The sequence below is a fragment of the Hyperoodon ampullatus genome (genome assembly GCF_949752795.1).
Source record: "Hyperoodon ampullatus genome assembly, chromosome: 13".
Lineage (NCBI taxonomy): Eukaryota > Metazoa > Chordata > Mammalia > Artiodactyla > Ziphiidae > Hyperoodon > Hyperoodon ampullatus.
Window position 1 is genome coordinate 60,868,986 of NC_136926.1, and position 72,089 is coordinate 60,941,074.

A 72,089-nucleotide genomic window follows, 5' to 3' on the forward strand; every position below is an offset into this window, starting at 1 on the left:
TATAGGAAATTCCATCCAAAAACAGCAGGATACACTTTCTTCTCAACATCCTCCAGGATAGATCATATCTTGGGTTATAAATCAAGCCTTGGTAAATTTAAGAAAATTGAAATTGTATCAAGTATCTTTTCCAAGCACAACAATAGGAGACTAGATATCAATCACAGGAAAAAAAAATCTGTAAAAAATACAAACACATGGAGGCTAAACAATATATTACTGAACAACCAAGAGATCACTGAAGAAATCAAAGAAGAAATCAAAAAATACCTAGGAACAAATGACAATGAAAACACAATGAACCAAAACCTATGGGAAGCAGCAAAAGCAGTTCTAAGATAGAAGTTTATAACAATACAATCCTCCCTCAAGAAACAAGAAAAATCTCAAATAAACAACCTAACCTTACACCTAAAGCAGTTAGAGAAAGAAGAACAACAAAAAAACCCAAACTTATTAGAAGGAAAGAAATCATAAAGACTAGATCAGAAAAAAATGAGAAAGAAATGAAGGAAACAATAGCAAAGATCAATAAAACTAAAAGCTGTTTCCTTGAGAATGTAAACAAAATTGATAAACCACTAGGCCGACCCATCAAGGACAAAAGGGAGAAGACTCAAATCAATAGAATTAGAAGTGAAAAAGGAGAAGTAACAACTGATATTGCAGAAATACAAAGAATCATGTGAGATTGCTATGAGCAAGTATATGCCAATAAAATGGACAACCTGGAAATAATGGACAAATTCTTAGAAAAGCACAACCTTCTGAGACTGAACCAGGAAGAAATAGAAAATATAAAGAGACCAATCACAAGCACTGAAATTGAAACTGTGATTAAAAATCTTCCAACAACAATAACCCAGGACCAGATGGCTTCAGAGGCGAATTCTATCAAAAATTTAGAGAAGAGCTAACAACTATCCTTCTCAAACTCTTCTAAAATATATCAGAGGGAGGAACACTCCCAAACTCATTCTACGAGGCCACCATCACCCTGATACCAAAACCAGGGAAAGATGTCACAAAAAAATAAACCTATAGACCAACATCACTGATGAACATAGATGCAAAATTGCCCAACAATAATACTAGCAAACAGAATCCAACAGCACATTAAAAGGATCATACCCCATGATCCAGTGTGGTTTCTCCCAGGAATGCAAGGATCCATCAATATACACAAATCAATCAATGTGATACACCATATTAACAAACTGAAGGATAAAAACCATATGATAATCTCATTATAAGCAGACAAGTTTTTGACAAAATTCAACACCCATTTATGATATAAAACTCTCCAGAAAGTAGGCATAGAGGGAACCTACTTCAACATAATAAAGGCCATATACAACAAACCCACACCCAACATCATTCTCAATGGCGAAAAACTGAAGCAATTTCCTCTAAGATCCAGAACAAGACAAGGATGCACACTCTCACCACTTTCACTCAACATAGATTTTGAAGTTTTAGCCACATCAATCAGAGAAGGAAAAGAAATAAAAGGAATCCAAATTGGAAAAGAAGAAGTAAAACTGTCACTGTTTGCAGATGTCATGATACTACACATAGAGATTCCTAAAGATGTTATCAGAAAACTACTAGAGCTAATCAATGAATTTGGTAAAGTAGTAGGATACAAAATTAATGCACAGAAATCTCTTGCATTCCTATATACTAATGATGAAAAATCTGAAAGAGAAATTAAGGAAACAGTCCCATTTACCATTGCAACAGAATGAATAAAATAGCTAGGAATAGGGCTTCCCTGGTGGCGTAGTTGTTGGGAGTCCACCTGCCGATGCAGGGGCCACGGGTTCATGTCCCGGTCTGGGAAGATCCCACATGCCACGGAGCAGCTAGGCCCGTGAGCCATGGCCGCTGAGCCTGCTCATCTGGAGCCTGTGCTCTGCAACAGGAGACACTACAACAGTGAGAGGCCCACATACCACAAAAGAAAAAAAAAAAAAGCTAGGAATAAAGCGACCTAAAGAGACAAAAACCTATAAGCAGAAAACTATAAGACACTGATGAAAGAAATTAAAATGATACTAAGAGTTGGAGAGATATACCATGTACTTGGATTGGAACAATCAACATTATGAAAATGACTATACTACCCAATGTAATCTACAGTTTTAATGCAATCCCCATCAAACTACCAATGACATTTTTCACAGAACTAGAACAAAAAATTGCACAATTTTTATGGAAACACAAAAGACCCCAAATAGTCAAAGCAATCTTCAGAAACAAAACTGGAGCTGGAGGAATCAGGCTTCCTGACTTCAGACTATACTACAAAACTACAGTAATCAAGACAGTATGGCACAGGCACAAAAACAGAAATAGAGATCAATGGAACAGGAGAGAAAGCCCAGAGATAAATCCACACACATTTGGTCACCTTATCTTTGGTAAAGGAAGCAAGAATATACAATGGAGAAAAGACAGCCTCTTCAATAAGTGGTGCTGGGCAACTGGACAGCTACATGTAAAAGAATGAAATTAGAACACTTCCTAACACCATACACAAACATAAACACAAAATGGATTAAAGACCTACATGTAAGGCCACACACTATAAAACTCTTATACGAAAACATAAGTGGGACATCCTTTGACAAAAATAACAGCAATATCTTTTTGGATCCACCTCTTAGAGTAATAAAAATAAACACAAAAATAAACAAATTGGACCTAATTAAACTTAAAAGCTTTTGCAGAGCAAAGGAAACCAGAAACAAAATGAAAAGAAAAACCACAGAATGGGAGAAAATATTTGCTAACAAAGTAACTAAGAAGTGATTTATCTCCAAAATATGAAAAAGCTCATGCAGCTCAATATCAAAAAAAAAAAAACAACCCAATCAAAAAAATGGACAGGATTATGGAGAAGATGGTGGAAGAGTAAGACACAGATATCACCTTCCTCCCTACAGATACATCAGAAATACATCTACACGTGGAACTGCTCCTATACAACACCCACTGATTGCTGGCAGAAGACCTCAGACTTCCCAAAAGGCAAGAAACTCCCCACATACCTGGGTAGGGCAAAAGAAAAAAGAAAAAACAGAGACAAAAGAATAGGGATGGGACCTGCACCAGTGGGAGGGAGCCGTGAAGGAGGAAAGGTTTCCACACACTAGAAGCCCTTTCACGTGCAGAGACTGAGGGTGGCAGTGGGGGAAGCTTCAGAGACATGAAGGAGAGTGCAGCCTCAGGGGTGCGGAGGGCAAAGAGGAGAGACATCCACACAGAGGATCAGTGCTGACCAGTACTCACCAGCCCTAGAGGCTTGTCTGCTCACCTGCTGGGGCAGGCGGGGGCTGGGAGCTGAGGTTCTGGCTTCGGAGGTCGGATCCTAGGGAGAGGACTGGGGTTGGTGGCGTGAACACAGCCTGAAGGGGTTAGTGCACAACGGCTAGCTGGGAGGGAGTTTGGGAGAAGTCTGGAGCTGCCGAAGAGACAAGAGACTTTTTCTTGCCTCTTTGTTTCCCGGTGCGTGAGGAGAGGGGATTAAGAGCACTGATTAAAGGAACTCCAGAGAAAGGGGCAAGCTGTGGCTATCAGTGTGGACCCCAGAGACGGGCATGAGACCCTAAGTCTGCTACTACAGCCACCAAGAAGCCTGTGTGCAAGCACAGGTCAATATCCACACCTCCCCTCCTGGGAACCTATGCAGCCCGCCACTGCCAGGGTCCTGTGATCCAGGGACAACTTCTCCAGGAGAACGCAAGGTGTGCCTCAGGCTGGTACAACGTCACGCTGGCCTCTGCCGCCACAGGCTCACTGCATTGAGTACTGCTCCCTCCCCTGGCCTGAGAGAGCCAGAGCCCCCGAATCAGCTGCTCCTTGAATCCCGTCCTGTCTGAGTGAAGAACAGATGCCCTCAGACAACCTACACTAGGAGGTGGGTCCAAATCCAAAGGTGAACACCGGGAACTGTGCAAACAAAAAGAGAAAGGGAATTTCTGCTAGCAGCCTCAGAAGCAGTGGATTAAAGCTCCACAATCAACTTGATGTACCCTGCATCTGTGGAATATATGAATAGACAACGAACCATCCCAAATTGAGGAGGTGGACATTGGGAGCAAGATATATTATTTTTCCCCTTTTCCTCTTTTTGTGAGAGTGTATGTGTAGGCTTCTGTGTGATATTTTGTCTGTATAGCTTTGTTTTCACCATTTGCCCTAGGGTTCTGAACATCCGGGGTTTTTTGTTTTGTTTTGTTTTGTTTTTTTAACTTAAAAACTTTTTTTTCTTAACAATTATTTTTTATTTTAATAAATTTACTTTATTTAATCCTACTATATTTTATCCTCTTTCTTTCTTTCTTTCTTTCTTTCTTTCTTTCTTTCCTTCTTCCTTTCTTTCTTTCTATTTTTTCTCCCTTTTATTCTGAGGCATGTGGTTGAAAGGCTCCTGGTGCTCCAGCCAGGAGTCAGTGCTGTGCCTCTGAGGTGGGAGAGCCAACTTCAGGACACTGGTCCACAAGAGATCTCCCAGCGCAACATAATATCAAATGGCGAAAATCTCCCAGAGATCTCCACCTCAACACCAAGACCCAGCTTCACTCAACAACCAGCATGCTACAGTGCTGGACACCCTATGCCAAACAACTAGCAAGACAGGAACACAGCCCCATCCATTAGCAGAGTGGCTGCCTAAAATGATAATAAGTCCACAGACACCCCAAAACACACCACGAGACATGGACCTGCGTACCAGAAAGACAAGATCCAGCCTCATCCACCAGAACACAGGCACTAGTCCCTTCCACCAGGAAACCTACACAATCCACTGAACCAACCTTAGCCACTGGGTACAGACACCAAAATCAACAGGAACTATGAACATACAGCCTGCGAAAAGGAGACCTCAAACACAGTAAGATAAGCAAAATGAAAAGACAGAAAAACACAGCAGATGAAGGAGCAAGATAAAAACACACCAGACCTAACAAATGAAGAGGAAATAGGCAGTCTACCTGAAAAAGAATTCAGAATAATGATAGTAAAGATGATCCAAAACCTTGGAAATAGAATGAAGAAAATGCAAGAAACATTTAACAAGGACCTAGAAAAACTAAAGAGGAAACAAGCAATGATGAACAACACAATAAATAAAATTAGATATACTCTAGAAGGGATCAATAGCAGAATAACTGAGGCAGAAGAACGGATAAGTGACCTGGAAGATAAAATAGTGGAAATAACTACTGCAGAGCAGAATAAAGAAAAAAGAATGAAAAGAACTGAGGACAGTCTCAGAGACTTCTGGGACAACATTAAATGCACCAACATTCGAATTATAGGGATCCCAGAAGAAGAAGAGAAAAAGAAAGGGACTGACGAAAGATTTCAAGAGATTATACTTGAAAACTTCCCTAATATGGGAAATGAAATAGTGAATCAAGTCCAGGAAGCACAGAGAGTGCCATACAGGATAAATCCAAGGAGAAGTAAGCCAAGACACATATTAATCAAACTATCAAAAATTAACTAAAAGAAAACATATTAAAAGCAGCAAAGGAAAAACAAAAAATAACACACAAGGGAATCCCCATAAGGTTAACAGCTGATCTCTCAGCAGAAACTCTGCAAGGCAGAAGGGACTGGCAGGACATATTTAAAGTGATGAAGGAGAAAAACCTACAACCAAGATTACTCTACCCAGCAAGGATCTCATTCAGATTTGATGGAGAAATTAAAACCTTTACAGACAAGCAAAAGATGAGGGAGTTCAGCACCACCAAACCAGCTTTACAACAAATGCTAAAGGAACTTCTCTAGGCAAGGAACACAAGAGAAGGAAAAGACCTACACAAACAAACCAAAAACAATTAAGAAAATGGGAATAGGAACATACATATTGATAATTACCTTAAATGTAAATGGACTAAATGCTCCCACCAAAAGACACAGACTGGCTGAATGGATACAAAAACAAGACCTGTATATATGCTGTATACAAGAGACCCACTTCAGACCTAGGGACACATACAGACTGAAAGTGAGGGGATGGAAAAAGATATTCTGTGTAAATGGAAATCAGAAGAAACCTGGAGTAGCAATTCTCATATCAGACAAAATTGACTTTAAAATAAAGACTATTACAAGACACAAAGAAGGACACTACATAATGATCAAGGGATCGACCCAAGAAGAAGATAAAACAATTGTAAATATTTATGCACCCAACATAGGAGCACCTCAATACATAAGGCAAATACTAACAGCTATAAAAGGGGAAATTAACAGTAACACAATCATAATAGGGATCTTCCACACTCCACTTTCACCAATGGACAGATCATCCAAAATGAAAATAAATAAGGAAACACAAGCTTTAAATGACACATTAAATAAGATGGACTTAATTGATATTAATAGGACATTCCATCCCAAAATAACAGAACACACATTTTTCTCAAGTGCTCAAGGAACATCCCCCAGGATAGATCATATCTTGGGCCACAAATTAGCCTTGGTAAATTTATGAAAATTGAAATCTTATCACGTATCTTTTCCGAACACAACACTATGAGACTACATATCAATTTCAGGAAAAGATCTGTAAAAAATACAAACACATGGATGCTAAACAATACACTACTTAATAACAAAGTGATCACTGAAGAAATTAAAGAGGAAATCAAAAAAATACCTAGAAACAAATGACAGTGGAGATATGATGACCCAAAATCTATGGGATCCAGCAAAAGCAGTTCTAAGGGGGAAGTTTACAGCAATACAATCCTACCTTAAGAAATAGGAAACATTTCAAATAAACAACCTAACCTTGCACCTAAAACAATTAGAGACAAGAACAACAACAACAAAAAAAAAAAACAAATTTAGCAAAAGGAATGCAATCATAAAGATCAGATCAGAAATAAATGAGAAAGAAATGGAGGAAACTATAGCAAAGATCAATAAAACTAAAAGCTGGTTCTTTGAGAAGATAAACAAAATTGATAAACCATTAGCCAGTCTCATCATGAAAACAAGGTAGAAGACTCAAACCAATAGAATTACAAATGAAAAAGAAGTAACAACTGATAATTAAGAAATACAAAAGATCATGAGAGATTATCACAAGCAACTCTATGCCAATAAAACAGACAACCGGGAAGAAATGAGCAAATTCTTAGAAATGCACAACCTGCTGAGACTGAACCAGGAAGAAATAGAAAATATGAACAGACCAATCACAAACACTGAAATTGAAACTGATTAAAATCTTCCAACAAACAAAAGCCCAGGACCAGATGGCTTCATAGGCGAATTCTATCAAACATATAGAGAAGAGCTAACACCTATCCTTTTCAAATTCTTCCAAAATATAGCAGAGGAAGGAACACTCCCAAACTTATTCGATGAGGCCACCATCACCCTGATACCAAAACCAGACAAAGATGTCACAAAGAAAGAAAACTACAGGCCAATATCACTGATGAACATAGATGCAAAAATCCTCAACAAAATGCTAGCAAACAGAATCCAACAGCACATTAAAAGGATCATACACCATGATCAAGTGGGGTTTACTCCAGGAATGCAAGGATTCTTCAATACCTGCAAATCAATCAACATGATACATCATATTAACAAATTGAAGGAGAAAAAACATATGATCATCTCAATAGATTCAGACAAAGCTTTCGACAAAATTCAACACCTATTTATGATAAAAACCCTGCAGAAAATAGGCATACAGAGAACTTTCCTCAACATAATAAAGGCCATATATTACAAACCCACAGCCAATATTGTCCTCAATGGTGAAAAACTGAAATCATTTCCACTAAGATCAGGGACAAGACAAGGCTGCCCACTCTCACCATTCTTATTCAACATAGATTTGGAAGTTCTAGCCACAGCATTCAGAGAAGAAAAATAAATAAAAGGAATCCAAATCGGAAAAGAAGCAGTAAAGCTGTCACTGTTTGCAGATGAAATGTTACTATACATAAGGAATCCTAAAGATGCTACCAGACAACTACTAGAGTTAATCAATGAATTTGGTAAAGTAGCATGATACAAAATTAATGCAGAGAAATCTCTTGCATTCTTACACACTAATGATGAGAAAATCTGAAAGTGAAATCAAGAAAACACTCCCATTTACCATTGCAACAAAAAGAATAAAATATCTAGGAATAAACCTACCTAAGGAGACAAAAGACCTGTATGCAGAAAATTTTAAGACACTGATGAAAGAAATTAAAGATGATACGCATAGATGGAGAGATATACCATGTTCTTGGATTGGAAGAATCAACATTGTGAAAATGACTCTACTACCCAAAGCAATCTAGACATTCAATGCAATCCCTACCAAACTACCACTGGAATTTTTTACTGAACTAAAACAAAAAATTTCACAATTTGTATGGAAACACAAAAGACCCAGAATATGCAAAGAAATCTTGAGAACGAAAAATGGAACAGGAGGAATCATTCTCCCTGACTTCATACTATCCTACAAAGCTACAGTAATCAAGACAGTATAGTACTGGCACAAAAACAGAAATATAGAGCAATGGAACAGGAGGGAAAGCCCAGAGGTAAACCCATGTACATATGGTCACCTTATCTTTGATAAAGGAGGCAAGAATATACAGTGGAGAAAAGACAGCCTCTTCAATAAGTGGTGCTGGGAAAACTGGAAAGGTACATGTAAAAGTATGAAATTAGAACACGCCCTAACACCGTACACAAAAATAAACTCAAAATGGATTAAAACCTAAATGTAATTCCAGACACTATCAAACTCTTAGAGGAAAACATAGGCAGAACACTCTATGACATAAATCACAACAAGATCCTTTTTGACCCACCTCCTAGAGAAATGGAAATAAAAACAAAAATAAACAAATGGGTACTAATGAAATTTAAAAGCTTTTGTACTGCAAAGGAAACCATAAACAAGATCAAAAGACAACACTCAGAATGGGAGAAAATATTTGAAAATGAAGCAACTGACAAAGGCTTAATCTCCAAAATTTACAAGGAGCTCATTCAGCTCAATAACAGAAAAACAAACAACCCAATCCAAAAATGGGCAGAAGACCTAAATAGACATTTCTCCCAGGAAGATATACAGATTGCCAACAAACACATGAAAGAATGCTCAACATCATTAATCATTAGAGAAATGCAAATCAAAACTACAATGAGATATCATCTCACACTGGTCAGAATGGCCATCATCAAAAAATCTACAAACAATAAATGCTGGAGAGTGTGTGGAGAAAAGAGAACACTCTTGCACTATTAGTGGGAATGTAAATTGATACAGCCACTATGTAGCACAGTATGGAGGTTCCTTAAAAATCTACAAATAGAACTACCATATGACCCAGCAATCCCACTACTGGGCATATATCCTGAGAAAACCATAATTCAAAAAGAGTCATGTACCAAAATGTTCATTGCAGCTCTATTTACAATAGACAGGACATGGAAGCAACCTAAGTGTCCATCAATAAATGAATGGATAAAGAAGATGTGGGACATATATACAATGGATAATTACTCAGCCATAAAAAGAGATGAAATTAAGTTATTTGTAGTGAGGTGGATGGACCTAGAGTCTGTCATACAGAGTGAAGTAAGTCAGAAGAAGAAAAACAAATACTGTATGCTAACACATATATATGGAATCTAAGGGGAAAAAATGTCATGAAGAGCCTACTGGTAGGATGGGAATAAAGACACAGACCTACTAGAGTGTGTACTTGAGGATACGGGGAGGGGGAAGGGTAAGCTGTGACGAAGTGAGAGAGTGGCATGGACATATATACACTACCAAACGTAGGGTTTATAGCTAGTGGGAAGCAGCCGCATGGCACAGGGAGATCAGCTAGGTGGTTTGTGACCACCTAGAGGGGTGGGATAGGGAGTGTGTGAGGGAGGGAGATGCAAGAGGGAAGAGATATGGGAACATATGTATATGTATAACTGATTCACTTTGTTGTAAAGCAGAAACTGACACACCATTGTAAAGCTCCAATAAAGATGTTAAAAATAAAAAATGGACAGAAGATCTAAATAGACATTTCTCCAAAGAAGACATACAGATAGCCAAGAAGCACATGAAAAGATGCTCAATATCGCTAATTATTAGAAAGATGTAAATCAAAACTACAATGAGGTGTCACTTCACACCTGTCAGAATGGCCATCATCAACAAGTCTACAAACAATAAATGCTGGAGGGCATGTGGAGAAAAGAGAATCTTCCAACACTGTTGGTAGAATTGTAAACCATTTTGAAGGACTGTATGGAGTTTCCTTAAAAAACTAAAAATAGTTAGTTAGGCATATATATGGAGAAAACCATAATTTGAAAAGACACATGCACCCAATGTTCATTGCAGCACTATTTACAATAGCCAAGACATGGAAGCAACCTAAATGTCCATCAACAGATGAATGGATAAAGAAGATATGGTAATATATACAGTGGAATATTACCCAGCCATTAAAAAAATGAAATAATGCCATTTGCAGCAACATGGATGGACCTAGAGATTATCATACTAAGTGAAGTAAGACAGAGAAAGACAAATATGTGATATCATTTATATGTGAAATCTAAAAAAATGATACAAGTGAACTTATTTACAAAACAGAAACAGACTCACTGACTTCAAAACCCAAATTATGGTTACCAAAGGGGAAAGTTTGCAAGGGGATAAATTAGAACTTTGGGATTAACATACACACACTACTATATATAAAACAGATAATCAACAAGGACCTACTGTATAGCACAGGGAACTACTCAATATTCTCTAAAAACTTGTATGGGAAAAGAATCTGAAAAAGAATGGATATATGTATATGTGTAACTGAATTGTTTTTCTTTACATGTGAAATTACAACAACATTGTAAATCAACTCTACTTCAATATAAAATAAAAATTAAGTTTAAAAATTTTTAATAAATATAATCAAGGATTAAGTAAAAAAAATTATTTTCACAAACTTATGTTAACCATATTCTTTTTAGATTGATATTTATTAAACTAAATTTACAATTCTTCCAAAAGCAGAAGTCTGTTATGATCTGTGACCAGATGGTGTATAGAGGCCATAATCTGCTCTGCGGTGTAAAGTGATGAGACCTCAGGTCCTCCTGTAGAAATTATTTCTACTAATTCCTTGTTCAAAGTAAGGGCATAGGCTCTGGAGGCAGAGTACATGGGTTCAACTTCTAGCTTTACTCTTTACTACACAGGGACCTAGATCAACTTAGTTCACTTCCTTAAATTTCAGATTCCTCAGCTATAAGACCCAAAGGGTATGGTATGAGGATTAAATACGAGATCACATAACAAGTTTGTGAGAGTATGGATAGAAAGATAACAAATACAGTTATGAAAACTTCTGAGACCAAAATTCCAACAGCTGTCAACTGCCTACAGGATTACAGCCAACCACCTTAGATTTGTATAGAATACTGTTCACAATATGATTCTTACATACATCTCAACATACATTCTTACATATATCTTACTTCCATCACTTCTCTTGAATTGAATTGTTAAAGTGATTGAAGCATTATCACAGGACTATACTTTAAAACTCTCCTCTCTGATATGTTCCTCTTCTACGTAGAATGCCCTCTGATTTTTGTCTCTGCTGATTTAAATTCTACTCATCTCAATTTCACCACAATGACCTGTCTCTAACTAAATGACTATATCCCATGGTCTGGCATAAAACAGAGACAAAATAGATATACATGAACTTAATGAACTGGATGATGAGTATCTCCTTAAGCATTGCACTGTTGGACGACCTCAGCTGAGCCACTGGAGGATCAAGAGCAAGCCATCCTTTCCACCAACATTCACTGATCTCCTATAACATACTAAGTACTGAGTAAGGCTTTGAGAAAACAGCAAGGAGCAAAGCAGACTTACTCTCTGACATTGTAGCAATTATAATAGACTACTGGGGGAGAAAATCAATGGTTGAAGTAAAACAAGTCTAAGTTTACTATTGTGATAAATGCAAGAGAGGAGAAAACATAGTGTTGGTAACATCAGAAAACAGTGGGGGTTGGGGTACATCTGACTTATTCAGGGAGATCAGTGGGTATGAGATCTGAAACATAACTGCAAGTTTACCAGATGTGTGTGTTGGAAGGGATTAGAAAGGAAGTACAGATTAGATGGAAGGACAGCATATTTAAAAGACCCTATGAGTAGAGAGATCCTGTTCTAGGGAGCAGTTAAAGGAAATCCAGTGAGACTCAGGGAGACCAGTGCACAGAAAGCAAAGGAACATATGACATGCTTGATAAGTCTTTGAAATGTTTTGAATAGCAATTCTAAGAATATATTTTCAATACAACATATCCTTCAGTTTCACTATTACATGCAAGACATTAATATTTTATTTCAATGCACTATGATCATTCAAGGAGAGGTCATGAATATTCAATTGGCATCAGTTGTGTGGAACACCTCCCCAAGAGCTGATAATCATAATAGGTGTAGTTTTAAAGTATTTGATACTTCCTTTTTATTAGAACTTCTTAAGTTTATAAATCCTTAAGTTTCTAGTTTCTACCTCAAGCATGAATATATTACACATATATATTCTATATATCTATCTGTATCTAGAATATAGATATCTATATTTATATCTGGAATATGTAGATCTATATATCTAGAATATATAGATGCATCTATATATACAATATATAGATATATTCTCTCACTAAGATTTGAACAGCATTTTTAAAAATCAATTTCTTATTTAAGAACTTATTTAATAAAAATTTAACAGAAATTTGGCATCTCGATTATAATTAAGAAAATCAAGACTTGCAGATGGGTACACAGCTAGTAAATACCAAACGTACAGTGAAAATATAGATCTCATGACTCCTCAATCATTGTTTATTCCACTGCCAGAGAAAGCTGTGGAAGCTTGCATCTCTGACAGTCTAAATGACAGTCAAAACATACTGCAGTTACTCTACTGGAACCACAGGAGTGAGGAACCCAAGCAAAGCTTTGAGCATCTAACTTCTTCTTTATAAGTCTCCCAAGGCAACAAATTCTCATCTACACACACACACACACACACGCACGCACGCACGCACGCACACTGGAATAAGATATCTGTCCCTAACATCTCAAGGGCTACAGCCTAGATAAAGAGACAAAGTTTTATGAAAATCCTTCTACTAACGTGATCAAAACTTTTCTCCTCTCCTAAGAAAGCATAACAGAATCCATGTGAGTGAATGATGTTATAGTAGGAATAATCCTGAATCCACTCTATTTTAAGAGTAAATTACAAAATATGTACCCTATTAGTAGTAGCAAATTACCTGTGACACGCCTCTCAACATATAAGAGCACAGCACATCAGTGTGTCCTGAGAGCTCAGTTGGGAAATTCTACATTAAAAACGGCTTCTCACTTTTCCTCCACACCTCCCCTTTACAATTTCCTTTTCTTCCCTCTCATGTGCTGCCTCTGAAGATGATTCTATCCTTTAGGTTATATGTGCTGATTATCATGGGCAAAAGAAGGAAGATCCAGGTGTTCACAAAAATTATTTCCTCTCTTTGAGATCGGCACACAGGTACCAGCCAGCCAGACTGAGAGGAACAAGCCACCTGAAGCATTGGAAAAATGTGAATCTTTGCTGGCTCAAAAGTGCACACACAGGGGCTTCCCTGGTGGCGCAGTGGTTGGGAGTCCGCCTGCTGATGCAGGGGACACGGGTTCGTGCCCCGGTCCGGGAAGATCCCACATGCCGCAGAGCGGCTGGGCCTGTGAGCCGTGGCCGCTGGGCCTGCGCGTCCAGAGCCTGTGCTCCGCAACCGGAGAGGCCACAACAGTGAGAGCTCTGCGTACCGCAAAAAAAAAAAAAAGTACACACACACATAACAGAAATTGACACCAGCTAAATGAGCTCCCCCTCCTGCCCACATTTCTGGTGAGGGAGTCCCCCTTTAAGCACAGGAAAGGTGAGGCAGAGGGCAGGCAGGCAAGGGAAGATTATTTTGAGGGTTAGTTAAATTTATGAGGTTTATTTGTATTCTCTGTCATTCAACAGGAAACCTTGTAAATGATGTTTGTATGCACTAAACTGTGATAACTGAACTGATGAGTTAAAGACTTGACTGAACATTTAATGCTGCTTATTAAATAATTATGATGAGGTTTGATGAATGGCTCTGATTCCCTGAACTTCCAACTGAGATTTTCATCATGAGTTTCATTAGACAGATGTGGATGGAGCTTGCTGCAACCCAGCTGCAAATGAGCTTGCAAAACATTTCAACTGGAAACCTTCAAAAGTGAAAAATTCAACTCTCTTGGTCTATTTTTCTTGGTCCCCAAACTAGCAGTTCATTTTCATTTGATGATAGAGTAGAGGCAAGTTATCCTATGTCTCTTGGGCCTTTTAAAGTATCATTGCAAGATTTCTCCATACGTACTTAATGAAACATTAATCTGTATTCTGTGTGAAAGGAAAAGTAACTACTCAACTTAAAAATAATTCTTATTTTTCGATGCCAATCACATTTCTTCCATAAATACTGGTGTAATGTGTGTCCAGTGCAGGTAAGAGTTGAGAAATGTTACAATTTATTGAAGCCAGTGAATTTGTTCAGCATCCGAGCCAGTCATTTGTTGTAATGACATGTGCAATGCACTTTTGAAACTCCTTCGTGCACTGGTATAACGGCTCATTAGACCATCCAACAATTTAATTTCAAATCTTATTTGAATTGCCTTGCAAATATGGGATTTTTGTTCCATATCTTGAACCTTTTAAGTAGCTGTGTCTATTTGGGATGGCAGATTCAGTTTATTGGCAGTTTGCATTTGTGTTTTATTTGTTGATGTTTTTCTACAGACAAGCTGAAAGTCTACTATACTACACAATTGAAAGGAAAGTAGTCTATAGTGAAATGAAAGAAGCACTGAGATTGGAGTGAGCCAGGCTGGATTCAAAGCAGCAGTAGAAGGTGGAGTTTCAAGGCATGGGATCTGGAACCTCACTGCCTGTGTCTAAATCCACCAGTAGTTGTAGAACAAAGTACAGGATTGGAAGCCAAGACTCCCTGAGTTCTAGTTCTGCTTTTCTAGTGGCCAAAATCACACCTGGGAAATCATTTAAATTCTTTGTCCTCAGTGGCCTCATCTGAAAAATAAAGATATTAGACCTTATACATGTTCATATTTTAAATTATTTGACAAGTTAGCAAGTAGTTCTCTAGAATTAATGTCACTTGTAATCACTTAAGAATATTTAATTGGCCCATAAAGTGTAATATTTTGAAAAAACAATTTAAAATATTTTAATGCAGTTTTGCTTATAATTTGCTGTACTTCTAGTGGCTTAGAAAAGTTAATCTCCCTTACCCTGAATTCCTGACTCTGAAATAAAAAATGAACAGGGTATCTAAATTCAATTTATTTTTATGTTAATCCAAAAATAGTTTGAAAGCCTTTAATAAATGACAGAGAAGCACTGGAGGCCATTAATCACAACTGACAATGTCTCTAGATATGGCCATGGCTTTATTCTGATGTTCAACCATTTTCCTCAGCCATATCCCCAATGTGCAGATTTTTCTCCTGCATTAATTGCCACTGATCACAGAGGAGAAAGAAGATATAGAGGCAAGGCTGATATAAAGGGTTCAGACAGTGGATAAGGATGCACCATACCTTTGTTCTGGTATTTGATTTACAGAACGTGAAGTCATGAACACCAGATGTAAGTGATATCTTCAAATTGTGTCCTCTCAATTATTATTGAGTCTACTGAAGTAGTCTCAGCTTTATTTGATTTTTTTGTACATTCTTATTGACTACACAAGTCTACCTGGATAATGGACTTTTATAGATGGAGGGATAGATGATAGATAAATAGATAATAGATAGATAGATAGATAGAGTCCATGAATAAGATAATACATTTAAAACTTGAGGCACATAGGAGTTCCTTACCAGAGAGTAGTAGAACCTGTCTTCTAGCCCACATCGATGGAGGGCTCTTGACCACCCCCACTCCACTGCACAGTGAGCCAGTAATTCAGCCTTATTTATTGGCCTATCACCTGGTCTCCTCTAACATCCATTCCTACATTTTTTCCACTCCCTTTTAGTTCTTAAGAGAGCAAATCCAGGAGCCCTACCCTAGGGATTTAATTTTAACTGCTGCCACTATCCCATGATCAAAGCTGTATCATAACAGGTCTTCCAAATCTACTTTTGCATTTTGTCTCAGCTGAAAAATTATTCTCTCTGACATTCTGCCCCTAACATTTTATTTTTCCGAACTTTTTGGTTATCTGGAATTCAACTTAAGATTAACTAATAGTTTCCTCTAGAATAACCTCTAGCCTTTTTTACATTTCTGTTTCCCAGAAGCTGTCTCCCTGTTCCAAATATATGGCCATCATGACCTGTTTTGGGTTCTGAAATTGCCCCAACAACCTCACCTTATTGGAAATAATTGATAAATAGCTTAAGCATGTATCGATAGATCCCTAAAAAGGGGGAGGGAGGATTGTGCAATAACGAATTAAAGAATATCCAAAACAAAGTTAGTGAATTTTACAAACCACCTGAAAACTAGCTCCTTGTGCTATTCAGAAACAATCAACATCTGTTATTAGAGTAATTTGAGGATAAAGGGAACAATGTTAAGGTTCAGGATAGGAGAGTCTCAGCACAGTGGGAATAGGCACCAGGTGAACTCCTATAAATTACTGGTAGTCTCCACATTCACTGGGAAGAAAGACTTTTCTGCAGCTATTTCAGCTCAGGTGTTCCTTGGTAATAAATATTCCCTGAGAAGTCAAGCAGAAACTTCCAAAGTTGAGGGGAAAGGAGGAAAACTATGTGAAAGTAAAGTTGGAAGTTGGCCAACACAGCAAACTTCTGGGCCACAGTTGACTGGAGTGTGGTCAGATCTAACTTCAAGCAACAGTTCCTTTACAGTACCTTCCTTTACAGCCCTTTACGGTACCTTCCCTCTCACATTCCAATCCCTGGAAATTCATTTTCTACCTGGCAGCCCAGGTTCCTCCTTTCCAAAATATATCCATCCATTCCTAAACTGTTCCCTGAATGTTGCAGATTTTTTTTTCCCAAACATCGCTCTTTAATTTACAAATTTTGTTTTACTTTCATAAGAGAAAAAAAGCATTTGTGAAAAATAGGGTTTAAAGCTGAGATTAGATTTATATTTGGACAAAGACTATAAACAATTAGTGAATTACACAAATGATTTTCTATAACAGGTAAATTAAGGTCCATGGGCTAAATCTGGCTTGCTGCCTATTTTTGTAAGGACTGCCAGTGAAGAATGTTTTTTACAGATGAGCATTTGTGAGTGATTTGATGATAGGAAATGCTAACTTTGAGCCCCAATTCTGTTAAATGTTATCCTACCCTAAATAATTAATTCTGTGCAGTTTCCTGAGGCTGCCATAAAAAGGTATTACAAACTGGGTGACTTAAAATAACAGAAATGTATGCTCTTTTATGTAGGCCAGAAGTCCAAAATCAAGGTGCATGCAGGGGCACATTCTCTCCAAACTTTCCAGGAGAGAATCTTTCCTTGCTTCTTTCAGCTTCTGGTGGCTCCTACCATTCCTTGGCCTGTGGCAGCATAGCTCCAATCTCTACCTCTGTCTTCCCTAGGTCTGAATATCAACATCCCTTCTCTGATAAGGAAACAAGCTATTGGATCTAAGGCCCACACTAAATCCAGATGATGTCATCTTGAGATCCTTAATTGTATCTGTAAAGACCATATTTCCAAACATAGGTTCCTGAGGTTAGGACTTGAGCTTATATTTTTTGGTGGACACAATCCAACCCACTACAGTATATTTATTTTGCAGAAAAAAATGTACTCAATTATTATAATCATTTTAAAATTTTATCATAAAAGTGTTTGAAAAGTTGTTTTCTCTTTTATTATATATAAATACTATATAATAGCCTCGATTTTACCTCTTGACCCACAATGGCTAAAGAAAAAGTTTACTTGACCTCTGTTCTATATTGTAGCCATTATCTATGCCTACATATTAGACCCAGATCTTCTTTTCTATTTTGTACTTATTATCCAGTTCTTTTGTGTCACAAGTGAATAGTTCTTAGATTTTTTGAAGAATGGTTTTTACAAGAACTTATTCATCATACTCCCTTGGTTGTAGTTTTTTTCATAAAAAGACACACAATGGAAACACCACACAAAAAATAGCACTGTCAACACATGCAAATTAGTTTGGAAATTGGTTGACTGTAAACAAATTACTCAGTTGAATGCTATAATAAATACCATAATTAGTTGTCTTCAAGCCCATGATACTTTAAATTTAACAGGTTCCTCTCATCCCCAGCCACCCAACTTCCAAAAAATCCAAACAAAAATACATAAAGCAAGGATATGATTTAGTACCAAATATAAAATGTATGTTTTCTGCTTCAGAAGTTGACTTTGAAAAGTGTTTAAAATTTTTACCTAATACCAAATCAAAATGAAGATGGAGAATGAAAATATCCAAAGTGGAGAGATGTTGCATCACTAGGGAATAAATTATGGAGTTAACATAGGTTAAACTTATAACACCAGTAATAAAATTCTTGTCCTATGTTAGTGTGTGTTACATCAACATAACAGCAAAAGAATCAAGAAGGAAGTAGAATGAGTCATGAAGTCACTGAGATTTCTTTAAGTCTGGAGTCAGACTTAACTGCCTTTGTGAAAGGAGGCCAGCAATGCCTTTGAAGAAAGCAAGCCAGTAATATTACAAAATGCCAAGGCAATGATTAGTGAAAATAAGCCAAACTTCCATCCTCTTCTACATTCCACTACCTCTAAATAAACTGAATATATCATATAAGAAAAAGTTCCATAAACCAAATAATTTCCCACAAAGTTCTTATCTGCTAGATAAGAAATATTGTCAGAAGTAGTTGAATACAAAATAAGAAATGAAAATCATCAGTTAAAATAAAGAAACCAAACGATGCCAGAAGAATTTTGTTCCAAGAAAAATGGTGACATTTTAGCCACTACATAAATTCTGACACACAATAGATAACAACAAGGAAGTTCCAAGTTTCTTTTCTATCAAAGATTCTGGGGCTAATACTTAAGTCTTTTAGGCAATCAAAAAACAGACAGTTTCACTAGCATTAAAAGTCCATCTTTTTTTCTCCATTTGCTCTAAAACAGGGCAATCAGACTAAGGGAATAGTCATTACAGTTTCACATGGTTGTTGTATGCATGATAATCTGACGTATATTTTTCTTGAAGATATGGGGGGAAATGAGGGAAGGCGTGGCAGGTTTCTTATTCCAAACAAAAGCATCACATTTATAATTGTATTGGCCAAATGCCACACAAAATTCTTGCTATAAGCAGTTAGAGACCCCAGACCCTGGGTGAGCAAAGTGAACTAAAGGCTGAAATACTTTGACCACCACCATGGAAAAATGACTGTAGGACAGGCCAAAAGGCCTAACTCTAAGTCATGCTCTCATAGTTCAGTGTGATGGGCAGACAACATAAAGTTTTCAGTAATGGTTAAGAAAGGGAAAATATAATTTCTTTCCTCTTCGGTGGCAGTGATTTATTACATTTTGACTTTGGATGTTCTCAGGTTCAGACATTTTCTTTATTGACTCCAGTCTGTGACCAAGATCCAGACTGGCAAGAGCTACAGAGCCTGGAGATGATGGAAAGCAGCCCAAAGATCAGAGATCAAGAACAAGAAAAAAGACTGAGGTCCAAACCAGAAGAGAAATAAAGTTTTGTATTCCACTCTAGTTCAACTCTTTCATTTGGGGTAATCCAGCTTTCAGAGTTCCTGGGAACTTGTCAAACCTCAAGTTCCTTCCCTTGCCACAAGCTATCTAAAGCTAAACAGCCCTGCTAGTTTGAGCCAAAAATTAGGGTTGTTTGGGCTTTGGTTTTTTTTCTTTTTGGTTAGCATTTTACCTTTGAAATCAACTATGTGCTAATCAGTGTACCCCAAATCATCTGTCCACAAAATCATCACATCGAAGTCACTCTCAGGCAATAAGAAGTTTTCCCTTCCAGTTATTCTGAAATGTTGTCCTCACAATCAAAGTGACTTGAAAGATCTGTATGATTATGTATATAAATGCAGGTGGATGCATACTGTATGTGTATATTGCATATGTATTTTACTTCAGAGTAATTTAACCTGTCAATTTGATACAATAGTCACATAGAGAATGTGCCAATAAATAGATTTTTCCTTATATATACTCTCCTTTCTCTCACTTCGTCTATATCCACACAGTGATAAAATCAATTTCATTTAATAACCATTAAGTTATTAGAGGATCATCACAGTTTCTTGACAGAGCACAAAAGACTATACTTTTAAGGATCATTTATATAGTTTGTTACTGATGGAGCACATATTTTTAAATGGTAAGATGGGTTAAAATAACTGTTAAAAGAGTTATTTTTAGTTGAGATAATATGTATATCATGTTATAATTTTAAGGATAAAGTAACTTACCAATTTCCCCAACTGTTGTAGTTGCACTACTGCCTGACTATAAGACGCTGTAAGTGATTTCTTAAGATTCCTTTACCTCCTTGTAGTTAATTCTATGGTGAGACCATAACTTCAATTCAATTCAATGGACTCTTAGAAGCCCTTCCATGTGTGTAAATTTAGTAGGTGCTGTGGTAAGTGCCTTCCAGGGAAAAAAAACAAAACAAGATATTTGCCACTGGCAAATGTGCAATTCTTATAAGAGAAGCAATATTTATTATCTTGCACACAAAATTTAGAGACACAGTGCAAAGAGAAGCACAGGGAAAGTATGGTAATTAATGAGGTGCCAAAATGAGAATAAAGACAATAAACAGAACAATAAAAAGGTCCAAACTGAGTGACATGTGTGGGCTGGAAATATCACAGATCTTAGAGATCAGGGACCACAAAGGAGAAGCAGAGTAACTAATTTCCTTATCTTCCACCTTCTCCCCAATCCAAGGGGGCCATTATGAATCCTGATCTCTCAAAATATTATTACAGCACACTACCTTTTCAGAGTTAGCTAGAGAAGTGTAGGAGGGATACCAATGGAAACAAAAGTGTTAAAGAGACTTTGAACTGAATTTAAATGCTGAGATAGAATTGATGCATCTCCTTTGATTGTTCAAAAGCCAATAGAATCCCCTGATCCATTCCATTCCATTTATTTCTATCATGTTGTGATAAAGGATAGAGAAGACTTTTCTTACTCTAATAAGTGAATAGCCCTGCCTCTCTCATTGCTTCTGCATCTTTGCTGATCTATATTTCTCCAGTATGGATGGATCACCACTAACAGGTTCGACAGACGTTATAATATCATTATGCAAATGCAGGTTCACTGCCACTAAGGAATCCTACAGACTGATCGCTTCATTATCAGCCTTATCAGAAAATACAAGAGAATTGTGTCCCATACTCAGTGAAGTGAGAACATAATTTAAATTAACTGCTTTACTGTCTGACTATTCTATAGTCTAGGGGGGGAGATGAGGAGAGCTGATTTTGAAAACTGGGATATCATCAGGCATTGCTCCACTGAGGTGCAGCCTGAGCTGGCTTCCTGTGCACCTCCTTCTCCCCTGAGCTCTGCCTTCTTCTTTGCTCCAAATCAGGGCCTATGCTAAGGCATTTTGTAGCATTTAATTTGTTCACCTGCTGTCACATGTCCTTGAAGAATGTCTTCCTTAGAATAGAAGCAGTTTAGTCCTGTGCCTAGAGAGGCAGATTGTTTAGTGGAAATCTCTCAGACCTTAGAATCACATGACCTGGATCCTACACACTAGGCTAACAGTGTGACCTTCACATTTTACATGATTCCTGTTTCTTAAAAGTAATTTGGCTTATGTAGGGCTCTTACCTATAAAATCAAGGAGTTAGTGAAGACAATCTTCAAAGCCCCTTTTAGCAGTAACATTTTATTAGTGAAGACAATCTTCAAAGCCCCTTTTAGCAGTAACATTTTATTTCCTGGAATTTGAATCTGAAATATTTTTCCAAGTCTTATTTTATAAAAATAAAATATGGCTATTGTTACCTATCCCAACTAGCAATTACCTCTGGATCCTATTAAAGTGGTTCATGTAAAATTACAGCAAATTCATTAGGAAAATTAATGTGGTATGATTATTAACAGTCAGATTAATTGCCTGGGTACTGTAGACCTGGGTTCAGGTCCTAGCATTGATCATCCTGTGCTGGGGTCACCGGGCCCAGGTGCTCAGCTCCCACCCTTACACCTAATTCAGAATGTGCCTTCAATGTCTTCTTCCTGGAAAGCTCCTGCTTATACAAAACCTAGCACTTAGTTGTCACCTTTTCAGTCAAGCCTGCCTTCTGCATTATAACCCTCTGATCAGACTTCTACTACATCCTTTATTCTATTACAATATAGTTGTTTGTTTACATTTTTCTCTATTTCTGGCTGTGGGCTTCTAAAAGAAGTAAATTATACCTTTTTAAATGTTTACTTCTACCATTGTCACTATAGTATGTCATACCTTGTACATACTAAGGCTCAATAAACACTTGATCAAGGCAGGTCACAATGGACCCGACTCAGAAAGAGCTGATAACAAAAGTCCTGTGAAAAAGGTGGTATGAAGGACAGTGTCTCCAGTGCCTTGGAGAGGTGGACATCCTATCCCATGACCCCAAAGGAGAAGTCCCAGAAGATAGCTCCACAGACCCCCAGTGATTGTTGGAGGAGAAATTGACTCATTAATCTAGGGGACCTTTATCAAGAAGGCCTGGAGCTAATGTCTATGTTGCTGAGAGCCCCTCTCTAAATTACCAACTATGTTATTTCTGGAATGACACCAAGCACAAGGGTCTGCCAGCAGAAAGTTGAGCAATTTTGATTGAATTGTGGCACAGAATCTAGAGTCTATACCTAGTCTTTCATTTTAGGAAAGCTCTGCTTCTGAAACAATCCCAATTGTCTCTACGTCCCTGAAACAAGTGAGGAGTTGAACACAATGCCTTTGTCAGAAATCCCGGTTTGAAACACCAGGACAAAGGTAGCCCCCACCCAAGTGGTAGATTAATGCCATACTTTTAATTACAGCTCTTTTTTTCTTAATTTTTATTGGAGTACAGTTGATTTACAATATTGTTAACTACAGTCCTTAAAACTCACCACACAGATTTTTCCCCCTTTGGTCAGGGTTCATAAGCAGAAGTTCTACTAGGCACACAAAATATTGTTGCTGAATAAATGAATGGAAGAATGAATATGTAAACACATGCTTCAGCTCCTTCATTATTTAGTTGAGTACCTGAGATTTTGAGTCATTAGTAACTCAGAAGGCAAAGAAGTAGTAAACAGGGAGCTGTATACTCATAAATTAAAGTTGAAAGGACACTTAGAATTATCCTATGTCACCATTCATTTGACAAAAGAAATTGAGAACAAAAAACGTTGGAAATCTTTTTCCTAGATTCCCTAATTAATCAGTGGCCACAGTACTTCTGGCTTCTAATCTGGCATTATTGTTCCAAAACCACCAACAGTGGGATCTGTTCTTTTGCATGAACCTCTGGCTTCAATCACTGATGGCAAAGTTCCTAACGCTGAGTGAGATCCTCTTAAAGTCTGGACATATTCTCTTAGGAAATCACTTATAAAGGTTCAGGACATTCCTTTATTCCACAAATAATTATTGTATTCCAAATGTTTGACAGGCATTCTCATCAAACTAGAGAGATATTCAAAGACAAATATGCTGTTTCCAGTCTTATAGACACTTAGAAATTCACACAACAATATAAAATATTAATATTAATCAGTACCCCTTTTCCTTATTCTCCAGCTCCCTGTTGGCCACACCCAAGGACTAAGCAGAAGATACATGGATCATTCTAATGGGACATGATAGCTGAAAAAAAAAACTCAAATTCAAGCGGCCAAATCTCAAGGGAATTTTTTAAGGGAAGAATGGTGCCAAACCATATCTACTTCAAAATTCCAAGGACATCTACATTGGTTTAGTAGTTTCTGCAGCCATGATGATAAGTTTTGGAAAATACGAGGGAACCATTTCTTTAACCCCGTGGGGGTGGAAGCATGCTGGACATATTCCTTGAAGTCAGAAGATGTTGGTAAACACAAGAACCAGCATTTTCCCTCCTCTGGAGGTTTCTGAAAGTGTGAAGTTCATGGAGGAAACTTGTGTCAGTGGAGCATAAAGAAAATGTGGTACAGTTGCTAAGATTGATTTTGGGTGGCTTCAACCTGCAGTGGCTTGAAACAGGATCTCGGTTCCCTGGTCAGAGATTGAAGTCAGGCTGCGGCAGTGAGAGCCCTGAATCCTAGCCACTAGACCACAAGGACCAGTGGCCAGTGACAAAGCGCTGGCCCATCGGCTTTGTAGAAATGAATTTCCACAAAGAGATGGAAAGTAGTGAAAGAAGTAAAGTGGAGGACAAAGAGTACATATGAATAGACACACATGGGTGGGCTCAGAGAAAGAGTAGTGCCTTTGTGGTAATTTGAATCACTTATATGGGACATTCCTTCAGGGTTTCCTCTGGCCAATTAACTTGTTTGCCTGGCTCTGAGTTCATATTTGGTTTAACCCTGGGTCCTCTTCTGTGTGCATGCACATCTCTTAGCCTAGACAAATTCTAGTGAAGAGGCCTATGGGTGGGTTGACATCACCTACTATGGGTGAGGCCCCTTCCTTTTTTGACCTCTGAGGAGCTTTTCTGAGCATGTATAGTCAGAAAGGTCTCCTTGACTTCAAGAATGAGGAATATGTGGTCTCTTTATCTCTTATCTAGGCAGGGCCCAGCTCCTCCTTGTTACTGCTATTATCTGTATCTTGGAGTATCTGTCTACAGAGAACAGACTCCAGCTGCTCAGCCTGGGGCCCATCTATCTCCTGCCTCCAGATGGATGGCGATGGAGTGGACAGAGAGGGTGGTATATCCCAACACCAATTCCCCACTGATCTCAGGGACTTTTGAAGAATACCAGTCTGGTTCTTATACCAAGGGAAGGGGCACAGAGGCTAGCCAAAGCAGAGAAGGTAAAGGAATCATTGAGCTGGTGTGGACAAAGGTAGATCCAGCCACTACTTCTGTGTCCTCCTTGCTGGGGAGCTAGAATAAAGTTGAATATTGCCTGAATAAACCACAACCACCATAATTCATTTTTCTCTCTCCACTGTCAAGAGCGACATCTGACAGAAAAAAAAAAATCCCTGCGATGATATAAGTGGGAATGAGAGGGGAGAGACAGAGACAGAGAAAGGAAGGATAGATAAAGGCAGAAGTGAATTTGAAACTATAAATTAGACAATTACTAAGATATTAGTAACCAACTTAGACTGCAAAATCACTGAATTAAATTGACTTCATAAGAAGAAACATGGTAAGTTTAAGTAAACTGAGGTTTCAGAGCTGAAGGAAGAACTATCATAATAACAAAACAAGTGTAAATGAGGAATCAGCCTGAAAAGTAAACAAACATAACAATTTGGAGGGCCTTATGATAACAGAGTAAAGGAAATGTCTTGGGAAGGGTGATTAAGAAGTATCCCTAAGAAGAGTGGAGGGAAATTTAGGAAAAGCTCATTAAAGAAGTCATTTTTGAGCAAACCCTTGAAGATGGAATAAAAGTTCAACTGCCACAATAGATAAGGTTTATTTTTCCAGATATGGATGGCATATTTTAGGACACATAATTGCTCTGTTTAGCTAATGTAGATGAAGCCAGAAAGGCACTGTCACTAGATTCTGAAGGGTGGTATAGTTGGCTGAGGAGATGGGATGCTTACCCTAAGCAATAGGGAGGCACTGAATGTCTGCTCAGATCCCATGCCTGGAGGTGATGCTGACTCACCATATGCATCCCCAATCCAAATCTCATCACACAAAATAGTGAACGAATGCTTCAGGCATAATAGCAGCAACACTACCTGAGTGTTTTCCCTGTGCCTAGCAATTCTGTAAACATGTAATATATACAGTGTACAATTTCACTTAATCTCACAGCCCCACAAGGAAGGTACTATTACAATCTCTATTTGCATTTCTTTGCAAGTAAAGAAAGGTTAAATACCATAACAACAACAACAAAATGGTAATTATGTGAGGTGATAGAAGTGTTAACTAACCTAATTGTGGTAATCATTTCATACTATATACACGTAACAAATCATTGCATCATACACCTTAAACTTATACAATTGTTATATGTCAATTATATCTCAATAAATCTAGGAAAAATAAAAATAGATGCAATGTGGCATCTTGCATAGGATCCTGGAAAAGAAAACGAACGTTGGTGGAAAAATTAGGGAGATCCAGAGAAAGTCTGAAGTTTCACTTAAAAAACATAAAAATAAAGTAGGATAAGTGCTAATAAAAATTTCCAAAATACAGTGAGAGGACACACCAAGATCACCTAATCAGGACACAAAGATTTCAAAGCAGAATAAAAATCTGGATGTAATTTTTTCAGTGAAAAACCCATGGTACCTTCCTCTGGAAACAGGCAGTTATTCTAAAGGTTAACTGACTTGTTTTATTGTTGCTGTTTTGTTATTATTATTATCATTTACCATTTTGCCTCTCCCTTGCTACACATACACACACACTAGAAAGTAAGCTTCATGATAAAAGGGTCAAATCTGTATTACTCACTTCCTTACCCCCAGTATCTAGAACAATGTCAAGCATACAGTAAAACAATGCCTGCCTCAAAAAATATATATGTTGAGTGAATGAATGAGCCATAGAATTGGAAATACCATAATGTAGTCAATGATTTCCCTGTTAACAGACGTTCAGATTGTCTCCAATTCAGATTGGTTTTGTTGTGATTGCCTTCTAGTGCTGTTATATACAACATATCTTTAGCTAGTGAAGCATATCCTTAGCTACTAATCCCTTTGTTCCTGTGGTATGGATTCCTCAAGGTGAAACTTCTATCACAGCTTTATGCCCCCTTTTACGGTACGCGGGCCTCTCACTGTTGTGGCCTCTCCCGTTGCGGAGCACAGGCTTCGGACGCGCAGGCTCAGCGGCCATGGCTCACGGGCCTAGCTGCTCTGCGGTATGTGGGATCTTCCCGGACCAGGGCACGAACCCGTGTCTCCTGCATCGGCAGGCAGACTGTCAACCACTGCATCACCAGGGAAGCCCCAATGCCCTCTTTTAAAGAAAAATTTTAACAGGAAATGCCTTTCCTAAAATGTTGTGATGCTTTATTGTCACATCAGCAGTATATAAAACTTTCTTATTTCTTTCCCCACTCTAGATAATGTCAATTGTTTTAATATTTTCCAATTTGTTGAATGAATAATTGTATTTCATTTCAAATTAAAATTAAAAATCTTAAAACACTGACAAAGTTAAAAAAAAAAAAGGTTAAATAATTTAAATCCACAGAGTTTGTAAGGAACAGAATCTGGATTGGAACCCAGCCTGGATTAGTCCAGAGTCCATATTCCTAACTATTAATAACATTCAAATTGATAAATGAATAAATGGATTTATGATGGGTGGAATATGAGGATGGATGCATAAAGAAATGATTTCTTCAGAAAGCAGGGGTTTTCCTCTCCATTCTTTTATTTTTCCCTTCTCACTTAATTCCTGTATTTATTTAGCTCCTGAACTCTTGTCTTTGTCCAGACCTTACACTAGACTTTGGGCCTCTTGTCTGCAACTTTGATCCTTTACTCTAATGGTCTGAAGTGTGACCCAGCAGATTGGGCCAATAATATGTCATGTAGAGAGAAGTATTTTTGGTTAGGAGAGCATATTCTGGTAGCCCTCAAATTGTCCCTCATCATGCCTTTGAAAAATCTTTTGCCACAAACATGTCTGTGAGAGTATTTAGTGAAATATAATGTGTTAGAAGTTAACAAGCAAATTCCTTAAAGTAAATTCTAGATGGGCATATTTCTAGTTATTTCTACTCTGTGAGTCTGTGTCACAGTGAATCCTCAAGCAGATTCCTCCCTCCAAGTATGGCACAGGTTCAGCACTTCTCAACATGTGGCTTCTAGGCTTCTAAGGGGCTTATTAAAGATGCAAATTCCAGGGCTTCCCTGGTGGTGCAGTGGTTGAGAGTCCACCTGCCGATGCAGGGGACACGGGTTCATGCCCCGGTCTGGGAAGATCCCACATGCCGTGGAGCGGCTGGGCCCATGAGCCATGGCCGCTGAGACTGCATGTCCGGAGCCTGTTGCTCTGCAACAGGAGAGGCCACAACAGTGAGAGGCCCGCATATCACAAAAAAAAAAAAAAAAAAGCAAATTCCTAGAACTCATTCCACAACTCCTAAGTCAGCAAAAATGGGGCTCAGCAAAGAAGTTTTAATGAGCTCCCCCCCAAAATTTAATACACCCTAAAATCTGACCATAAAATGAGTCCAACATCATGATCCAGTATACATGTTCACATAATTATTCTTAACTGAAACCGAAGTTTCATATAATGATACTTATCCTTACTATGTACAATTTACTGTTTTATATTATTTTGTAATGTTTCTTTTTGCATATTTTAAGTTACAACTCACAACTTGAAAAAAAACTGATCTAGAAGACATTAGGTAAACAAATCCCCTTTGCAGTGGTCCCCTTCCCAGTCCTGCCCCATCTCCATAGGGTCTCTCTGGGCTTGTCTTCAGCAACACTCCCTGCTCCAGACCATTCCATATCCCCTCCTTTATCAAAATTTACTCTTCCTTCTATTCCCCAGCTCTAGTATCACAAAGTTTTATATACTAAAGTGAGCTAGTCCGACCAAATAGTCTGAAGTAAAGTGTTGTCCCTACATATTGATGGTTACATTTAAATCCGGAGAGCCATTTACATATTAGTCTAGAAATCAAATAAGTGTAGCTTTTTAGGAAGGATTTTTGTGCTCCAGTTTTTTTGTTTGTTTGTTTTTGTTTTTTAATATTCCTTATAGCACACCCTGCAAAAAGGACCTCTGGTGCCTGGTATGGAAGTGGCTCTCTTTGACCTTTCACCCTGCCCTACTTATCCCAGTCCACAATTTAGGCAAGTCTCTAATCTTCCATCAGTCTAGGTTCCTCATCTAGTAGTAGGAAGATAATGAAGTCCTGACAGTACTGTTGTAAAAACTAAATGAAATAAAATTCACATGAGAATGGATACGTAGAAAGGACTCTCCACATAGTAATTGACTTTCCTTTCTGGTTTTCCCATTCTTTCTCTTCCATGTGCCTTCTCACATTCCCTTGTCCTTCCTTCACTTTATTTTCTCCCCCTTACCTCTCCAGCATGCATATTTGGTTTGTCAAGACATAACTGGTTTGCCTCTTTCCTTTTGTGTTACTGCATCCCTCCCCCACTCTTTTTCTGTGTCCCCAGATACCATGCAGCACTCCATTTATTCTTGCCCTGACTGGGAAAGGCGTGGCTCCATACTTTCATTCTCCAGGATTACCTCTGCACTGTCCAGTTGTCATCTTGAAAAAATATGACAATATAATCCAGAGTGAAACGTGAATGACAATAGGTCACTACCTTCCCAAGAGTGGTTGCTTTTTCTTAAGGAACTACTTATCTAGGAACATAAAGATAAGGCTGATCCCTCAATGGCAGAATCTTAGGCAGTAGCAGGCCACTGAGGGAACTTTGAGAGAAAGAGGACCAGAGGGTTTTTTATTAGTGCCCTTTGACCACCTGGCCCAGTCCAGTCAGGGACCTAGGTTCTGGCTCCTTTGTGGGGTTATTTTTTATGTTAATGAGCCAACTTCATGAGAGTCAGCTTAGAGGAAAGTTGACAAATTGCTGTCTTCTTCTGATTTTATTTGTTGTCAAGAGCCTTTTGACCCATGACTGCTTAGCAGAGATTGCATTGCATAAAACACAATTAGAGCAGGATAGTTAGGACAGACTCATTGAGAAGCACATCAGCCCAGGCATTCACCTGCCTTTGGAGGTACTGGTGATGACTTCTCCTTCCCTAGAAATATCTCTACCATCTTCAAGGCCCAGTGCTTCACATTCTAAATTTTGTGGGTACTTCTGGGAATCAATAAGAGGAGAGAGGGGATCACACAATAAATTTAGCTTTTGTGATGCATATGTTCCATCCATCTTCAAATATTTACTGATCATATTGCTAGTAGGAAGAAAGAGAAAAAGACAAAACATGAGATGAAAGGAGGAGTAGGAACTGCAATTCTAGAATATAAGGGGGAAAACTAAATTCATTCCTGTAGACCAGCCCTGAAACCCTAGAAGAAGATGATTTATTGCAGATGTGATTTTGCCAGCTTTACTACAAACATCTTGACTACGTATATATTCTTGGAATGAGAAGTAAAAACTTGAGCTAATAATAAATCAGTTTTATCCACATTTTTAGTACAAGCTGACTTCTTTCCAAATAGGCAGTAAGTTTTCTATGGCTTGAGATTTGAGATCACTCACTGGTCTGTAGTAGGCAATTCTGAAACTTTCTATCAATCAGTGTGATGGGATCCCCACTGGTGTGGCTCTGCTCCAGGGTGATTTAGGCTACTTGATTACCCAGAGACTACTAGATAGATCTATCCCAATAGATGAGAACATATTCTGCTTCCCTCTAAATGAGGGAGAAGAGGAGAAGTCTAAATAAAGACAGAGACAGAGATTGGAGTGATACAGCTACAAGCCAAAGAATGCCTAGAGCTACCAGAAGCTAAATACTGTAAGAAAGGATTCCCTACTCTACGGCCTTTGGAAGGAGGCCAACCCTGCTAACACCTTGATTTTGGGCTTCTGTTCTCTAGAACTATGTAAGGAAAGGTGTATGAATGAGAAGTGGCTAGCATATCCCTCTGGAACATCTTCTAGAAATTAGTTTTTAATATAGTTTGGCAGGGTTCTTTTACTGATCCCTCCACCAAACCCTGGGAGTAATAAATGTTTTTTTCCATATGAAATGTCCAACAAAAGGTTTGAAAACTAGATTTCTGCCACTGTGGCACCCTCTATAAAGACAGAAACAAAAATAGCAGCATTGGTAAAAATCAAGCTTCCTGAAAAGCTATCCCTGCAAAAGAGCATCTTCTTTTAGAGGCTAAAGCAGACACTCAATAGAAACTGAAGCTATCCCCTTCTTTTGTTTAAACCCAAGCCACTGAGATACCATAAACTTCAGATCCAAATGACCAAGAGACAGAAGACACCACTCTCCTATTTGAAAAAACAAATATATTTTTAACGAAAAATATTGGGGATAGGGAAAACAGAGAAAATACTATGTACATGAAGGAGGATCTTTTGGCTTAGTAGAGGAGGCACACCCCATGATACAGAGAGGAAGACAATGTCAATGATGACCTGTGGAACATAGAACCCTTGCACCGGTTGGTAGGGCCTGATGGAAGACACAAGCTTGCTGGGAGGCAAGGAAGGAGGATGCCTCAGACACAGTTGCTAGGAGACCGATACTGATCCAGTTTGTTTCAGGGAAACTTTCTGACTTTTCCATTTTCTTCTGAGACAAATCCATTGTAACAAACAGCTTATCCTTTGTCTGAGTTTCCTTTTTTTGAGAATATTGTCCCTTCTGGGGCAGAAACAGGAATGTCTTAGTCAGTAATGTCTGTCTTAACCCCCCCTCCTGGGAAGGGTGACTTATCACCTCTCTGGTGAGAGAGGACTCTAACCTTGCATCCCCTTCTGGATTAGAGCTTCTCAGGGTCATTTTATTCTACATTTGGGTGTACCTTTTTGTCCTGGCCCCTCAGTGGGACCTGAACCTTAGGTGTCTAGTACTCCTGCCACCCCAGGTTGCTCCCTATGTCCTCCAAATAGATGTAGAGCCCCCAGAAAGCCATCATAAGTTCTCTGCACATGCTCTGAGCCTGGGGTTCTGAGTCCTCAGAAGACAAACTCCCTGAGTCAGGAGACTTTCAGCAGCACAACCATGAGCCCACCCCTGTGGTTCTCCCTCCAACTGGAGCTTTGACTCTCTTCCAAAATGGTCTTTCAGATGTGGTTCCCCTAGATCTTTCCCTTCCAATATTCTTGGTGTTACAGAGCATTCCTCAGTGTCTGGACACCTTAGACTACTCAATTCTGCATTTTAAGTTTGGTGACTTCCAAGATCACTAGCTCTCAGGGTGTCTCTCAATTTGTGTTTGTGAGTAGTGGAAACCTTGATAGTTTCCTTGTACAACTGCTCTGGCTTCTTCCCAGTGCTCCAGAATTTATGGAGGGCTGGAGTGTTCTTCTCACCAGCAAGTAATTCTAGGCCTGTTCCAGAATTCAGTTCATAGCTCTGTCTCCGTTTTTTCAGACATGATCCCTCTTCCTTTTGTTTCTCCAGCTACATCTGGATGTCCATTTTCTTTATGACTCATATCTTCAGGTGCTCCTTATACTTGAGGTAAGTTAAAGCATAAAGAAACTATTAGCCTTCACATGCCTGGTTATACCGTATCCACAGAGGAAGGACTGTGAACAGTGAAAAAAAAAATAACACTCTTTATGGAGAACATAATGTGAGAAGGTGAAAGAAAAATCTCTTTCCAGATACCTGCCTCCCTAGAAAGCTGAATTGGGGGCAGCGGGGTGGAGGGCATGATTTTCCCAAGGCTCAGAATGTTGGAAGAGAAGAGGCCAACCCACAGGGAAACTCTGGAGACAAGCTCTCTGGGACAGTGTTCAGTAGAAAGGGAAGTAACTTGGATTGAATCAGTATTAAGGTGGTATATGTCATGGTTAAGTAGAGAGGTAGGCAGTGGAGGATGGCAGGTAGATGATTCAGTGGGATTCGTGAATGGGCCTATTTTGGTGAAAGAATGATTTCTTAAGAAGCTGTGGGATCAGGTGAGGATATACTTCCCAAGAGTGAGATTCTAGGACCTAGTTCTCACTCTTCTCTCTCTAGGCAAACTGCAGGCCATCATTAATCATGAACCATGTGACTTTCTACCTTGAATTCATGGGACACTATGTTCCTTACCTGTTATTCTTTTAAAGAGGTTAAGTGATTTTTCTATTGTTTCTTTTTTGAAAAACTCAAAATGAAGGGCTTCCTGTTTGTGATCTTACAAAGATTTTCCAGTCAGTAGTACTCTACTGAGGACAGGTGTTGAATCTAACCTTAGATGAGCATATGTTCTATCATATGGGATTCTGCTCCCAGAGACCAGAGCTCAGTTTTAGGCATCTGATCAGAGGCTTTTGGAGGCTTGGATCTGCTCTATGAATCATTCCTATGACTCACAATTGGCCCTGAGACATCAGTCATATAAATAGGAATGATGAACTAGTATTGTATGACTCTGTTTCTGGACATATCCTACACTCTCTTAATAATCCATTCCAGGAACAGAGAATCACAGTGTTTGGGACTTTATCTTGAAGTCCTCTACCACCCTCAGATAGATTAATCTGTGAACTTTGGATAGAACTATCTGCCCTGCTCACCCTATTCCCCTGGAAGGAAAATGTCCTCATCTTTCCTGAGAAGGCCCATTTCTAATATGTGCTTGTGTAAACATAATTGATTTAGTAAAGTGGGAAGAGGAATACGGAAATCACAAGTCTGTCTCCTTGGGAGTTGGTTCTAGGGTTCCCTTTACTTTATGTCTGCCTCCTTTTTTCTGCAAATAAATTCATCTAGAGGGAGTACAGAAAAAGAAGGAATTGCTCCCTAACACTCAAGAAAAGTATAATAGGTAAAATGACCCAAAAACTTGAGCTTGAGCTCATCCTGGGGGCACTGTGGCTAGTTCAGAAAATAAAAATCTGTCTTCATCCTCCACAGAGCCTTGCTACCTCAAGCAGCAAGGAGCAATAAGCTCCTGTGTGCTCCTGGCTCTATCCAGGCTGGTGTCACAGAGCCAAAGGACAATCACAAAAGACTTTCAAGAGTGAAGTAGGGGACAGAAAGTGGAAGGTGAACCCCTAGTCCCTCCAGTCCCCACTCAAACCCTGCAGCACATCCTAGACTACTAAATCCCTTTACACTTCTCTGGGCCGTGCTATTTTCCAACTCCAAATTTACAACATTATATATATATTTCTATATATCTATATCTACATCTATATCTATCTATCTAACTACTTTAGTACAGCTTTCTATTTATTCCCATATTCAGGTATCAGATATGAATCATGTCCAGCTTTACCTCTTGGCATTCTTAGCTTTGACACCATTAATTTTACAGCCTTGAAAGTTTGAAATGTTCCCAGGAATTTTTGCTAATTCACAGGGCATTATACTTTTAGTATTTCCTCTGTCCTGAAACTGGTGAGTGTTTCCAGACAAGGCTTGTTTGAAATGAAATAACTACACTGAGAACACCTGGAAATGAGATGAGTAGTAGTGTCCATTTTAATTTACCTACACAGAAGATTTTCTGCTTCTAGAAACACCCTCATTTTGTATTTTGGGATATTACCTCAATCAAGACACACTTCAGTCCACATGAATCAGAATAGGCATATGCCTAAATTAGGTATTGAAAAAATCAACTAGAGCAAGATTCAGCAAAAATTTCAGTAAAGGGCAAGGTATTAAACATTTTCAGCTTTATAAACCAAGAGGAAAAATGAGGACATTATATAAGCACTATACAGCAAGAGAAAACACATTCCACAATTTTGGACAGAATTCAAAATCTAATAATAATTTAGTATTTTTTGTAATGCAGGTCTGCTTACAAGACTATAATTCTTTTTTGAGAGAGACAACATTGCACTTAAAAGAGGTTCAAAGTTAGTATTCCCTATAATCAAAATCAGTAACAAATGTTCATCTGTTAATCTGCTCTGTAATGAGATTTTACATGTTTCAACTTTGGAAATGTCTTTTCACACAGAGAGGTACTGCCAAATACTGATATCAATTCATAAACATGTGACTTTAATAGAGGATATTCATCATTTAGAAGGAAGTTATAGAATTCTATTATTATTCTCTTGATGTTTGCCTTTTAACATAGCATTACATTGTAAACTAATCACTTCAATTGATGGTTATGAAGAAGCTCCTCAATTGTGGCATTAAATGGAGTTTGAAATATGGAAATTTTATTGCACTTGGGTTGAGGTCCAAAAAAATCAGCTAGAAATGTAGTTTGAGTTTGAAAAAATATATCTAATGCAAATTTAGGTGAGATTAGATATATCATTTATTGCTTTAACTTTTAACATTGTAAGAAATATATAAAGCAGCTTAGCATTACTTGTGATTTAAGCAACAGTAGTTGTTGAAATGACTTTACCACAGTATACATTTCACATGAGTGCTGTTTTGCCTTGTAATTTCAGGATTAATTTTTTAACACATTATGAAGTTCTCAGCAAAAACTAATTTCAAAGCCATGCAGTGTTTGATAATAATGGTTGAAGATGGTTCTCATTCAGAAAAATTTCAATCTCAGTTATGAATTCAAATAATTGCAATAAAACCACTGTTAAACCATGGAACTGCTATATGATAAGGCAAGTCAGGATATTCAGCTTCTATTTCTAACAAAAATTCACAGACTAATGATGGTTAAATTCCCACAAAGTTAATGACATTCATCACTGACACTATTAGTTCAATAACACATGATAGATATAAATAGTTCCTGCAAAATATCTGTGGATGAATAAGAAAGTGAATAACCATAGGCTTTAAACACCTTACATTTTTATGAGAACTATGCCTTTTCCTGCTCCATACATATTTTTGCCACCATCAATTGTAACACAGCAGTTTCCATTTCAGGTTTTACTGAGTTGTTTTCTCAAATTCTTTAAAAATATTCTTGTTGTAAATGTTCCATACAGATTTTTCATAAAGACTAATTCTCCAGTCACTTCAAACTCAGAATTGACTTCTCAATTAAAGAGCTGAACAATATTAGTACTCCTTTCAAATCTCCAAGAACCAAAGAAAACCACTCAATTGTTTTATCTTGGTTTTTAATTGACTATGGATGCTATTCTAAATGCCTTCAATGCCTTGAGCAAGTCTTTTCACCAAAAGGCTAGTGTCTTAAATGAGTTTATTTTCTCTGAGTACAGTTTGCGACTGTTGCATTCAAATGTGATTTAATCAACTCACCATAAGTAAATACTTTTTCTTGCTTACCTGACAGATGAGCCACTTGAAAATTTATTTTGGTTGCAGCTTCATGTTCATTTTCATTGTTATGAAGTGATTCTGTTGTGATGAGATATTCTGTTTCAAATTTTTCTGACTTTTCACTTTTCCTGTGACTTGGGCATATTGTGATGTGTGCTTAATCTGGTAATGTCAATATCATTATATTATTTTAGCACTGCTATAGTGACATTGCAAAATAAATACAATATTTTGGCATTTAATTTGAAAAGAAGACTAGATAAAGTCAAGTACACATATCCACTCTCAGAGCTATAACTATTCCCCTTCTAAGGTCATTTCCTCATCCTTAAGAAAACAAGGTCCAGTGTGAACACATCTGTTCCCATATTCATGGTGAGTTGCCATTCTGACCCCCCTCATACGTTTCCACACATTCATATCCTGGAATTGGTTTTTTGTATCAGTCAAGTTTCAGTAGTAGACAACAGCAGCCAGTTTATATAGTTTTGGCAGAAAGAAGTTATTACAGGGAACTAACAAGCTTACAAAATTGTGATAAGGACTGAAGAAATAAACCATAGGCTGAGCATCCAGGAAAAACTAAAAACCTCATTGCAGAACAAGTCCCCAGGTTTGTTCTTATTTCTGTTGTGATCAGAAAACTATGGTATTAGGAAATGGAGGGGACAGTGACAAACTTATCAGATAACTACCAAACTGGAAAGCCACTTACCAAGTCATTAAGCCACTGCCTCAGTTTTTTTTTCATTTGCTTTGCTTTCTATGTAACACCATTTTTCCTAAATATTTAGGTATCTTGAAAAAGTCATCACTAATAAACTCCAGTAATAAACTCCAAGTTCTCAAAGGCAATAAGAAATCTAGCAGTTAAGTGTATCTGCCCTGCAGACCCTTCTGTCAGTCCACAATTCACCTGTTCTAGTTAACCAGTTACCATATGAGTACGTGGTGTGGTTGTCTCCCTGGAACTTCACTTTATTCCTCTTCTGTGTTGAATCCCTGACTTTGTGAATCTAACATCTTCATCACTTGGTTTATCCTTCATTTTGCTGAAGCACAATCTCTATTAACTTCCTAAGAAAACACAAGAAGAAAAGGGGGTATTGGATAGTGGCCAAAATGTAGGAGTAGGAAGACCCTGAGCTCACCTCCTCCCACAGGCAGACCAAAAGTACAACTACTAACAGAGAAATTATTGATGAGAAAGGCCATAAGACTAGCAGAAAAGATCTTCTACAATTAAAAGTAAAAAGAAGGAAACACCACGAAATGGGTCAGATGGGCAGAGATGTGGTACAGACCCATACACCAGGGTGGGTGACCCGCAAAAGGGAGGGCAATTACAACTGGAGAACTTTTCCCCAAAGAGCAAGGGGTGTGAGCCACACCTTGGGGTCCCAGCTTGGGATCCTTCACTAGGAAGATGAGCACCTGGAATGTTTGGTTGAAGGCCAATGGGGCTTACTTTTGACATAGTCAGAGGGGTGTGGGAAATACAGACACCACTCTTAAAGTGTTCACACAAAATCTCACATAATCTGGGACCCAGAGTAGAAACAGTAAGTGGAAAGGAGCTTGGTTGGGATGCACCTGTTGATCTTGAAAAGCCTCCCAGAGAAGCAGGAGGCAACTGATGTCCACCTTGGGGACAGAGACACGGGCAGCAGACATTTTGGGGAGCTGGTTCTGCCACAAGGACATTGGTGATGATAAGCATCATTTTGGAATCCTCCCTCTAGCTTATTAGCACTAGGATGCAGGCTCACCCACCAACCTATCAGCACAAGAACAGGGACACCTCAGGCCAAGCAACAAGCCAGGCAGGGACACAGTGCTACAAACCAGCAAGCTAGCTGCCTTAAGGTCCCGAGTCCACAGCCCCCCAAGACAAGGCCCTGTCCACCAGAGGGCATAAGACCCAGACCTGCACACCTGTGGGCCAGCACTAGCCCTGGGACCAGCCTCACCCACCAGTGGGGAAGAACAAACCCCAGAACTTCCTGGTCCTCGGCTCCACCTACCACTGTGCCAACATCAGTTCCAGGAACCCTTGGCCCTATAGCCAGAGATCCCAGGACCCAGATCCACCCACCAGTGGGGCAGCACTAGTCCCAGGAACTAGACTCACCCACTAATGGGTAAAGATTAGCCACAGGATCCCCTGGGGCCTGGCCCTGCCCATCAGGGGGAAAAAACAGCCCCAGGAAAACCACAGCCCCTCAGTGTTTGTGTCAGGACCCAGCCCATTCACCAGCAGCCCATCACTAGCCCTGGCAACACCTGGTCCCTGGCCCCACCCACTAGCAGGCCAACACCAGGTCTAGGACACTTTAAGCCCCTCAGCTAGCCACCTTGGGATTTGTCCCTGTACATCAGCAGGCTGACACCAGCTCTGGGACCTTCAGGGCCCTGCAGCCAGAGACCCTGGGACCTGGTTCAGCTCTAGCCCAGAACAACTGGACCCTGGCCCTGCCCACCAAACAAACAAAACTCCAGGACCAATGGCTTCACAGGTGAATTATACCAAACATTTAGAGAAGAGTTACTACCTATTCTTCTCAAACTATTCCAAAAAGATGCAAAGAAAAGAATGCTTCCAAACTCATTTGAGAAGGCCAGCATCACCCTGATACCAAAGCCAAACAAAGATATCACAAACACACACACACATGTTACAGACCAATATCATCAATGAACATAAATGCAAAAATCTTCAACAAAATAAATATTAGCAAATTAAATCCAGCAGCACATTATAAGAGTGGCCCCCAACATTTCTGGCACCAGGGACTGGTTTTGTGGAAGACGATTTTTCAATGGATGGGATTGGGGTGGGGGGATGGTTCAGTCAGTAATGTGAGCTATGAGGAATGATGGAGAGTGGCAGATGAAGCTTCACTCTCTCGTGCACCACTCACCTCCTGTTGTGCAGCCCAGTTCCTAACATGCTGTGGACTGGTACCAGTTCACGGTCCAGGGTTTGGGGGACCCTTCATTATAAGGATCATACACAACAATCAGTTTGGATTTATCAGAGAGATGCAAGAATGGTTTAACATCAGCAAATCAATGTGATACACCACATTAGCAAACTGAAGAATAAAAATCATATGATATCTCAATAGATACTGAAAAAGCTTTTGACAGAGTTCAACATCCATTCATGGTAAAACTTTCAATAAAGTAGGTATAGAGGGAACACACCTCAACATAATAAAGGCTACATATGACAATCCCATAGCTAGCATCATACTCAACTGTGAAAAGCTGAAGGAATTTCTTCTAAAATCAGGAAAAAAACCCAAATATGTACACCATTGCTACTTTTACTCAACATAATATTGGAAGTCTTAGCCACAGCAATCAGAAAAGAAAAAGAAGAATGGCCATCATCAAAAAATCTAGAAACAATAAATGCTGGAGAGGGTGTGGAGAAAAGGGAGCACTCTTGCACTGCTGGTGGGAATGTGAATTGGTACAGCCACTATGGAGAACAGTATGGAGATTCCTTAAAAAACTACAAATAGAACTACCATATGACCCAGCAATCCCACTACTGGGCATATACCCTGAGAAAACCATAATTCAAAAAGAGTCATGTACCAAAATGTTCATTGCAGCTCTATTTACAATAGCCTGGAGTTGGAAATAACCTAAGTGTCCATCATTGGATGAATGGATAAAGAAGATGTGGCACATATATACAATGGAATATTACTCAGCCATAAAAAGAAACGAAATTGAGCTATTTATTATGAGGTGGATAGACCTAGAGTCTGTCATACAGAGTGAAGTAAGTCAGAAAGAGAAAGACAAATACCGTATGCTAACACATATATATGGAATTTTTTAAAAAATGTCATGAAGAACCTAGGGGTAAAACAGGAATAAAGACACAGACCTACTTGAGGATATGGGGAGGGGGAAGGGTAAGCTGTGACAAAGCGAAAGAGAGGCATGGACATATATACACTACCAAACATAAGGTAGTTAGCTAGTGGGAAGCAGCCGCATAGCACAGGGAGATCAGCTCCGTGCTTTGTGACCGACTGGAGGGGTGGGAGGGATGGAGACGCAAGAGCGAAGCGATATGGGAACAGATGTATATGTATAACTGATTCACTTTGTTATAAAGCAGAAACTAATACAGCATTGTGAAGCAATTATACTAAAATAAATTTGTAAAAAAAAAAGAAAGAAAAGAAAAAGAAATAAAAGGAATCCAAATTGGAAAGAAAGAAGTCAAACTGTCATTATTTGAAGATAACATGATACTATGTCTAGAAAATCTTAAAGACACCACCAAAAACTGCTAGAACTCATCAATGATTTCAGTAAAGTTGAAGGATACAAAATTAATATAAAGAAATCTGTTGCATTTCTCTACACTAACAATGAATATCAGAAAGAGAAAGTATGAAGAATCTCATTTGCAAAAACATAAAAATAATAGAATACCTAGGAATAAATCAAACTAAAGACGTAGAAGAACTGTATGCAGAAAAGGATGACACTGATGAAAGAAATTGAAGATGGCACAAATGGATGGAAAGATATATTGTGTTCATGGATTGGAAGAATTAATATTGTAAAAATGACCATACTAAACAAGGCCAGCTCCAGATTCAATGTAATCCCTATCAAAATACCAATGAAAATTTTCACAGAACTAGAAAAAATAATTCTAAAATTTGTATGGAAACACAAAAGACCCTGAATAGCCAACACAATCTTGAGAATCAAGAACAGAGCTGGATGTATCAAGCTCCCTGATTTTAAATTATACTACAAAGCTACTACAGCAAAGCAGTTGGGTACTGGCACAAAAATAGACACAAATCAATGGAACAGAATAGAGAGCCCCCAAATGAACCCACACTTACATAGACAATATATCTACAACACAGGAGGCAAGAATATACAATGGGGAAAAGACAACCTCTTCAAGGTGGTGTTAGGAAAAATGGATAACTATTGATACATGCAAAAAAAATCAAACTGGACTACTCTCACACAACATGAAGAAAAATAAATTCAAATGGATTATTGACCTAATTGTAAGACCTGAAACCATAAAACTCCAAAAGAGAACATAGGCAGAACACTCTTTGACATAAATCATAGCAATTTTTTTATTCTGTCTCCTAAGGCAAAGGAAATAAAAGTAAAAACAAACAAATGAGACCCAATTAAATTTAAAAGCTTTTGCACAGCAAATGACCCCATTGATAAAATGAAAAGACAACTACTAAATAGGAGAAGATATTTGTAAATGATATGATTGGTAAGGGGTTTATATCAAAAAATATATAAACAGCTTACAAAACACAATATCAAATAAAAAACCAAAGAACCCAATTAATAAATGGGCTGAAGACCTAAATAGACATTTTCCAAAGCAAATATGCAGATAGCCAACAAGAACATGGAAAAATATTCAACATTGCTTATCTTCAGAGAAATGCAAATCAAAACCACAATAAGGTATCACCTCACACCTGTCAGAATGGCTATCATCAAAAAGTTTATAAATAATAAATGTTGGTGAGGTTGAGGAGAATAGGGAACACTTGTACACTGTTGGTGGGAATGTAAATTGATGCAGAATGTAGTATCGAAGTTTCTCAAAAAAATAAAAATAGAACAACTGTATGACCCCAAAATTCCGCTCATCAGTGTATATCTAAAGAAAACAAAAACACTAGTTCAAAAAGGTACATGCACCCCAATGTTCATAGCAGCATTATTTCCAATATCAAAGATATGGAAGCATCCTAAGTGCCCATCAACAGATGAATCAATAAAGAAAATATGATATATATAATTGAATATTACTCAGCCATAAAAAATGAAATTCTGCCATTTGCAACAACATGGATGCACCTAGGCAGTATTTATTGAGTGAAAATAGGCAGACAGAGAAAGACAAATACTCTATGTCAGCGGTCCCCAACCTTTTTGGCACCATGAACCAATTTCAAAGAAGACAATTTTTTCATGGACCAGGGGGTGGGGAGATGGTTTGGGGAATGGCTCAAGCACATTACATTTATTGTGAACTTTATTTCTATTATTATTACATTGTGATATATAATGAAATAATTATACAACTCATCATAACACTGACAGGAGGCAGAGCTCAGATGGTAATGCGAGCAATGTGGAGAGGCTGCAAATACAGATGAAGCTTCACTTGCTCACCTCCTGCTGTGTGGTCTTGTCCCTAACAGGCCATGGACCAATACTAGTCCATGGCCTGGGAGTTGGGGACCCTTGCTCTATGTTATCACTTATATGTGGAATCTAAAAAATAAAACGAATGAATATAACAAAACAGAAACAGATTCACAGATATAGAGAACAAACTAGTGGTGACCAGGTAAGCACCAAAGATATATTCTACAGCATAGGGATATATAGCCATTGTTTTGTAATACATTTAAATGGAATATAATCTATAAAAATATTGAATTGCTATGTTGTACACTTAAAACTAATATAATATTGTAAATCAACTGTATCTCGATACATACATATATACACACATGCATACATAAAATGGTGGGACATTAAGAATCATAGCTATTATATATTGATCTTATTAGCTTACAGTTTTAAAACAAAAAATATATACATGTATACATAATAAAATTTTTAATAAATAATATATGAAGAATTAAGTTCAAAAAATAAAAGAACATAAAATGTAGAAAAGAACATGAGACAAAATTGACATAGAGAAAGTGTCTAATAAATGGATAGACTATGAAAAGGAAAAGAGATAAAGACTGGGGCATAATCAATGTGCAAAGACTTATTGGTTGAGAAATTTTCAACACTCATTAAGATGCCATACCACAATTCAAGGAAACAGAAAGATATCCCATGCTCTTGGATTGGAAAAATTAATATCATTAAGATGGCCATACTACCCACAGCAATCTACAGATTTAATGTGATCCTTATCAAATTACCCATGATATTTTTCACAGAACTGGAATGAAATAATCCTAAAATTTATGTGGAGCCATAAAAAACCCAGAATTGCCAAAACAGTCCTGAGGAAAAAGAACAAAGCCGGAGACATAACCTGGTCAGACTTCAGACAACACTGTAAAGCTACAATAATCAAAACAGCATGGTATGGGACTTTCCTGGTGGTCCAGTGGTTAAGATTTTGCCTTCCAATGCAAGGAGTGCAGGTTTGATCCCTGGTTGGAGAGCTAAGATCCAACATACCTTGCAGCCAAAAACCAAAACATAAAACAGAAGCAATATTGTAACAAATTCAATAAGAACTTTAAAAATTGTCCACATCAAAAAATCTTAAAAAAAAAAAAGCAACAAGGTATTGGCACAAAAAAACAGACATATGGATCAATGGAATAGAACAGAGAGCCCAGAAATAAACTCAACACACCTATGGCTAATTAATTCTTGACAAAGGAGGCAAGAATATACAATGTAGAAAAGACAGTGTTTTCAGCAAGTGGTTGGGAAAGTTGCACAGCTGCATGTAAATCAATGAAGCTAGAATACTTCTCACACCAAACAAAAATAAACTCAAAATGGCTTAAAGACTTAATCATAAGACATGACACCATAAAACTATTTGAAGGGAACATAGGCAAAACATTCTCTGACATAAATTGTACCAATGTTTTCTTAGGTCAGTGTCATAAGGCAATAGAAATAAAAGCAAAAATTTTAAAAAAAGCAAAAAAATAAAAAGCAAAAAAAAAGACCTAATTAAACTTAAAAGCTATTGCACAGTAAAGGAAACCTTAAAGAAAGCAAAAAGGCAACACTCAGAATGGGAGAAAATATTTGTAAATGATGCAGGTGAAAAGAGCTTAATTTCTAAAATATACAAATAGCTCATACAACTTAATAACAAAAAAAACCAAACCAATCAAACAATGAACATAAGGTCTAAATAGACATTTCTCCAAAGAAGACACACAGATGCCCAAAAAGCACATGAAAATATGCTCAACATCGTTAACTATTAGAAAAACACAAATCAAAAGTACAATGATGTATCACCACACACAATTCAAAATGGTCATCATTAAAATGTCTACAAATAATAAATGCTGGAGAGGGTGTGGAGAAAATGGAACCCTGCTACACTGTTGGTGGGAATTTAACTTGATGCAGCCACTATGGAAAACAGTATGGAGGTTCCTCAGAAAACTAAAAATACAGCTACCATAAGATTAAGGAATCCCACTCCTGGGCATATATCAGGAGAAAACTATAATTCAAAATGATACATGAACCCCAATGTTCATTGCATCACTACTTAGAATAACCAAGACATGGAAGCAACCTAAAGGTTCATCAACGGATGAATGGATAAAGAAGATATGATATATATATGCAATGGAATACTACTAGCCATAAAACAAGAATGAAATAATGCTATTTGCAGCAACATAGATGGACCTAGAGATTATCCTGCTAACTGAAGTAAGTCAGAAAGAGAAAAATACCATATGATATCACTTATTTGTAGAATCTAAAATATGAGACCAATTAAGCTATTTACAAAACAGAAACAGACTCACAGAGATAGGAAACAAACTTATAGTTACCAAAGAGGAAAGGGGAGGGGGAGGCATAAATTAGGAGTTTGGGATTAACAGATGTAAACTACTATATATAAAATAGACAAACCACAAAGTCTTACTGTATAGCACAGGGAACTATGTTTAATATCCTGTAATAAACCATAATGGAAAAGAAGATGAATATATATATGCATATATATATGTATATATATATATGCATATATATATATGTATATATATGTTATATCTGAATCACTTTGCTGTACACCAGAAACAAACACAACGTTGTAAATCAACTACACTTCAATAAAAAAAAAGATGCCATGCCACAAAGTCAAGATGCACTACAAACCCCAAGACGAATAAACGTAAAAGAAATCACATTTGACCCATCATAGACAAGCTGCTGAAATGCAAAAACAAAAAGAGATTCTTGAAAGCATATGGCGTAACTTAAAAGGAGCAATAATAAAACTTAACAGCCAACTATAAACCCCCCAAAAATGGAGGCAAAAAAACAATTGAGTTACATTCTTCAAGTGCCAGAAAGAGATAACTGCCAAACTATAATTCCATATTAAATATGAAGGAGGGAAGTATTTGTAAACAAACAAATATCTAAAAAAAGTACATCACCAAAAGTAAAGGAAATAGTAAAATGTATCCTTCAAGCAGGACACCAATCTTAAATATAAACTTAAATTTCCTGACCCCAGTGTCACTTTGTAATAATTCATTGATATGTACACTTGTGATACATAAACCCTACTATACCTGTATTATACATCATAAAATTTTAATAAAATTACTTCCTATGTATACCAGGGCATGCCTCTGAGTTCTCTTTTTTGTTCCATTTGGTGATTTATTTGGTCCTCCATCAATAACAATATCACTATTTTCCATGCTAATACACTACAGTATTACATGGGAGGGCATGTAATATCCCATTTTTATGCTTAATACTTCTTACCTCTTTACTTACCTCTTTCTGAGTTTTAGCTCTGCATATAAAATCTTGAATAAAGGTATTGAATTGCTCAAAATATCAAGTGGAATATTTATTGGTATTGAATAAAATAATTGAAGGAATATTTATACTTGTATGATTATTATTCCACTTAAGAGTATGAGCTGTCCGTCGTTTTCTTTTTCAGCTAAACGTCTAAACATTTAATTAGAATTTTAGTGTTTTCTCCTGAAGTGTCAGATGACCTTGTATAAATTTTTTTAAATGTTACTACTTTGTGAATGATTTTTAAGTTTCATTATATTTTCTATTGGCTACTGCTGTTAAAGAAAAATGCTATTGATATTTATGTCTCTTATTCAGTTTGTTGAATGCACACATGTAAATAATCATATCATCTACTAATACTGACAGAAGAAAAGAGAAAGTAAAATAAAATAAAATAATAATTCCTTTCCAATTTTCACACCACTTATTTCCCTGTCTTTTCCTATTATATTGGTTAGGCCCTCTTCAAAATGTGAAATCATAGAGTGACAGTAGACATCCTTTTATTTTTCTGGCTTCAATAACTTATAAATGTTCAACAAGAGGTATAATTTTTGATCTAGGGGTTTTTTTTTTGCTAACTTGTATATTAATACAAGTTAATAAAGCATTTAATTTCAGAAACTATTAAAATAATACCAAAGAACGTGAAGGTATAAGAACAAAATCAATAGCACAAGTTAATATAATGAAAAATGAACAAAAATAAATATAATAAACAAAATCTGAAGTTGCTTATTTCAAAACGTTGGTAAACTGCAAAGCACTGGGAAGAATGTCCAAGAAAATTAAAATTTAAATGAGCAATACTTAATATGAAAAAAAGGACTTCATTATAAAAATCAAGGGAAGAAAATGTAACTATCTTTATTTTTATTAAAATAAATTTGTAATGACTTTAGACCTTTTTTATTAAAATATAAATTTACAGGGCTTCCCTGGTGGCGCAGTGGTTGAGAGTCCACCTGCCGATGCAGGGGACGCAGGTTTGTGCCCCGCTCCAGAAAGATCCCACATGTTGTGGAGCGGCTGGGCCCATAAGCCATGGTCACTGAGCCTGCACATACAGAGCCCATGCTCCACAACAGGAGAGGCCACAACAGTGAGAGGCCCGCGTACCACACACACACACACACAAAAATATATATATATATATATATATATATATATATATATATATAAATTTACAAAATTAACTCAAGAAGAAGTAAAAATCCTCAAAAAATCACTATCCATTGAATAATTGAATCTGTAGTTTACATTTCTTTCTCTAAAGAGACATCAGGTAGGCTCAGAAAGTTTATATGTTCATACCAAACCTCTAAAGAACAAATATTTCCTATTTCTTACAGATTTTTCAGATTAAAGAAAAAATGAAAAAGCTGCTACATTATTTTATAATCTTTGAATCAATTAGATATTCAAGCTAGAGAAAGAAAGTATTAAAAAAAGTGGAAAATGTAAAGTATTTCATTTAGATATAAAGAGGCAAAAATGTGAAATAAACTATGAGCAATTTGAGATCATCAAGTATAAGGGATGTATAATGACAAAGTAAGGTTTTTCCCAAGGGTATAAGAAAATATTAACTTAGAATATAGATGAATGTAATCCATCACTTTACTACATAAGAGAAAACCATGTGAGGCACTAAGTAGACTCAGAAAATGGCTTTAAAAAAATTCAATATCTCGGAGACCTTCAAGATGGCAGAGGAGTAAGACATGGAGATCACCTTCCTCCCCACAAATATATCAGAAATACATCTACATGTGGAACAACTCTAACAGAACACCTACTGAACGCTGGCAGAAGACCTTAGACTTCCCAAAAGAAGCTCCCCCATGTACCTGGGTAGAGCAAAAGAAAAAAGAAAAAACACAGACAAAAGAATAGGGATGGGACCTGCACCTCAGGGAGGGAGCTGTGAAGGAGGAAAAGTTTCCAGACACAAGGAAACCCCTTCACTGGCAGAGATAGGATGTGGCAGGAGGGGGGAGCTTTAGAGCCACAAAGGAGAGCACAGCAACAGAGGTGCAGAGGGCAAGGCAGAGAGATTCCTGCAAACAGGATTGAAGCTGACCAGCACTCACCAGCCTGAGAGGCTTGTCTGCTGACCTGCTAGTGTGGGTGGGGGCTGGGAGCTGAGGCTCTGGCTTCAGAGGTCAGAACCCAGGGATAGGACTGGGGTTGGCTGCATGAAGGGGGTTAGTGTGCCACAGCTAGCCAGGAGGGAGTCTGGGGAAAAGTCTGGAACTATCTAAGAAGCAAGAGATCATTGTTTCGGGTTGTGCAAGGGGAAGGGATTCAGAGCACTGCCTAAAAGGGCACGAGCCATGGTTAACAGTGTAGACACCAGAGACAAACAAGAAATGCTAAGGCTGCTGCTACAGACACCAGGAAGCCTGTGTGCAAGCACAGGTCACTAACCAAACCTTCCCTCCCAGAACGTGTGCAGCCCACCACTGCCAGGGTCCTGTGGCACAGGGACAACTCCCCACCCCCACTTAGGGAGAACACGAGGCATGCCTCAGGCTGGAGCAACATAAGGATGGCCTCTGCCACCGCAGGCTCACCCTGCATTCCGTACCCCTCCCTCCCCCTACCTGAGTGAGTCAGAGCCTGGGTGGGAACAGATGCCCTCAGGTGACATACACACAGAGGTGGGGCCAATCCAAAGATGAAAACCAGGAGCTGTGTGAACAAAGAAGACAAAGGGAAATTTCTCCCAGCAGCCTCAGAAGCAGCAGATTAAATCTCCACAATCAACTTGATGTACGCTGCATCTGTGGAATACCTGAATAGACAATGAATCATCCCAAAATTGAGGTGGTGGACATTGGGAACAACTGTAGACATGGGCTTTCCTGTATGTGACTGACTGGTTTCTGGTTTTATGTTTATTTTAGTTTAGTATTTAGAGTTTATTTTCATTGGTAGATTTGTTTATTGATTAGATTGCTCTCTTCCTTTTTTTATATAAAAATATATATATATATATATCCTTTTTCTCTTTTTGTGAGTGTGTATGTTTATGCTTCTCTGTGTGATTTGTCTGTATAGTTTTGCTTTTACCATTTGTCCTAGGGTTCTGTCTGTCGATTTTTGTTTGTTTGTTTTTAATATAGCTTTTAGCGCTTGTTATCATCAGTGGATGCATTTTTTGCTTTGGTTGCTCTCTTTTGTCTTTCTTTTTTCTTTTCTTATTACTTTTTAATTTTTTTATTTTTAATACCTTTTAAAATGTTTTATTTTAATAACTTTATTACTTTTTCTGTTCTTTCTTTCTTTGTCCTTTTTTTTTTTTTTGAGCCATGTGGCTGACAGGGCTTTGGTGCTCTGGCCATGGGTCAGGCCTGTGCCTCTGAGGTGGGAGAGCTGAGTTCAGGACATTGGTCCAACAAGGACCTCTCAGGTCCACATAATATCAAACAGAGAAAATTTTCCCAGAGATCTCCATCTCAATGCAAAGACCCAGCTCCACTCAACAACCAGCAAGCTACAGTGCTGGACACCCTATGCCACACAACTAGCAAGACAGGAACACAACCCCACCCATTAGCAGACAGACTGCCTAAAATCATAATAAGGTAACAGACACCCGAAAACACACCACTGGATGCGGCCCTGTGTACCAGAAAGACAAGATCCAGCCTCATCCACCAGAACACAGGCACTAGTCCCATCCACCAAGAAGCCTAAAAAACCCACAGAACCAACCTTAGCCACTGGGGGCACACACCAAAAACAACGGAAACTAAGAAAAGACCCCAAACACAGTAAGTTAAGCAAAATGAGAAGACAGAGAAACACACAGCAGATAGAACAGGAAGGTAAAAACACACCAGATCAGAAATGAAGAGAAAATAGGCAGTCTACCTAAAAAAGAATATCAGAATAATGATAGTAAAGATATCCAAAATCTTGGAAATAGAATGGAGAAAATAAAAGAAACATATAACAAGGACCCGGAAGAACTAAAGAGCAAACAAACAGTGATGAACAACACAATAAATGAAATTAAATATTCTCTAGAAGGGATCAATAGCAGAATAACTGAGGTAGAAGAACGGATAAGTGAACTGGAATATAAAATAGTGAAAACAACTACTGCAGAGCAGAATAAAGAAAAAAGAATGAAAAGAATGGAGGACAGTCTTAGAAACCTCTGGAACAACATTAAACACATAAACATTCGAATTATAGGGGTCCCAGAAGAGGAAGAGAAAAAGAAAGGGACTGAGAAACTATTTGAAGAGATTGTAGTTGAAAACTTCCCTAATATGGGAAAAGAAATAATCAAGTCAAAGAAGAGCAGAGATTCCCATACAGGATAAATCCAAGGAGAAAAATGCCAAGACACATATTAATCAAACTATCAAAAATTAACTACAAAGAAAAATTATTAAAAGCAGTAAGGGAAAAACAACAAGTAACATACAAGGGAATCCCCATAAAGTTAACAGTTGATCTATCAGCAGAAAATCTGCAAGCCAGAAGTGAGTGGCAAGACATATTTAAAGTGATGAAAGGGAAAACCCCCTACAACCAAGATTACTCTACCCAGCAAGGACCTCATTCAGATTTGACAGAGAAATTAAAACCCTCACAGACAAGCAAAATTTAGAGAATTCAGCACCAACAAACCAGCTTTACAACAAATGCCAAAGGAACTTCTCTAGACAGGAAACACAAGAGAAAGAAAAAATCTACAATAACAAACACAAAATAATTAAGAAAATGGTAATAGGAACATATGTATCAATAATTACCCTAAATATAAATGGACTAAATGCTCTCACTAAAAGACACAGACTGGCTGAATAGATACAAAAACAAGACCTGTATATATGCTGTCTAAATGAGACCCACTTCAGACTTAGGGAAACACAGAGACTGAAAGTGAGGGGATGGAAAAAGATATTCCATGCAAATGGAAATCAAAAGAAAGATGGCATAGCAATTCTCATATCAGACAAAATACTCATTAAAATAAAGACTATTACAAGAGACAAAGAAGGACACTACATAATGACCAAAGGATCAATCAAGAAGATATAACAATTGTAAATATTTATGCACCCAACATAGGAGAACCTCAATATATAAGGCAAATGCTAACAGCCATTAAAGGGGAAATTGACAGTGACACGATCAGAGTAGGGTACTAACAGCCCACTTTAACCAATGGACAGATCATCCAAAATGAAAATAAATAAGGAAAAACAAGCTTTAAATGATATATTAAACAAGATGGACCTAATTGATATTTATAGGAAATTCCATCACAAAACAACAGAATACACTTTCTTCTCAAGTGTTCATGGAACATTCTCCATGATAAATCATAACTTGGATCACAAATCAGGCCTTGGTAAATTTAAGAAAATTGAAATTATATCAAATATCTTTTCTGACCACAATGCTATGAAACTAGATATCAATTTCAGGAAAAAAATCTGTAAAGAATACAAACACATGGAGGCTTAACAATACACTACAGAATAACTAAGAGGTCACTGAAGAAATCAAAGAGGAAATCAAAAAATACCTAGAAACAAATGAAAATGAAAACATGATGGCCCAAAAAACATGGTATGCAGCAAAAGCAGTTCTAAGAGGGATGTTTATAGCAGTACAATCCTACCTCAAGAAACAAAAACAACTCAAATAAACAACCTAATCTTACACATAAATGAATTAAAGAAAAAAGAAAAAAACAACCCCAAAGTTAGTAGAAGGAAAGAAATCATAAAGATCATATGAGAAGTAAATGAAAAAGAAATGAAGGGAACAATAGCAAAAAGTCAATAAAACTAAAACTTGTTTCTTTGAGAAGATAAACAAAATTAATAAAGCACTAGCCAGACTTATTAAGAAAAAAAGGGAGAACACTCAGATCAAGAGAAATAGAAATGAAAAAGGAGAAGTAACAACTGACACTGCAGAAATACAAAAGACCATGAGAGATTACTAAAAGCAATGATATGCCAAAAAATGGACAATCTGGAAGAAATGAACAGACTCTTAGAAAAGCACAACCTACCAAGGCTGAACGGGGAAGAAATAGAAAAAATAAACAGACCTATCACATGCCCTGAAATTGATGCTGTGTTTAAAATTTTTCCAACAAACAAAAACCCAGGGCCAGATGGCTTCACAGGTGAATTCTGTCAGACATTTAGGGAAGAGCTAACACCTCTCCCTCTAAAATACTTCCAAAATATAGCAGAGGGAGGAGCACTCCCAAACTCATTCTACAAGGCCACCATCACCCTGATGCCAAAACGAGACAAAGACGTCACAAAGAAAGAAAACTACAGGACAATACCACTGATGAACATAGATGCAAAAATCCTCAACAAAATACTAGCAAACAGAATCCAACACACAGTAAAGGAATCATACAGCATGATCAAGTGGGGTTTTTCCCACAAACGCAAGGATTCTTCAATATACAAAAATCAATCAATGTGATAAACCATATTAACAAGCTGAAGAAGAAAAACAATATGATCATCTTAATAGATGCAGAACAAGTTTCAACAAAATTCAACACTCATTTATGATAAAAGCCGTCCAGAAGGTAGGCATATAGGGAACTTACCTCAACATAATAAAGGCCATATATAACAAATCCACAGCCAACATTGTTCACAATGGTGAAAAACTGAAACCATTTCCTCTAAGATCAGGAATAAGACAAGATTGCCTACTCTCACCACTATTATTCAACAGAGTTTTGGAAGTTTTAGTCACAGAAATCAGAGAAGAAAATGAAATAAAAGGAATCCAAATTGGAAAAGAAGAAGTAAAGTGGTCACTGTTTGCAGATGACATGATAAAATACATAGAGAATCCTAAAGGTGTCACCAGAAAACTACTAGAGCTAATCAATGAATTCGGTGAGGTAGCAGTATACAAAATTAATGTACAGAAATCTGTTGAATTTTTATACACTATAGATGAAAAATCTGAAAGAGATTTAAGGAAACACTCCCATTTACCATTGCAACAAAAACAATAAAATACCTAGGAATAAACCTACCTAATGAGACAAAAACCTGTATGCAGAAAACTTTAAGACACTGATGAAAGAAATTAAAGATGATACAAACAGATGGAGAGATATACCATGATCTTGGACTGGAAGAATCAACATTGTGAAAATGATGATGCTACCCAAAGCAATCTACAGATTCAAAGCAATCCCTATCAAGCTACCAATGGTATTGTTCACAGAAGTAGAACAAAATATTTCACAATTTGTATGGAAACACAAAAGACCCTGAATAGCCAAAGCAATCTTGAGAAAGAGCAACAGAGCTGGAGATATCAGGCTCCCTGACTTCAGACTATACTACAAAACTACAGTAATCAAGACAATATGGTACTGACACAAAAACAGAAATATGGATCAATGGAACAAGATAGAAAGCCCAGAGATAAACCCATGCACATATGGTCACCTTATCTTTGATAAAGGAGGTAAGAATATACAGTGGAAAAAAGACAGCCTCTTCAATAAGTGGTGCTGGGAAAATTGGACAGCTACATGGAAAAGAATGAAATTGGAACATTCTCTAACACCATACACAAAAATAAACTCAAAATGGATTAAAGACCTAAATGTAAGGCCAGACACTATAAAACTCTTAGAGGAAAACATAGGCAGAACACTCTGTGACATAAATCACAGCAAAATCCTTTTTGACCCACCTCCTAGAGAAATGGAAATAAGAACAAAAATAAACAAATGGGACTTAATGAAACTTAAAAGCTTTTGCAGAGCAAAAGAAACCATAAACAAGATGAAAAGACAACCCTCAGAATGGGAAAAATATTTGCAAATGAAATAACTGACAAATGATTAATCTCCAAAATGTATAATCAGCTCACGCAACTCAGTATCAGAAAAAACAAATAACCGAATACAAATGTGGGCAGAAGACCTAAACAGACATTTCTCCAAAGAAAATATACAGATTGCCAACAAACACATGAATGGATGCTCAACATCATTAATCATTAGAGAAATGCAAATCAAAACTGCAATCAGGTATCACCTCACACCAGTCAGAATGTGTATCATCAAAAAATCTACAAACAATAAATGCTGGAGAAGGTGTGGAGAAAAGGGAACCCTCTTGCACTGTTGGTGGGAATGTGAATTGATACAGCCACTATGGAGAACAGTGTGGAGATTCCTTAAGAAACTAAAAATAGAACTACCATATGACCCAGAAATCCCACTACTGTGCATATACCCTGAGAAAACCATAATTCAAAGAGTAATGTACCACAATCTACATTGCAGCTCTATTTACAATAACCAGGATCTGGAAGAAAATTAATTGTCCATCAACAGATGAATGGATACCAAAGATATGGCACATATATACAATGGTATATTACTCAGCCATAAAAAGAAATGAAATTCAGTTATTTGTAGTGAGATGGATGGACCTAGAGACTGTCATACAGAGTGATGTAAGTCAGAAAGAGAAAAATAAATATTGTACGCTAACACATATATATGGAATCTAAAAAAAAAAAAAAAGAAAAAGTTCTGAAGAACCCAGGAACAGGACAGGAATAAAGACGCAGATGTAGAGAATGGACTTTAGGACAGGAGGAGGGGGAAGAGAAGCTGGGACAAAGTGAGAGAGTGGCATGGACATATATACACCACCAAATGTGAAGTAGAAAGCTAGTGAGAAGGAGCTGCATAACACAGGGAGATCAGCTCGGTGCTCTGTGACCACCTAGAGGGGTGGGATATGGAGGGTGAGAGGGAGGGAGATGCAAGAGGGAAGAGATATGGGGATATATGTATATGTATAACTGATTCACTTTGTTATAAAGCAGAAACTAACACACGGTTGTAAAGCAATTATACTCCAATAAAGATGTTTTTAAAAAGTCAATACCTCATTACTTTTTTTCAGAAACCGAGTTTACATATTTTAAAATTTATCTTTTATTTTGTAGTTTTTTGTTAAACATTCATATATTTATTCACATTCAGTCATCTCTCTATTCTTCTCTCTTGCCCACTGCTACACCCTTGTCACCACCACCACCTCTCTCTCACTCTCCTCTCCTCTCTTTCCATCTCTTATAAAATATATATTGTAACTTTTCAGTTTATCTTCTTCCTTACCTCTTAAATTTTTAACAATATTTACAGTTTTTTCAGTTCTATTTAATTCACTAATTTTCTCTCCAGCCAGCTGTACCATTTTATAAAATATTCTTCCTAATTTTTATTTTAATATAGATGATAATTTTCTGATGCTTACAATCATTTTATTTTCTTATGTTCCTGTTTTCTTAGTAAACTATTCTGTTAGCAAAGATAATAATCCCCTCTTTCTTTATTGCAAGAGATTTAATATTTTCTCTGATATGTTCTGTATATTGAGTCTCTCAAAAAGTGCCTATAACTCTTCTTTAGCACTGCTACCTTCATCATAGGTAAAACATAGGTTTTTACTGCTTTTTAAACCGGTATACAATCTTTTTTCCTTACTAAGATGGTAGGTGAATTTTCTGGCAAACAGTTTCACATTCCAGAGTTATCTGATTGTTTCCTCATTGTATTGCTAACTTATTATACCATTTGCATTTCTTTAAAATTGTGGTTAGGTCTAAAGGCTCGATTAAAGTCAGATTAAACGTTTTTGGCGAAATTACTTAAGAGATGAAGCTGTGAACAATGTTATATTACATCAATATGCATATATCAGATTGCCAATGATTAGCAATACTAAGTTTGATGATTTCGTTTAAAGAAATCACCATATATCGTCTTAAAAGGTATGCTTTTTTTGCAACTAATAAATAATTGTTGGGGTGAAGCTTTGGCACTTTGCAAATTTCCCACAACTTTCTCCTAATCATTTTAGCATCCATTGATGATTCTTGCCTGAATCAATTATTTCTTTGGAGTTTGCTGAAAGGTAATATTTTAATTCTGTTGTTTTTCAACTTCTATTAACTGGTATCCTTCTTCAAAGAAAACCTTCCTTTATCAACTGTTATGGATTGAATATGTCTCCTCAAAATTTATATGTTAAAGTCCCTACTCTCTGATGTGGTGGTATTTAGAGATGTGACCTTTGGGAGTTAACTAGGGTTAGATGTGGTAATGAGGTAGGACCTTCATGATGGGATTAGTGTCCTCATCAGAAAAGACACCACTTATGCAGAGATCATGTAAACACACTGCAAGAAAGGTAACTGTCTGCAATGCAGTGGGAGAGCTTTCAACAAAAATCAATTTTGATGGCACTCTGAATTTGGTTTTTCAGCCTCCAGAACAATGAGAAAATAAATTTCTGTTGTTTAAGGCACTAGTTCATGATATTTTGTTATAGTGGCCTAAGCTGACTGTAGTGACCTAAGCTGACATTAACTAAGGATGAATTACCATTTCTCTTAAATAGGCTAATAAATACTTAATCATTTTCTTTCAATTGTTTTTTCATTTTTTATTTTTAGCAAAAATTTGGTCTAGCAATCATTACTAATGTTGACAAAATGTGCTTTTTTTCCCTTTATAGTCTCTCTCTTTCTTCTCTATCTCTGACTTGTCACTAAATAAGTGAAACCTATATTCAGTGTTGTACAGTCAATTAAAGACATTCTTTTTATGCAACTCTTTATGTTCAGATTTGCCCATATTTGCCAGTGGAAGCCCCTGCTATCTAGTTTCTCATGTCTCCTAACATGCTTTTACTAGATTCTAGGTACAGCTTTGCCATTTAGCACAAGAAGATATTCTAGACTCAACTTACAATTTTCCTTTATCAGATCTAGTATGAACCATTTACCAAAAATCACTGATTCTTTTAAGGAGGAAACCAAAATATGATTGCTAAATGTATTAGTTGTTAATTCTTTGTTGTGTCAGTTTGTTCTGAACATCCATGACCGGTACCCACTAGATACTAATAGCACTTTCCCAATTATGACAACCAAAATTGTCTCCAAACATTGCCCAATATCCCCTGGAGGGCAAAATCACCCCACTTTAGAGTCACTGGCTTACATGAATTAAATTATCATATGAATACTCTCCTGAGCCTTGATTTGTTCCTTTAATAATGTACGCTGAAGATCAGTCCAAATCAGCACAGAGATAATTCTCATTGTTTTAAAATGTCATGGTAGTCTACTGTGCAGCAGTACTGAGTTCATTTAAAGACCCATACTGCTGATCAGAGAATAAATTTGTGCATATGTTCTTTCATGTTTGTGGATGTGTATCTTCAGGATAGATTTCTAAAAATGGGATTACTAAGTAAGTTAAAGGAAAAGTACATGTGTAGTTTTGTTTTATATTGTGAAACTCCCCACAATAATATTTGTATTATTTTACATTCCTTCCAGCAATGTGTGAGAGTGCCTGTTTCATAACAGCTTTGTCAAAGCAGTTTATTTTATTTTGGGAGTGGAGGATGAGATGGAGGCTCCAGTAATACTGGTTTTTCTAATTTATATTGGTGAGAAGTAGTATTTCCAAGTAGTCTTCTGCATTTCTCCTATCTAATTGAAATTAAAATGTTTTTATATATTTAAGGGCCACTTTTTTTCCTTTGAACTTTACATTTATATCCTTTGTCTACCTTTTTTTCCTACTACGTTATGGGGTTTGTCATCTCTGTTTCTTAGAACATTTTTATTTTAGAGAGATTTTCTTTAATATAATTTTAAAATATTTTCTGATTTGCCATTTGTATTTTGACTTGATCATAGTGATTTAGCCACGTAATTCCTTATTATTTCTTTGTATTTTTTTTATTGTTTCTGGGTGTGAATCAAGTGAGAAAAGGCTTTTCATACTTGCAGCTTATAAAATAATTCATTTCCTTATTTTTTATATTTTTATCTGAGCTGTATTTGAAATTTTCCAGCTGTGGGTGCAAAGTATGTAACAAAATTTTTATGGCTATCTTTTACCTTTAAAACCATTTATTAAAATATCAATTTTTCCACAATTATTTCATATGTCATCATTATCTTATACCTAAGTTCCATGTATACATGGGTTAATTTTTGGGGTATTCTATTCCATCCCACTAATGGGGCTAGCTTTCTTGTTCTGGTGCCACAGTGTTTTAAATAGAGAGTTGACAGTATATCTTAATATATAGTGAGACTGAACATCAACATTGTACATCTTCAAGATGTTCCTGGCTAGTTTCACTTATTTATTTTTCCCTATGATCTTTAGAATAAACATATCTAGCATCAAAAAAACTATTTTTATTCAACATGGAATGCCTTCCTATTTGTTCAAGTCTACTTGTGTCTCTTTTCAAAATAAACATTTCCTCATAGAGATAATACACATTTCTTATTAAATATATACATGGGTATTTTATCTCTTCAGCTCTATTATAAATGGGGTCTTAACATAATAGCTTGTTGAATGAGTCATCAAAATTATTAGTTTTGGATTGTCAAAAAACATAATTTTGAAAATGAAGACAAACCACAGACTAGGAGACAATATTTGTAAAACACATCAGTTAAAGTATTAGTATCCAGAATATATAAGAAGTTTTTGTCGTGAAGAAGAAGAAGAAGAAGAAGAAGAAGAAGAAGAAGAAGAAGAAGAAGAAGAAGAAGAAGAAGAAGAAGAAGAAGAAGAAGAAGAAGAAGAAGAAGAAGAAGAAGAAGAAGAAGAAAGAAGAAGAAGAAGAAGAAGAAGAAGGAGGAGAAGGAGGAGAAGGAGGAGAAGGAGGAGAAGGAGGAGAAGGAGGAGAAGGAGGAGAAGGAGGAGAAGGAGGAGAAGGAGGAGAAGGAGGAGAAGAAGAAGAAGAAGAAGAAGAAGAAGAAGAAGAAGAAGAAGGAGAAGGAGAAGGAGAAGGAGAAGGAGAAGAAGAAGAAGAAGAAGAAGAAGAAGAAGAAGAAGAAGAAGAAGAAGAAGAAGAAGAAGAAGGAGGAGGAGGAGGAGGAGGAGGAGGAGGAGGAGGAGGAGGAGGAGAAGGAGAAGAAGAAGGAGGAGCAGGAGGAGAAGAGGGAGGTGCAGGAGGAGGAGAAGACAGAGAGAAGGAGGAGAAGGAAATCAAACAACCCAATTAAAAAAAAAAAAGGAAAAGGCAAAAGATTTGAATGGACACTTTACCAAAGAAGATATAAGGATGAGAAATAAAAACATGAAAAATGTTCAATATCATTACTTATTAGGAAAACGCAAATTAAAACCACAGTATCAGACTACTACACACTTGTTAGAATATCTAAAATCAAAAGAGGTCAAAAGGCCTCATTTAACACCAAAGGGCAGGGAGATATCATCCTTCCATGAAATAGTACTGACTGGTGAATAGCACTGACTACCACAGACAGCCTTCAGGGTCTTCATGGTGACTCCTTTAACTACAGTTCAAACCTGATCCTAAAACATATTGTTCCCTGGTCCTCATCCTTTTTTCAGTCCTCAAGATTTTTTCTGCCACTCATACTTCCCACATTACCTTCAACAATTGGACTTTTATATACACAGTTTCCTCAGGTTTAAATTGTCTTCTCTGTCTTTGCCTAGTTCTGTTTTACTCATCAGAAGACACACTTGATTCTTAATTATCAGCATAAATTCCTCTTCCCCTTCAGAATGTCTATCACAATTGGAAATTAATTTTTTTTTTTTTTTTTTTTTTGTGGTACGCGGGCCTCTCACTGTTGTGGCCTTTCCCGTTGCGGAGCACAGTCTCCGGACGCGCAGGCTCAGCGGCCATGGCTCACGGGCCCAGCCGCTCCGCGGCATGTGGGATCCTCCCGGACCGGGGCACGAACCCGTGTCCCCTGCATCGGCAGGCGGACTCTCAACCACTGCGCCACCAGGGAAGCCCCGGAAATTAATTTTGATTCTAAAATCATGTGATGAATGTTTCTTTACCCACTAACCCATAAAACTCTGGAAGAATGGAGACCACATTTGATTTTACTCCCTATTATATTCTTCATTCTAAGCACAGTTATGGCACATTTTAGATACTCTTTCAACATTGTCCAATCAATGTGTGAATGAATGAACAAACACATTAAAATAGGTGACTCATTATATTTATTACTATAGTCTAGCAATAAGTAATACAAATGTTAATAAAGTGTAGCAAAAACCATGAATATCCAGAAAATTGAGGGTAGAATCTTTAAAGGACTTTTTAAAAAATTACTCTTTTAATTTTATTTTTAAAAAATAGTCTCTCTTTTTATTACCTGACAATTACATTAAAATATTTTTTCTTGGGCTTCCCTGGTGGCACAGTGGTTGAGAATCCGCCTGCCGATGCAGGGGATACGGGTTCGTGCCCCGGTCCGGGAAGATCCCACATGCCGCGGAGAGGCTGGGCCCGTGAACCATAGCCGCTGAGCCTGCGCGTCCAAAGCCTGTGCTCCGCAATGGGAGAGGCCACAACAGTGAGAGGCCCGCGTATCGCAAAAAATATATATATATTTTTTCTTAAAGTATAGTTGTGTATAATATTATATAAATTACAGGTGTACAATGTGGTGATTCACAATTTTTAAAGGTTATATTCCATTTATAGTTATGATAAAATATTGGCTATATTCTTCATGTTGTACATTATATCCTTGTAGCTTATTTTATACATAATAGTTTGTACCTCTTAATCCCCTAGTCTTATATTGCCCCTCGCCCTTCCTTTCCCCACTGCTAACCACTAGGAGGTTCTCTATATCTGTGAGTCTGCTTCTTTTTTTCAGTAGTTTGTTGTATTTGTTTAGATTCCACATATGTGTTATCATACAGTATTTGTCTTTCACTGTCTAACTTATTTCACTTTGCATAGTGCCCTCCAAGTCCATCCATGTTGCTGCAAAAGGCAAAATTTCATTCCTTTTTATGTCTGAGTAATAGTCCATTGTGTGTGTGTGTATGTGTGTGTGTGCATGTGTGTGTGTTGATAGATAGATAGATAGATAGATCACATCCTCTTTATCCATTCGTCTGTTGATGGACACTTAAGTTGTTTCTATACCTTGGCAATTGTAAACAATGTTGTTATGAACATTGGGGTGCATGTATTTTTTTCAATTAGTGTTTTAATTTTTTTTCAGATGCATACCCAGGAGTGGAATTGCTGGGTCATATTGTAGTTCAATTTTTAGTTTTTTGAGTAAACTTCATATTGTATTCCACAGTGGCTGCACAACTTACATTACCACCAGCAGTGTATAAGGATTTCCCTTTCTCTACATCCTCGACAACATATGCTATTCTTGTACTTGTTGATGATAGCCATTTTGACATGTGTGAGGTAATATCACATTGTGGTTTTAATTTGTAATTCCCAGATGATTAGTAATGTTGAACATCTTTTCATGTGCCTGTTGGTTATCTGCATTTCCTCTTTGGAAAAATATTTATTCAGTTCTTCGGCCCATTTTTAAATTGGGTTTTTTGTTTTTTGATGTTGAGTTGTATGAGCTGTTTATATATTTTTTATATTAACCTCTTATCTGTTATATTATTTGCAAATATTTTTTGCAAAATATTTGCAAAACATACAACAAAAGTACATACAACCTTCAGTATGTTGTCTCTTCATTTGTTGATGGTTTCCTTTCCTATACAAAAGCTTTTAAATTTAATTGGGTCTCATTTGTTTATTTTTGCTTTTGTTTCCTTTGTTTTAGGAGATGGATCAAAAAAATATTGCAGCTATTTATGTTAAAGAGTGTTCTGCCTATGTTTTCCTCTAGGAGTTTTGTGATATCCAGTCTTACCTTTAGGTCTTTAATCCATTTTGAGTTTGTTTTTGTATATGGTGTTAGAGAATGTTCTAATTTCATTCTTTTACATGAAGCTGTCCAGTTTTCTCAGCACCACTTATTGAAGAGACTGTCTTTTCTCCATTGTATACTCTTGCCTCCTTTGTCATAGATAAATTGACCATAAGTGCATGGGTTTAATTCTGGGAGTTCTATTCTGTTCTATTGATTTAAGTGTCTGTTTTTGTGCCAGTGCCATACTGTTTGATTACTGTAGCTTTGTAGTATAGTCTGAAATCACGGAGCATGAGTCCTCAAGCTCTATTCTTTTTTCTCAAGATTGTTTTGGGTATTTGGGGTCTTTTGTGTTTCCATGTAAGTTTTCAAATTTTTTGTTTTAGTTTTCTGAAAAATGCCATTGGTATCTTGACAGGGATTGAACTGAATTTGTAGACTGCTTTGGGTAGTATGATCATTTAACAATTATTCCAATCCATGAGCATGGTACATCTTTCCATTTGTTGGTGCTGTCTTCAATTTCTTTCATCAGAGTCTTATAGTTTATTGAGTACAGGTCTTTTACCTCCTTAGGTAGGTTTATTCCTAGGTATTTTATTCTTTTTGATATGATGGTAAATGGGATTATTGCCTTAATTCTGCTGATAGATCATTGTTAGTGTGTAGAAATGCAACATATTTCTGTATGTTAATTTCAAATCCTTCAACTTTACCAAATTCATTGACGAGTTCTTAGTTTTCTTGTGGAGTCTTCAAGATTTTCTTTGTATAGTATCATGCCATCTGCAAACAGAGACAGTTTTACTTCTTCTAAAGGACTTTTAACTAAAAAAATTATTAGCCTCTCTTATGGGCTTTGAGTTAAAAGTTTAATGGAATATAAAGAAATGTCACTATTTATAACTGAAGCAAGGTGCTGTTAATTACTGATAAATTTAAGATAATTTAAAAAAATATTTAAAGTATACTCATATATCTAATTAAGTTATTTTAACATGTGTTCTCTCTAAAATACAACAGTCTCTAGAATCAAGGAATTATGAAATGTTAAAATTTGAAGACTTTTAGTTTTTTTTAAAAATTCAATTACCTTATTTTAAAAAAATGAAGCTGAGCTTGTCTCCAGTTTAAAGATGACATTGAGCCTAGTTCTTCTGATTTCTAGTCCACTGGTGCTTCTCTTAACTTTTCATTTTAACTTATAGGTTCTATTTTTATCATCTTTTAATCCATTTCCAATTGTCTTTTCTCAAAAGATACTAAGAAACTTATACTACCCAAAACTAGTCTAATGATAATTTACTCCTAAATATCAGACAAACAAACAATAAAAAACAAAATACAGTTGGCCCTTTGACAATGCAGGTTTGGGACAGTGTGGGTCCACTTGTATGTGGATATTTTCCAATAGTAAATACTACAATGCTACACAGTCTATGGTTGGTTGAATTTGAGGATACTGAGGAACCTTGGGTATAGAGAGCTGACTAAATTATGCATGGATTGACCCTGTCAACTGTCATTATTCTTTGGTGTGCTCATTTTTTTCTTAAATATTAAAGTAGTAATTATTTATACAACTTTTGTCTTTTTATAATATTGGAAAATTATGATTAATAAGTTAATTTCCTTACATTGCTTCAGAATTATAGGCCCAAATGTGGCAGATTTTCATATCACAGATTCCTAGATATTTTTCTTCCAGTATTCTGAATTTTGAAAGCAGTTGATTTTGGATTGCCCCTGGGAGTTAATTAAAAAAAAAAAAAAAAACACCAACTCCCTAAGAAATCCAAAAGCACTACTAGGCTAGGAAACTACAGTCTTAGAGAATTATCAAATTTTGATAAACCATGAAACATACCTAGTCCAATCTAAAACAAAAATACTTCTTGATGGATATAGAGTAATATATAAAAGGATTACCTACGGCTTTAAGGGCTTTCTATTGAAACACCCAATTATTTGCACATGCAAAATTTAGTACAAGGTGGATTGGTTGAACCAATAAAATAATCTAGTATGTGAAATATCTAAAAGTCCTTTATTATTCAGATTTAGAAAGCACCTCTCTTGACATTTCCACTACTTCACAAATGTCATCATCTTTATGACTGTAGCCTTTTTACTTTTCTTTACTGTTATTGCCTTCCTGCAGACTTTATAACAGCTTTGACAGTTCCCCTCTTGATTCATTTAATCCCCCCTCCTTCTCTCTGCTGTCGTTTTCCTCCATCTATTTTAAGTTACAGGAGAGAGACAAGAAAATCCCAGCCTAAAGGCTCTCAGAATTTAATGTTTTCACTCTATGGAATATATGAATCACCCACTTGCACATTCTGAGGTTTAGTTTTTATTTCCTTTCCCAAAAGAAATTGTTTTTACAGATTACAAAAACATTAATTTATATATTGACTTTCTTGACACTCTCTTCTCATCTGAAATTTCTCTTGCTCTCTGGTTAAATTCAAATATATTCACAATATATGGCCAGCAAAATAAAACAGAACATGTGAATATGGTACAAGGTCTTCAGTAGATAGCATGTTTAAACTACTGCAGTTAACATGAATTTGGTCTTAATTAATAGCACAAGTATAATCACTCACTAGTAGGAATTCAAGACCACATTTCAGGTTTGACTTTGGGAGGAGAAATGCTAGCATAGTTTAAGGTCAACAACATTTTTCCATCTAGGTGCCATTCAGGCCCTGGAGCTTATGACATCATGAAAGGTAAAAACTCTTGCATTATTAGGTGTTGTACCCTATATGGAATCTGTCATTTGGTCATTTTTAATTTTTTTGTAAATCTGTTTCTCAGAATTATCTTGAGGGTTGACATAGAACTCTCCTGAGATGCCTTCCAGTAGTGAGGATCCTGGCATTTGCAATATCTAACCAGACTAGTAAGAAAACCAAGGTAAAAAAGATAGGCAGTGGATGGCTAAACCAGCTGCTGATACTTTGGGAAGAAACACATACCTTGGTGAGCTTTCCACTGGATTTTGTTTGCTGCTTCTTCTCATTGTTGGAGAATTAAATCATCAAGGTTCAGGAAGGGGACCAGGATGGTTGTATTTAGTCCTTGCTACTGAGCTTTCAGACACAACCCAGTCCAGTTAATGAAGTCTGGGACCAAAGGTACATAGTAATAAGCCATGGATTCGTTCCCTATTTTCCTTCAGCATTATCTCTCTTAAACCCACTTGTGGTCATGCCAGGTGACTGGACAGGTTGAGTGTTCAAATTTGGGATCCTTAGTCATGGTTTTGTCACTGTCTCTTCCCTCCTTGAGAATACAACTAAAAGTAATCTGTACCAGAGGAAAAAACCAGTGGGTGCCAATGAACAGTTTATGACATAAATCTAAAAATGACTAAGACTCAGAGTTGGAGGTCAGCAGAGCCAACAACTGAAACAAAGAACAAAATAAAGAAAAAAATGAATGCCGTTTTGAGATAGCAGTAGATCCAAATATGCATAGAAAACATCAAAAAGGAATCCAAGAATTAGTGTGGTTATAAACTACACACACAGTCATGCCAGGGCCAAGGAGAAGTTCTAAAATAATTGTTTCCATGAAGACCTCAAATTTTGGAAAGTCCTGCATTTAAAATCCCCTGGGTGTTGTGACGCTCTAGATCAGAGCACTCTATTTTTAGAGGAACCACAATCTATTTCAATTTCTCTATGTTCTACATAGTCCTTGTAGGACATAGACATGGTAAAACATAGACAAATGATTGGTCTTCTGAGAAAGGAAAGAATCTGGTAGTCTGGAAAATATTCCTGATCTATTTCTATAGGTAGGGTCACATACCTCAGTGAAATGTGAGGCCCAAAATAGAGTCTCCATCTTCAGAGAATTAAGCTAAATTTAAAGTAGAAGTGAAAATAGAGTACGAGCTCTGAAGCTGAGGTTATGGGATTCTTTTCATTGGTTAGTCCTCTCTATTATTATTACTATTACTACTACTACTACTACTACTACTACTACTGTTACTACTGCTTTGAATTTCACTGAAACACTTTGCCCATATGTAGTCAGTGAGAGTCATCTTCATGACTAAGATTCACTGCTACTTCAGATAGAAACTTCATTGACCCACCCAATTTCTATTTTATTGTTTTAAATTGACATGGCACATCATCCACATTTGTCATTTTCCTTCTTCACTCTTGCAAAGTTGTCTTCACCAAGATATGGTTTTGATTCACCATGAGTTTAATAAGTCCGATAACAAGCTTCTCAATTAAGGTCTTTTGTATAGACAGGCATCTTAACTGCAAATAAGAGTAGAATTCAAAAATTGCTAAAAACTAAAAAGAAGCCAGGACTTGGGGAAGAAACATCCTCTAAAGTCTTTCCAGTCAGACAATAATTCTTCTTCTTAACATATTACTGACTGGGGGATTTTTGCAGAAACTAACACCTGTGGCTGGCGATTTGTTATGTAAGTGAATATTGAAATGTCTCCAGTCAATAACGTTCAGGCAACAAAAGACGTATTAAGCCGTCTCTGGTCAATAAGTTGTTAAACACTGGTATTCCCCCTGAAATTCTCTTTCATATAAGTTATTTAAATAATCAAAGAGAGTTTTTTTCTTATTCTGACTAAAAGATTACATTTTTCACTATTCTCGTTGCTAGTGGTAGCAGTATGTTTTAAAATGACGCTCTGAGAACCTGACTCAATGTTTCAGATATGATTTTGACAAGCACAAAGCTGAGAAAAATCACATGCCTTTATTTTGAATTATAGTTCTAACTCTATGATAAATTAATTGGATGTAAAAAAAAAAGAAAGAGTGAAATAAGGATAGGGAGGTGAGATGACAAAGTTAATATAGAGATCTGAGTTTATAATGTAAATATTCTGTTTTGGGCTTTATGCTGTGCATATATACAGTATTTAGAGATTCCAAGGGGGTTTACATATGCTATATTATTTGATCCACACACCAAGCCATTACAGTAGATAAGACTGGGTAATAATCCACATTTGATATTCTTGTAAAATTAATTATTTACATATGACAATTGCTTAAAGCTGAGGCTACACGTATTGGAACTCTCTCTTGGTGGAGCCTAAATCCCTGGCATGAGTATATTTCTCTCATAGAGTAATTCTCATACATCTGATCCTTCACTCTAATATTAATCGACAAGCTTCAGATTTTGGTGTCGACAACACAAGATGTTTTTCTACTTGAACGTCTTTAAAAGTAAGATTCATAATGCATTAATGCTATATAAATGTCACCCTTCTCTTTCCTCTCAAAATCCCACTATTCACTTTTATAATTCACTCAACTATAAGATCTTTCATACCTTTAGCATAATAAGATCAGCCTACATCCTTATCTTTTCTCTCTTTCCCTTGACTTGTTGGCCAGTGTACCTGTATACGTGTGCTTGTGCTTGCATGCACATGTGTGTATGTGTGTGTGGAGAAGGGAGAATAGATTTCTCACTTTCACTTCTAAGATTCTGGCTTTGAAATTAAGAGAATTTGAGAGTGTGTGTCTATGTTTGCCTTTGAGGCTGTGTCTATTTGGACACATTACACATCATGACCTAATTACTTGTGGTCCCCACCATGTGTATTCCCAGGTTTACTTCCCTTGTATTCTCCCCAATGTTCCAGATGCTTCTTAAGTTTCACTCTCATTCAGCAGATTTGAAATCAATAAGGTTTGGTGGTAAATGTGGAGGGTTGTCATTTCTTAATTATCTTTCTTTTCTTCAAAGCCTCTTGCCACAGCTCTACACTAACAAAACTGTCTCAGCCCTTCTCCTTGTGGCAAATTTTGGTTTGGGGTTCTAAAGTTTTATTAGTCCAAAAAATCTCTCCTGGAAGCTACTTTATTCCTCATAACCCCAGGCAGAAGCCAACACCCTCAAAAAAAGAGAAAAAAGAGAGAATCTTATTGTGGTTTTATAAGTGTCTCCTTGATGCCCCATTGCAAAGACATATTCAAGTCTGCCAAACTTCAAGATAAGTTCCATGCTCAACTTCTGTCTATGGTGTTCAGTAAGCTGTCCCTTCCTCTTCCTGCAGATTTGTGAAATTTAAGGGTTGTTACTGGGAAGACTTAGTGGCACAAATAAACCTTCAAAGTGAGCAGACTCTCACTGATTGTTTTGTTGAAATATCCTTTGTTGTCCAATTCAAAGGAGGAAGTGAGTAATAGAGTGGGAACTGCATTTTGAGAAAACTGGATTCAATACTAAGCTCTTCAGCTAACCAGATGGATGACATTTGGGCGAATTATTTAGCATCTCTCTACTCAGTTTCTTCATCTTTAAAAAGAGTTGAATTGGCTGCTGATCTCTATGCTTTTGTCTAAGTCTACCACCCTATGTTTATAAATCACTTACTAACCTAACAAATATCTATTGCCTGTTCCTTTGTACCAGACTTTATGCTGGAGTCTAGGGGTATGAAGATATAAGATGAAATGTCCACACTCAATGCATTACAGTCTAACTGGTGTGGAGTCTATATAAACCAAAAAATAAGTGCAATCCTCGTGAAGTGTGATAGCAAAGGAAGAATTCCTAATTCAGGTTGAGGGAAGAAAGTGAGCAGTGAATACTGGATTTTATTTACTTTTCCATTTCTCAGTTGTTCAAGGAAGGATTACTAACAGTCTTGTCATTCAAATATATATCTCTATATATGATAATTTATTATAATATTTATATAATTATAATTGTCATTAATTACTATGTAATTATTGAGAACTGTGTGCTGGTACTGGTCAATATACTAAATATTTAGCATGTGTTATCACTTTTAAATTTAAAATAACTTTATAAGGTGAGTACTAGTGTTTGGTATTTAACTCTGATGAAACATGCAAACCCAAAATTTTCATAGTGTAGCATAATAAATGGTTATACCTCACTTAAGTGTTGAGAGGCTCTTTATTGTAGCTTTCTGTGAATTGATGACTCAAAACTCAGATTCCTTCCATCTTATAGAGCTGCCATCTTAAACATATGACCTCCAGTTTCTTGCAGGGAAAATAGAAAATCAAGTTGCATCTCTCAAAATTTTCTTAGTCCTACTTTTCATTTCATAAGTACTGAATTACTTGTAGCTCTTTGAATAGCCATACTATTTCATTCATCCTTTTTTTTTGTACATGCTATACCTTTAAACTGAAAGTGATTTCTCTCTCATTCCTCTTAGAAAATTCCTATTCTACTTTCATACATAATACTTTTGTAAAGTTTTTTAAATACTGTATAAATTTTCAGGGACTGTAGATAATTTGTTTTTCATCATGTGATGCTAAATGCTAAAAGTCAGACTTACAGTCAGGCAAACAAACACATACCGTCCTCTACTCAAATGTGCATTATTCTCATTCAACTGAATATATTAAAAATCAAATTTAACTTTTCATTATTCCTTTCCTTTTAAGACCCTTATTCTCTGTCAATGCCATGATTTTTCTTTTCCCTTACATATGGCCCTGACTCCCTCTACCTTGAAATTGACTTCCTAATAGCCTTGACACTGCTCTTTTGCAACACAGCATATGAGTGTCTCCTCTCCCCTTTCCCATGGCCATGGCACTGATATGGTTCAGGTCTTCATCACTCCTACCCTGACCACTCCAGTGTCTTCATACCCTCTAACCACTGCCCTCTTCAATATATTTCACCTCTGCTTCGAGAAATTTATATATTTGTCCTTTTTATGTCCATGATGGTCTACATAGTAACTTATAGAGAAAAGGTGCTTAATAAATTACTTTGTTATTAACAATTTCAATGATACTTATTAATAATGCAAGTGACTATCTACATATACTGATAAAGCCTATGTATTATAGGGGAATCAATGAAGATGATTACCACAAATGAACTTGCAATGTTCTTAGAAATCCAAAGATCTTAGAGGTACCATTGAGAAAACAATTATAAGTTTAAGTTGTATAACTGTGTATATGTGTGCATATGCTTATATAAGAACACCAACACATACACACAAATATGAACAATTCATCCAAATAATAAACTAGCTTGGACAAAGCCCTTTTTTTCAAACAATGCAAAATTTCTTAGGAAGATTTATTTCATAAGCCTATCTAAACCTATATCTTAGAAGGTAAATATAAAAGATATATATACAATAAAAGGGGCTCTGATTAGAAAGAGCAAATGGAAAAGGTCTATTTATCTGCCTGAACTATACATATATTTTTATCAATGACCCTCTCCTCAATCAATGAACATAAGTCTAGAACTGTGTGGGTAATTTTAGGGCATACAAAGAAGTAAATCACACAGATCTTGCCTTTAAAAATTAATATTCACACCTTTAGGTGCAAAGAACTTTCCAATCATGGTGTGAAACCAGAAATTATCAAAGAAAATACTAAGATATTCAAACAAATAAAAATGTAAAATTTATCCAGGAAAAAATATATATGTAAAAGGCAAATAACAAAATGAAAAATAATACAAGCAACATAAATAAAAAGGGCTAATATCATTAATATACAGTTGTCATAAATCAATAAGAATGCTCCAGGACAAAAATGAGCAAAGGGTATAAAGAGACAATTCATAGAGGAGTAATTATAAATGACTTGTAAGTACATGAAAAAATGTTCAATCTTAATAGAAATGAATGTAAAACAAATTAAAACAAGATATAATTTTTTACCAGTCAAATTGACAAAGCTCAAAAATAAGGATAGTATTCCATTTTGGCAAGGTTTTTGGTAAGCAGGCTCTCTCCTATACAGCGGTAGAGGGTTGGAATTTGTCTCACTTCTCTGGAAGGCAGTATCTCGTTATATCTTATATATTAAAGATGCACATGAAGTTGTTCTAATAGCTTTACTTATTAAAGGTATTCTAAAGAAATAATTGGACAAATTTTAAAAGACAAATGTATAAAGACTTTCACTGTGCCATTATTTACATTAGTGAAAGATAGGAGAGAACCTTAATGTTCAACAATAAGAAATTGATTAATATACAATGAAACTATTAAAATGACATATCTAATCTTTTGAAATAGGAAAATGCCCATGATATACTGATGAGTTGGAAGAGCAGACTGGAGAATAGTATATGGAATATGAATCCATTTTTGAAGAAATTTATTTATAAATAAAATTCTGGAAAGATTTATATGAGGTGTAAATGGGTTTAAGTCTGAATGATTTATACAAATGATTATTTTGTTTTCTTTGTTCTTATCAGTTTAATTTTTTAACATAAATGTGGATTACTTTTATAAAATATAATTTATGCTATAGGTTTAACATAATAGAGTCTTAAATTTAGAAGGAATCATTAAAATAATCTAATCTTGTCCATCCTAGAGACCAGTTTAAGAATCCACTGAACAGAGTGTCTCTAATGGATGATAACTTTACTTGTCCTGAGTATTGCAAATGAGGAGGCCACTACTCTATGTTCTATTTTGGGATCTTCTAGCCAGTAAATTTTTTTTCCTTCTTCTGTCAAATTGAAATATTTTCCCAGTATTTTTGACTTATTAGTCCTAGTTTCTAGTGCTCAGGGAAAACAGAGGAGATTTTTTTTTTCCTACATGACAACCCACCAACTCTCTGAATAAATGATTATACTCCCTCTTGGTCTTGTCTTCACAAATATCTCAAACCCCAATGGCTTTATTAATGGCTCATATGGCTTTGAGCTTCTCTTTTATCTTAGACATCCTTCCACGTTCCTCCACTCAGAGGCTTGATACATACCATTCAAAACTGGGGCTCAAGCCAGAATAGGAAAAATGACAAATGAAAAAGAACCTCAGAAAAAATATCTCTGTTGAGTTGGAATGAAAAACTCAGGCTTCATGGAAAAGATAGGACTTAATAAAGATCTTATAGAATAAGTGAATTTTGATGACTGAAGAAGAGAAGGAAGGGCAATCTGAGCTCTGTGAAGCTAGAGAAAGTTTCCTTTTAAGGCCCAAAACTTCAGTTCAAGAGAGAAATAAAGAGCACTTAAAATTTGCCTTTCTTTTCATTCATTCTTATATTCTTTTCGTTCCTTTCCTACTTCCTACTTTCTTTGTCATTGTGGGAAATGCCAAAAAATATTCAATAAAACAATGTTTGCTTTCTCACATCTTTTGTTGCTGTTATTGAAGCATTAATAATCTTTCATTTTAATACTTTGCTTGTTATTATTCTATAAACTATTTCCTATATATAAATTTCAAATTCCCAGGTAAGCAATAAGCAACTTAAAGTCAGGGAGGAATCTTTAATTTCTTATTTAGCTCTCCCCATGTCCAGTACCATGTAAGAATGCATATTAGGAAGATTTTTTTGGGTTATTAAATAAACATTTTTGTTTTTATTGTATGGTGATAAGTCCTTCTGAGCTATCATCCCATTTCTACCCCATCTCATAGGTGAAGGCTTACATCCTGTGCTGTTGTCAGGAGGAGGAATAAAGTCACAATAATTGATGTCTTTGCTGAAGTTTATGTTCCTTCCAGTGGTAGATAAACTCTTACAACTTCTTCATACCACCTACTGTGTTTTTTGTGAAATTCTCAATG